This window comes from Leucoraja erinacea, unplaced genomic scaffold (genome assembly GCF_028641065.1).
Source record: "Leucoraja erinacea ecotype New England unplaced genomic scaffold, Leri_hhj_1 Leri_764S, whole genome shotgun sequence".
Lineage (NCBI taxonomy): Eukaryota > Metazoa > Chordata > Chondrichthyes > Rajiformes > Rajidae > Leucoraja > Leucoraja erinaceus.
Genome location: NW_026576690.1, coordinates 3,771 through 75,440, shown reverse-complemented (window position 1 = coordinate 75,440; position 71,670 = coordinate 3,771). Strand labels below are relative to the sequence as shown.

General features: G+C 51.5%; 1 protein-coding gene across 1 annotated transcript; it reads right to left on the bottom strand.

Annotated features, from left to right (window-relative positions):
- Positions 1–23,096: 23,096 nt before the first annotated feature.
- LOC129694704 (zinc finger protein 721-like) lies at positions 23,097–60,450 on the bottom strand. The gene is made up of 3 exons (XM_055631445.1): positions 60,303–60,450; positions 50,232–51,473; positions 23,097–24,652 (listed from the first exon to the last, which is right to left on the bottom strand). The coding sequence occupies exons 2-3, from the start codon at positions 51,410–51,412 to the stop codon at positions 23,557–23,559; spliced, it is 2,277 nt and encodes a 758-aa protein (XP_055487420.1). The 5' UTR covers positions 51,413–51,473; positions 60,303–60,450; the 3' UTR covers positions 23,097–23,556.
- Positions 60,451–71,670: the final 11,220 nt, after the last annotated feature.

Below are 71,670 nucleotides of genomic sequence, written 5' to 3'. Positions count from 1 at the left end.
GAGGGAAAAAAGGAGAAGGCAGTACGGGATGATAATGGTTGGATCATCAGCCATGATTCATATGGAATGTCCTGTCAGGCTCGACGGGCCGAATGGCATACCTCTGCCACCGAATTATGTTGTCTGTAACTTAGATTGTTAAGTTGTCCTGCTGTGGGACCTCTTGAGGCGTGATCTGCTGGGTTCTCCTCAGAAGTTACATGCCTCCATTGCGCAGACTCTGTGCTTGGCTTGATGCGTTCCACGCGGTTTGCTACGATACACGTGGAATTTTCTGGCTTCATTACTGATGTATCCAAGTACAACATTTGAATCAGTCCAGAAGATTTCTTGACGGCATTCCACTTCGAGCTCTTTCTTGAAAGGGGGAGATGCAGCGAGACCTGGGTGTCATGGTACACCAGTCATTGAAGGTAGGCATGCAGGTGCAGCAGGCAGTAAAGAAAGCGAATGGTATGTTAGCTTTCATTGCAAAAGGATTTGAGTATAGGAGCAGGGAGGTTCTACTGCAGTTGTACAGGGTCTTGGTGAGACCACACCTGGAGTATTGCGTACAGTTTTGGTCTCCAAATCTGAGGAAGGACATTATTGCCATAGAGGGAGTGCAGAGAAGGTTCACCAGACTGATTCCTGGGATGTCAGGACTGTCTTATGAAAAAGACTGGATAGACTTGGTTTATACTCTCTAGAATTTAGGAGATTGAGAGGGGATCTTATAGAAACTTACAATATTCTTAAGCAGTTGGACAGGCTAGATGCAGGAAGATTGTTCCCGATGTTGGGGAAGTCCAGGACAAGGGGTCACAGCTTAAGGATAAGGGGGAAATCCTTTAAAACCGAGATGAGAAGAACTTTTTTCACACAGAGAGTGGTGAATCTCTGGAACTCTCTGCCGCAGAGTGTAGTCGAGGCCACATAGTTCATTGGCTATATTTAAGAGGGAGAACTGAACCAAAAACAAGGCAACAAAAACAAACAGAATAAAAATGCAGTTTACTAAATACATGCCTGTATGTCCATACAGCAACACAACACCATACTAACCACGCAAATAAACAACATACCTCGTCCATTGCTTACTACTTAAGAGGTATTTCTTGGTTTCTTCTTAGTCATGGCTTCTGTGTGCGCCAACAACTGTGCTAAGTCGGCAATTAGTTCCCCCCTTAGGAACGCTACTATTTCAGGTAGGAACCAAAAACCGTGAGGTTCAGAATTTAACGAACTGCCGATGCCGGGGCAGTTACATTCCCACCAAATCACATGTGATTTCTTAGAACAACTTAGAGACATACATACATACTGCATATAATATATTAGTCCAAAATATTATCTAACTATGGGTCTCTCCAGGTGAACCGGTTTGGAGGCTATAAGTTAACCATATAACCATATAACAATTAGAGCACGGAAACAGGCCATCTCGGCCCTACAAGTCCGTGCCGACCAACTTTTTTTTCCCTTAGTCCCACCTGCCTGCACTCATACCATAACCCTCCATTCCCTTCTCATCCATATGCCTATCCAATTTATTTTTAAATGATACCAATGAACCTGCCTCCACCACTTCCACTGGAAGCTCATTCCACACCGCTACCACTCTCTGAGTAAAGAAGTTCCCCCTCATGTTACCCCTAAACTTCTGTCCCTTAATTCTGAAGTCATGTCCCCTTGTTTGAATCTTCCCTATTCTCAAAGGGAAAAGCTTTTCCACGTCAACTCTGTCTATTCCTCTCATCATTTTAAAGACCTCTATCAAGTCCCCCCTTAACCTTCTGCGCTCCAGAGAATAAAGCCCTCACTTATTCAACCTTTCTCTGTAACTTAGATTGTTAAGTTGTCCTGCTGCGGGACCTCTTGAGGCGTGATCTGCTGGGTTCTCCTCAGAAGTTACATGCCTCCATTGCGCAGACTCTGTGCTTGGCTTGATGCGTTCCACGCGGTTTGCTACGATACACGTGGAATCTGCTGGCTTCATTACTGATGTATCCAAGTACAACCTTTGAATCAGTCCAGAAGATTTCTGGACGGCATTCCACTTCGAGCACTTTCTTGAAAGGGGGAGATGCAGCGAGACCTGGGTGTCATGATACACCAGTCATTGAAAGTAGGCATGCAGGTGCAGCAGGCAGTGAAGAAAGCCAATGGTATGTTAGCTTTCATAGCAAAAGGATTTGAGTATAGGAACAGGGAGGTTCTACTGCAGTTGTACAGGGTCTTGGTGAGACCACACCTGGAGTATTGCGTACAGTTTTGGTCTCCAAATCTGAGGAAGGACATTATTGCCATAGAGGGAGTGCAGAGACGGTTCACCAGACTGATTCCTGGGATGTCAGGACTGTCTTATGAAGAAAGACTGGATAGACTTGGTTTATACTCTCTAGAATTTAGGAGATTGAGAGGGGATCTTATAGAAACTTACAACATTCTTAAGGGGTTGGACAGGCTAGATGCAGGAAGATTGTTCCCGATGTTGGGGAAGTCCAGAACAAGGGGTCACAGCTTAAGGATAAGGGGGAAATCCTTTAAAACCGAGATGAGAAGAACCTTTTTCACACAGAGAGTGGTGAATCTCTGGAACTCTCTGCCACAGAAGGTAGTTGAGGCCACAGTTCATTGGCTATATTTAAGAGGGAGTTAGATGTGGCCCTTGTGGCTAAAGGGGATCAGGGGGTATGGAGAGAAGGCAGGTACGGGATACTGATTTGGGTGATCAGCCAAAAACTCAGCGGGTGCAGCAGCATCTATGGAGCGAAGGAAATAGGCAACGTTTCGTCCCGAAACCCTTCGGGTTTCGACCCGAAACGTTGCCTATTTCCTTTGGGTTTCGGCCCTATTTGAAGCTAGTTGAGGCCAGTTCATTGGCTATATTGAAGAGGGAGTTAGATGTGGCCCTTGTGGCTAAGGGGATCAGGGGGTATGGAGAGAAGGCAGGTACGGGATACTGAGTTGGATGATCAGCCATGATCATATTGAATGGCGAATGGTGCAGGCTCGAAGGGCCGAATGGCCTCTACTCCTGCACCCTTCGTGTCTGCACCGCCATTCAATATGAGACGGTGTTATCCATGAATTTATAACACTTGTGTAGACTGTGACCTTCCCTCTCACAGAACACACAGCTTGTGGCTTCTCATCAGAGTTTGTTACCAATACCTTTGCTCCAGGACCTCTGTTCATTGAAGCCTGGCTCGTCTCAACTTCCCTTGGGTTTCAGAGCGTAGAGGGAACGTTATCGTGTTGCAAACAATTTCTGCTTCACATGTGAGGAACTTGACGAATTGGCTGAAACTTGGGAACCTGTGACTTTGTTCTTCCACTTCTATGACTTTCCTGTTCCATCTTGAGGTCAGCCAGTCTGGAAGTTTAGCAAGCATTTTACTGATTCTCGTTGCAGTCATTGCAAGACCTCGAATCTGAGACATGGCGGCCTCACAGCTGCGAAGGAAGTCAGTGAGTTAGAAACATGGAAACATAGAAATTAGGTGCAGGAGTAGAGGCCATTCGGCCCTTCGAGCCTGCACCATTCGCCATTCAATATGATCATGGCTGATCATCCAACTCGGTATCCTGTACCTGCCTTCTCTCCATACCCCCTGATCCCTTTAGCCACAAGGGCCACATCTAACTCCCTCTTAAATATAGCCAATTAACTGTGGCCTCAACTACCCTCTGTGGCAGAGAGTTCCACAGATTCACCACTCTCTGTGTGAAAGAAGTTCTCCTCATCTCGGTTTTTAAAGGATTTCCCCCTTATCCTTAAGCTGTGACCCCTTGTCCTGGACTTCCCCAACATCGGGAACAATCTTCCTGCATCTAGCCTGTCCACCCCCCTTAAGAATTTTGTAAGTTTCTATAAGATCCCCTCTCAATCTCCTAAATTCTAGAGAGTATAAACCAAGTCTATCCAGTCTTTCTTCATAAGACAGTCCTGACATCCCAGGAATCAGTCTGGTGAACCTTCTCTGCACTCCCTCTATGGCAATAATGTCCTTCCTCAGATTTGGAGACCAAAACTGCATGCAATACTCCAGGTGTGGTCTCACCAAGACCCTGTACAACTGCAGTAGAACCTCCCTGCTCCTATACTCAAATCCTCTTGCTATGAAAGCCAACATGCCATTCGCTTTCTTGAAGTTCTAAACTGCCTTTGGAGCTTATCTTGGGACATGAATCAAGCTTGTCTCTGAAGGCTCCGAAAAGCGGTCTCCCAGCAGGGACCCGCGGGCTCCCGGTGTCACTGTCCACCAGACCTGCGGTTGGAGCCTCCGAATCCCCGGGGTCGGGTCGGGTCGGGTCCCAGCAGCGCGCCACCACCGCTCCTCCCGCTCCGGACTCGGCCAGCTCCACGATGGTGAGTAGGTCCGCAGCTCCGTGACTGGAGCCCCAGGTCGTTCCTGCTGGAGACCGCTCCACGTTGCAGCCCCAACGACAACGGAGACCCGACAGGGAAAGGTCGGGTTCTCCGCGCAGGGGAAAAATTTTAGAGTTTCCCCCACCCCCCCCACACACACACACACACACACACACACACACACACACACACACACACACACACACACACACACACACACACGCACACACACACGCACACACACACACACACACACACACACACACACACACACACACACACACACACACACACACACACGCACACACACACAACGCACACACACACGCACACACACACGTACACACACACCCACACACACACACACACACACACACACACACACACACACACGCACACACACACACACACACACACACACACACACACACGCACGCACACGCACACACACACACACACACACACCCCATCAAAAAAATAAAAACTACAATAAAACGGGGCAAAACAATAACAAAAAAACAGACAGACTGCAGAGGCGGCTGCGACGTGAGTCGTGCTCTAGCAGCGCTTGTAATGTGGCTTCATTGGCTGCAACTTCAGCAGCAGCTTCTAGTCTATGTGCAGGAGACTGGCTTGAACTGATGTCTGGAGGTGATTTTTGAGTTGCCCTGAGAACGAGCAGAGGACTGGGAGGATTTGGTGCGGTGAGATTTGATGCTCGTCTTATCTGAGGCTGCAGACTTGAACACAGATTCTGTATCTTTAACACCTTGTTCTTCATCCACTTGACATTCACTCTTTCCCGTGTTTAGATGAACTCTTGCCGTTTTGATTATCTTGTTCGTTACTGCCTCACCGGTGTCTACTCTGTGACGCGTGTCATGATCTAGAATGCCGATGTGTCTCAGCTCTTCATAACCAGTGTTCAGATTCTTTGAAGCAAAGCTATGTTAGCTTTCATAGCAAAAGGATTTGAGTATAGGAGCAGGGAGGTTCTACTGCAGTTGTACAGGGTCTTGGTGAGACCACACCTGGAGTATTGCGTACAGTTTTGGTCTCCAAATCTGAGGAAGGACATTATTGCCATAGAGGGAGTGCAGAGACGGTTCACCAGACTGATTCCTGGGATGTCAGGACTGTCTTATGAAGAAAGACTGGATAGACTTGGTTTATACTATCTAGAATTTAGAAGATTGAGAGGGGATCTTATAGAAACTTACAAAATTCTTAAGGGGTTGGACAGGCTAGATGCAGGAAGATTGTTCCCGATGTTGGGGAAGCCCAGGACAAGGGGTCACAGCTTAAGGATAAGGGGGAAATCCTTTAAAACCGAGATGAGAAGAACATTTTTCACACAGAGAGTGGTGAATCTCTGGAACTCTCTGCCACAGAGGGTAGTCGAGGCCAGTTCATTGGCTATATTTAAGAGGGAGTTAGATGTGGCCCTTGTGGCTAAGGGGATCAGGGGGTATGGAGAGAAGGCAGGTACGGGATACTGAGTTGGATGATCAGCCATGATCATATTGAATGGCGGTGCAGGCTCGAAGGGCCGAATGGCCTCTACTCCTGCACCTAATTTCTATGTTTCTATGTTACCTTGGTGATGTGTCCATTCAGCAGGTTGTTTGAGCATTGACCACTCAGCGTCCCTTAATGACAGCCTTCCACATCTCGTAGCTCACACTGAAGCGGTGTGCAACCTTTCTTACTTTGCTCATCATGCAGTTCTTGGCCCTTTTCTGTCTGCGGACGGCGGCACCGGGAGCCCGCGGGTCCCTGGAGGGAGACCGCTTTTCAGGGGCTCCTGCAACGGCGACTTCTCCCGCCCGAGTTGTGGGGTCGAAGAGCTCCTGGAGCGGGGCCTGACATCACCGCCCCGCGCGGCTTGGAATGGCCGCGGGACTCTGCGAGCGCACGCCGGGGGCTCCAACACCAAGACCCGGTGTGCGACCTCGCACCACCCGGCGTGGCTTTAATGGCCGCGGGACAATCGCCATCGCCAGCCGGGGCTTTGACTTTGACTCTGACATCGGGGGGGGGGGGAGAGAGTGCAGTGGAGAGATAGTTTTTTTGGCCTTCACTCACAGCGATGTGATGGATGTTTATGTAAATTATGTTGTGTCTTGGGTCTATTTGTTGTAATGTACGGCTGCAGAAACGGCATTTCGTTTGGACCTCAAGGGGTCCAAATGACAATTAAATTGAATCTTGACTCTTGACTCTTTTCAGACTCTTTGGCCTCTTTGTGGCTCTTGTGAGGATGTGTGGATATTTGGTCGTTTGTGGTTGTGTGTCTGGGCTGTGCTGTTTCGTGTCATCACCTTCATCATCCTCTCTATCACTTTCAGAGGATAGCTCAAACTCTGACATTCTACTTGGTTTACTTGAGTTTGCTTTAAATCTAATATTTTCTTATGTTGAGTAAGTACCTCATTAATAAATAAATTTTATAGTGTTATCAACTTAAATCACTATGAGTGATAGATCAAGATCAAGATTCAAGATTCAAGATTCAATTTATTTGTCATTTGGACCCCTTGAGGTCCAAACGAAATGACGTTTCTGCAGCCATACATTACAAACAAATAGACCCAAGACACAACATAATTCACATAAACATCCATCACATCGCTGTGATGGAAGGCCAAAATAAAATTATCTCTCCACTGCGCTCCCCCCCCCCCCCCCCCCCGATGTCAGAGTCAAAGTCAAAGCCCCCGGCTGGCGATGGCGATTGTCCCGCGGCCATTAAAGCCACGCCGGGTGGTGCGAGGTCGCACACCGGGTCTTGGTGTTGGAGCCCTCGGCGTGCGCTCGCAGAGTCCCGCGGCCATTCCAAGCCGCGCGGGGCGGTGATGTCAGGCCCCGCTCCAGGAGCTCTTCAACCCCGCAACTCGGGCGGGAGAAGTCGCCGTTGCGGGAGCCCTGAAAAGCGGTCTCCCTCCAGGGATCCGCGGGCTCCCGGTGCCGCCGTCCGCCAGACCCGCAGTTGCAGCCTCCGAATCTACGGAGGTCGGGCCGCAGCAGCAGCAGCAGCGCTCCACCACCGCTCAACCCGCTCCGGACTCGGCCAGCTCCGCGACGGTGAGGTGAGTAGTCGGCACCAAGGCCTGAGGAAGGACATTATTGCCATAGAGGGAGTGCAGAGAAGGTTCACCAGACTGATTCCTGGGATGTCAGGACTGTCTTATGAAGAAAGACTGGATAGACTTGGTTTATACTCTCTAGAATTTAGGAGATTGAGAGGGGATCTTATAGAAACTTACAAAATTCATAAGGGGTTGGACAGGCTAGATGCAGGAAGATTGTTCCCGATGTTGGGGAAGTCCAGGACAAGGGGTCACAGCTTAAGGATAAGGGGGAAATCCTTTAAAACCGAGATGAGGAGAACTTTTTTCACACAGAGAGTGGTGAATCTCTGGAACTCTCTGCCACAGAGGGTAGTTGAGGCCAGTTCATTGGCTATATTTAAGAGGGAGTTAGATGTGGCCCTTGTGGCCAAGGGGATCAGAGGGTATGGAGAGAAGGCAGGTACGGGATACTGAGTTGGATGACCAGCCATGATCATATTAAATGGCGGTGCAGGCTCGAAGGGCCGAATGGCCTCTACTCCTGCACCTAATTTCTATGTTTCTATGTTTCTACCAGAGCCCCCGGTCTTCTCCTGTTGGAGGCCGCTCCTCGTTGCAGCCCCAACGACAACGGAGACCCGACAAAGAAAAGGTCGGGTCTCCAGTGCAGGGAGAGATTTAAAAGTTACCCCCTCCCTCCCACCCACCCCACCCCCACCCCCCACACACACACACACACCCCAACAAAAATAACAACAACTACATAAAAACATAGACAAAAAATAATAAAAACGCAGACGGGCTGCAGAGGCCACTGCTGACCAGAGTGATAATTAGACAAATAAAGCTATCAACTCTTCCACAGGTAAGTTACATATGCATTAAACACTTGTTAAGTAACAGATATGCCCCTTTAAATTACTATGTACTGCATGTTTTAACAGGAGTTTTAGTGTAACCATCAATAAACAAATTCTCAATATCAACCAGTGGGAGTATCAATGGTCTTATAGCACGCATAAACACCCAAACCCTCCATCCTTCTGTCGATTTCACAGTGTACCACATTCCCTTTGTGCAGTCTGTATAGGCCCCTGCGTTCCTTGGCTACAACTTTAGTGCGTTTATAGCAGTGGGGTCAAAACTGTTTTTTAGTCTGTTTGTCCTTGTCCTTGTAGATCTGTACAAGTCAGCTGCCGGACGGCAGGGAGTGTCCGGGCGGGGTGGGTGGGAAATGTCCTTTAATGATACTCTGGGATTTTTTGTCTCCTCTATACGATTTCTGGTGCTCAGCGCGGGAACTGTGTGTAAGTCCTCCAAGGTAAGGAGAGGGCAGCCGACAATACCTCTGGGCGTGTCAAGGGCCCTCTGGAGCGCTTTCCTCTGAACCGCTGTGCAGCTGGTGTACCACACGCATACACAGTATGTTAGTATGCTCTCAATGGAGCACCGATTCATTATTCAATGAAAATGTAGATAATATGTATGGCTGCTGGGACCAGCAGTGACTAGTGGGGTACCGCAAGGCCCGGTGCTGGGACCAGCAGGGACTAGTGGGGTACGCAAGGCCCAGGTGCGGGGGGACCAGCAGGACTGTGTGGGGTACCGCAAGGCTCGGGTGCTGGGAACGCAGCTATTTACATATATATCAATGATTTACGATGAAGGGATTCAAAAGTAACATTAGCAAATTGCAGGGGCCCCCATCGACACAAAAAAGCTGGCGGTGGCAGTTGTGGATTTTCCATGTGAAAACTAAATGTGAGGATGGATGCTATGAGAGAAAGCAGGGTGACTTGGACAGGTTGGGGGGACGGGAGCGGGCAGATGCATGGCAGATGCAGTTTTAATGAGCGGATAAATGTGAGGTTATCCACTTTGGGTGCAAAAACAAGGAAGGCAGGATTACTATCTAAATGGCATCAAATTGGGGAAAAAGGGGAAGTACAACGGGATACTGGGGGGTCACTTTTTCATCAGTAGTATAGAAAGGGGGAGCATGCAGGTTACAGCAGGCAGTAGAAGAAAAGTGAATGGAACATGTGGGCCTTTATAACAAGAGGAATCGAATGTAGGAGCAAAGAGGTCCTTCTGCAGTTGTACAGAGCCCTAGTGAGACCACACCTGGAGTATTGTGTGTAGTTTTGGTCCCCTAATGTGAGGAAGGAAATTGAGGAACATTCTTGCCAGGTAACTGTCCCGAGGGAAGGCACATTCCCAAGAGTTTTTTTGTTACTTAGCCAAGAGGTTCACCAGGTCACGATTTTTGTGGCGGGGGAACCGGGATGGCGGGAATGTCATACCTGTGTCATACTGATGAGAGAGTGGAACGGGATGGGCTTGTACACTCTTGGGGTCTAGAAGGATGAGAGGGTAATCTCATTGAAACATATAAGATTTGTTAAGGGCTTGGACACGCTAGAGGCAGGAAACATGTTCCAGATGTTGGGGGAGTCCAGAACCAGGAGCCATACAGTTTAAGAATAAGGGGTCGGCCATTTAGAATGGAGACGAGGAAACATTTTTTCTCACAGAGAGTGGTGAGTCTGTGGAATTCTCTGCCTCAGAGGGCGGTGGAGGCCGGTTCATAGAAACATATAAATTAGGTGCAGGAGTAGAGGCCATTCGGCCCTTCGAGCCTGCACCATTCGCCATTCAATATGATCATGGCTGATCATCCAACTCAGTATCCCGTACCTGCCTTCTCTCCATACCCCCTGATCCCCTTAGCCACAAGGGCCACATCTAACTCCCTCTTAAATATAGCCAATGAACTGGCCTCAACTACCCTCTGTGGCAGAGAGTTCCAGAGATTCACCACTCTCTGTATGAAACAAATTCTTCTCATCTCGGTTTTAAATGATTTCCCCCTTATCCTTAAACTGTGACCCCTTGTTCTGGACTTCCCCAACATCGGGAACAATCTTCCTGCATCTAGCCTGTCCAACCCCTTAAGAATTTTGTAAGTGTTAAGTGTTCTCTGGAAGGTTTCAAGAGAGAGCTAGATAGGGCTCTTAAAGATAGCGGAGTCAGGGGATATGGGGAGAAGGCGGGAACGGGGTACTGATTGGAGATGATCAGCCATGATCACATGAATGGCGGTGCTGGCTCGAAGGGACGTTCCGAATGGCCTCTACTGCTTGCACCTGTTGTATATTGTCGGAAAGGGGGGTGAGAGGGAGGGGAGGGAGAGGGTGGGGAGGGGGAGGAGGGGAGGGAGAGGAGGGGAGGGTAGGAGGGGAGAGGTAGGAGAGCCGCAGGAAAGGAGAGGGAGGGAGGAGGAGAGAGATGGGAGGGGGGGGGAGGGGCAGGAGAGGAGAGGAGGGGAGGGGAGAGGAGGGGGAGAGAGGGGAGGGAGAGGAGGGGAGAGGAGGGGAGGGAGAGAGGAGGGGAGGGGAGAGCAGCGGGAGAGGAATGGAGGAGAGAGATGGGGAGGGGAGGAGGGGAGGGAGAGGAGGAGGGAGAGGAATGGAGGAGAGAGATGGGGAGGGGAGGAGAGAGAGGGAAGGAGAGAGAGATGGAGAGAGGGAAGGAGAGAGAGGAGGGGAGGAGAGAGGAGAGGGAGGGAAGGAGAGGAGGGAGAGAGAAGAGAGGCAGACAGGGAGAGAAAGAAAGGATTGAGGGAGAAAGGGGAGACAGAGAGGAATGGAGGGAGGGAAGGAGAGAGGGGGAGAGAGAGAGAGAGGGAGAGAGGGGCGAGAAGAGAGAGAGAGAGGGAGAGGAAAGGAGAGAGGGAGAGGGAGGGAGAGAGGGAGAGAAAGGGAGAGAGAGGGGGGGAAGGGGAGGGAGGGAGGAGAGAGAGAGAGAGAGAGAGAGAAGAAAAGGGGAGAGGGGAGAGGGGAGAGGGAGAGAGAGAGAGAGAGGAGAGAGAAGAGGGGAGAGAGAGGAGGGGAGGGGAGAGAGAGAGAGAGAGGAGAGAGAGAGAGAGGGTGCGGGGAAAGAGGGAGGGGGGAGAGAGAGAGGGAGGAGAGAGGGAGAGAGGGAGAGGGAGGGAGAGAGAGGGAGAGAGAGGGGAGAGAGAGGGAGGAGAGATAGGAGAGAGAGAGAGATAGAAATAGAGAGAGGTAGAGGTGGGGAGAGAGAGAGGAGATATATAGAGGGGAGAGAGAGAGAGGAGAGGAGAAGAGGGAGAGAGAGGGAGAGAGGAAAGAGAAAGGAGAGAGAGGAGGAGAGGGAGAGGGGAGAGAGGAGAGAGGAGAGAGAGAGAGAGGGAGAGAGGGGGAGAGGGAGAGAGAGAGAAGAGGGGGAGAGGGAGAGAGAGTGAGAGAAGGAGAAAGGAGGGAGGGAGTTGGGGAGATAGAAAGAGAGAGAGAGCATGTAGGAGAGAGTGAAGGAGAGGAGGGAAGGAAGGAGGGAGAGAGAGAGAAAGAGGAGAGAGAGGAGAGAGAGAGAGAGGAGAAGGGGAGAGAGAGAAGGGAGAGGAGAGAGGGGGAGAGAGAAGAGAGAGAGGAGAAGAGAAGAGAGAGAGGGAGGGAGAGAAAGGGAAGAGAGGGAATGAGATAGAGGGGGAAAGGGAGGAGAGAGATGAAGGGAGGGAGAGAGATAGGAGGGGGAGGGAGAGAGGGGGAGAGAGAGGAAGGAGAGAGAGGAGAGGGAGAGAGGGAGGGAGAGAGAGAGAAAGAGAGGAAGGGGAAAGGGGGATGGAGAGAAGAGGAGAGGGAGGGGAGGGGTGAGGTTGAGTTATGAGGTGAAGATGAGGGGGGACTCCTTGTGAGTATGGAGTGAATCCTGGTGGAGGTGAGGAAATAGTGGAGGGAGAAAGAAGGGAGAGGGACGGGGGATGAGGTGTGGAAGAGGTGGTGAGTGTGGGGGTGTGATGTCTGGGGCACGGAGAGAGGAGCGGAAACGCGAAAGAAACGGAGGGGGAATTCCAGGGTTAGCGGGCGGACATTGAAGTCCGATGGCAAGGACATGTCTGCTCTCTCTTCTGGTGAGTGGGAGACGGTGGGATCCAAGATGGGAGATGAGATGGACGGGTGGAATGGGATCTGTGGCTTCTCGTGTGGGAAGTGGAGGGGAGGGGAGGAGGGAAGCGGGGGCGTCTCCACGTGTTCTTGTCTCTCCATCCTCCCTCCACTCTCCCCTCACCTCTAGCTAATCTCTCTCTCTTCTATCCAGTTTCCCCCATCCCTCTCACCCTGAGAGAGCTCTTCTCCCAAATATTCTCCTTCTCTCACTCCCTCTCGTCTTCTCTCCCCACTCCGAAACTCTCTCTCTCTCTCTCCAGAGCTCTCTCTAGAACTCTCTCCCCCAGCTCTCCCAATCTCCCGCCCTTATTCTCTCTTTCTTCCCATCTCTCTCCCCTCTCTTCCCTCTTCTCCTCCCCTCTAGAGCTCTAGTCCACTTATCTCTCTCAGCCCAAATGTACCATCTCTCTCCCCTCTCCGCTCCCTCTCTCTCTCCCGCCCAAGCTCACTATCTCTTGCTCTAGGGCCCTATCTCTCTCTCTCTTCCAATCTATCTCTCTCTCCCATCTCTTGGAACTCTTACCCCCTCTAACTCTCTCAGAGGCACCTCCTCTCCCTCCCTCTTCCCGTTGGCTACTCTATATCCAATATCTCTCCCTCTCCCATCCCTGGCCCTTCTCACAATCTTTCCCCTCTGATCTATCTCCCTCACCTCCAGCCTCTCCTTCTCTCTCTCTCCCCCCTGCAGGTTGTTGTGGTGCTGTTGTTGCTGAGCCCCCGTTGGGCGATGGGTTCTAGAAGGAGTGTCCGACGCACCACCCTCCCGATGTGTAAAGGAGACAAGGGAGGGCGGATACAAATGGACAAATGCAACGAGGTGAACGCGAAGAGCAAACTACATGCCAACAACTCGCTGGCACCCTGGCACAGCCGGTGAGTACCTGTACAGTGGGGGAGGATGCTATGAGAATGCAGGGTGACTTGGACAGGCTGGGGGAGCGGGCAGACACATGGCAGATGCAGTTTAATGCGGATAAATGTGAGGTTATCCACTCTGGCGGCAAAAACAGGAAGGCAGATTACTATCTAAATGGCGTCAAGTTGGGAAAAGGGGATCTGGGGGTCCTTGTTCATCAGTCCATGAAAGTAAGCATGCAGGTACAGCAGGCAGTGAAGAAAGCAAATGGCATGTTGGCCTTTATAACAAGAGGAGTTGAGTACAGGAGCAAAGAGGTCCTTCTGCAGTTGTACAGAGCCCTAGTGAGACCACACCTGGAGTATTGTGTGCAGTTTTGGTCTCCTAATTTGAGGAAGGACATTCTTGCTATTGAGGGAGCCCAGCGTAGGTTCACCAGGTTAATTCCCGGGATGGCGGGACTGTCATATGCTGAGAGAATGGAGCGGCTGGGCTTGTACACTCTGCAGTTTAGAAGGATGAGAGGGCATCTCATTGAAACATATAAGATTATTAAGGGTTTGGACACGCTAGAGGCAGGAAACATGTTCCCGATGTTGGGGGAGTCCAGAACCAGGGGCCACACACACACAGTTTAAGAATAAGGGGTCGGCCATTTAAGACGGAGACGAGGAAAAACTTTTTCATCCAGAGAGTTGTGAATCTGTGGAATTCTCTGCCACAGAAGGCGTTGCTGGCCGATTCACTGGATGTTTTTAAGAGTTAGATTTAGCTCTTAGGGCTAACGGAATCAAGGGGGTATGGGGGAGAAGGCAGGAATGGGGTACTGATTGGGGATGATCAGCCATGATCACAGTGAATGGTGGTGCTGGCTCGAAGGGCCGAATGGTCTACTCCTGCACCTATTGTCTATGTTTCTGTGAGGATGCGAGGGGGAAGAGGGTGGGGGAGGGAGAGGGAGTCGAAGTGGGTAGGGAATTGAGGAACGCAGTTGAACAGAGGGATCTAGGAATAACTGTGCATAGTTCCCTGAAGGTGGAATCTCATGTAGATAGGGTGGTAAATAAAGCTTTTGGTATGCTGGCCTTTATAAATCAGAGCATTGAGTATAGAAGTTGGGATGTAATGTTAAAATTGTACAAGGCATTGGTCAGGCCAATTCTGGAGTATGGTGTACAATTTTGGTCGCCCAATTATAGGAAAGATGTCAACAAAATAGAGAGAGTACAGAGGAGATTTACTGGAATGTTGCCTGGGTTTCAGCAACTAAGTTACAGAGAAAGGTTGAATAAGTTGGGTCTTGTGGCTAAGGGGGATCAGAGGGTAAGGAGGAAGGCAGGTACGGGATACTGAGTGGATGATCAGGGATATGACAGAGTTGAATGGGATAATGGTTTTCCTCGACTGGAGAGTAGGGAATGGCCTACTGCCTGCACCAGATTGTTTCTATGTTGGGGAATTCCAGGACAAGGGGTCACAGTTTAAGGATAAGTGGGAAACCCTTTAAAACCGAGATGAGAGGAACTTTTTTCAGACAGGGTGGTGTGGACAAGAACTTCTGCACTGAGAGTAGGGAAGATTCAAACAAGGGGACATGACCTGTGAATTGAGGGGCAGAAGTTTAGGGGTAACATGCAGGGGGAACTTCTTTACTCAGAGAGTGGTGGCATGTGTGGAATTGAGCTGCAGCGAAGGTGGTGGAGGGCAGGTTCGTTGCACCTCATTTCTAAAATTCTGTTTATTGGATGGAGCGCATATGGACGGGGGGACTTGATGGAGGGTTTTAAACTGTGAGAGCGATAGACAGCGTTGATGGGACTAGCTTTTCCCAGAGTAAGGAAGATCAAACACGAGGACATGACTGAGAAGGGCCGAGTTGAAGTTAGGGGTAACATGAGAGGGCCTGTTTACTGTGCTGTAATGTGGTTATATGAGAAGGATGCAGTTTGTTGGTATCATGTTGAGAATAAATGGGACAGGCATTTAGGGATAAGAATGGAGGGGGTTTACTTCTGAGCGCAGGCAGGTGTGACTAAGGGGAGCGGTGTGGAATGAGCTTCCAGTGACGGGCCTGGTGGAGCTGCAGGTTCGTTGGTATCATTTAAATAAATTGGATAGTTATATGGACGGGAAAGGAATGGAGGGTTATGGTATGAGCGCAGGTAGATGGGACTAGGGGAGAATACGTGTTCGACACGGACTAGAAGGGTGGAGATGGCCAGTTTGTGACCCCCATCTCTCTCCCCCCACAGTGTATGTGTGGATGAAAATCGATTCCCGAGACGGCTGTTGGTGGCTCAGTGCGAGGAGCATTGTCGGTACCCGGTGTCTGCTCTGCGCGCCGTGCCGGTGATGTACCGGCAGGAGGTTACGTACCGCACGCTGTTGGACGGAGCGCCCGGTGACTGCATCGCCGTGCTGGAGTTCCCCGTGGCCTGCACCTGCCACCGGGAGAACAAGCGCGACGTCTAGACTCACTCGCAGAGGCTTGACACTCAGCGACACCACCTTCCCCCCACTCCCCCTGCGTGCGATCAGGCTTCTGAACGGTCCTCCTTCCGTAAGCCGGGAACGTGGTCCCCATCTCCCCCCCGCCTACCTCATTCCAGATCTACACGGCCATCGTAGAGTCTGTCCTCACCTTCTTCATCGTGGTCTGGTTTGGCTCGGCCACCAAGCACAACACACAATCGTCCGATCCGCTGAGAAGAATATCGGCTGCAACCTTCCCTCCGTTGATGAACTGTGCACTGCAAGGGCCAGGAAGCGAGCGGGCAAGATCATCTCTCACCCTGGCCACAAACTCTTTGAATCACTTCCCTCTGGAAGGCGACTCCGGACAGTCGAAGCTGCCACAGCCGGACATAAACACAGCACTTTTTCCCCACGAGCAGTCGCTCTACTCAATAACCAAAAATCTGTAGCCTCCTTTTGCTCTGGTATTTTATTTAATCCACATGTTTGATCAATAATGTTTTATGTGTCATTCCTAAATGTCACTGTATGTCATGTTGTCACTTGCGGGCGGAGCACCAAGGCAATTTCCTTGTATGTGAACATACTTGGCCAATAAACTCATTCATTCATTCATGTTTCAATCTTAATGTTATATTTTTAACTGTCACTATATGTCATGTTGTCACTTGTGAGTGGAGCGCCGGGGCAAATTCCTTGTATGTGTGCATACTTGGCTAATAAAATTTATTAATTTATGAATTCATCATTGTGGCTCTTGTAGATTTTTTAAACCTGCACTTTCTCCATAACTAACATTACATTCTGCGCTCCCCTGCACTATTGTCCTCTCGTGTCGAGCTTGTTGTACTCATGTGCAGTATAAGTGCAGGAGGAGGCCATTCGGCCCTTCGAGCCAGCACCGGCATTCACTGTGATCATGGCTGATCATCCCCAATCAGTACCCCGTTCCTGCCTTCTCCCCATATCCCCTGACTACACTATCTTTAAGAGCCCCATCTAGCTCTCTCTTGAAAGTATCCGGAGAACCGGCCTCCACCGCCCTCTGAGGCAGAGAATTCCACAGACTCACAACTGTGTTTCCTCATCTCTGTTCTAAATGGCCTACCCCTTATTCTTAAACTGTGGCCCCTGGTTCTGGACTCCCCCAACATCGGGAACATGTTTCCTGCCTTTAGCGTGTCCAAACCCTTAATAATCTTATATGTTTCAATGAGATCACCCTCTCATCCTTCTAAACTCCAGAGTGTACAAGCCCACAGCCGCTCCATTCTCTCAGCATATGACAGTCCCGCCATCCCGGGAATTAACCTGGTGAACCAACGCTGCACTCCCTCAATAGCAAGAATGTCCCTCCTCAAACTGGGGGACCAAAACTGCACTAAAATTACTGTAAATGGCACTGTTCTCTTGTGGTGAGCGTGTTTGTATACAGTTTGTTGTACTCGTATGCAGTATAATTTGACTGGATAGCAAGTTAAGCTTTCACTGTGTCTCAATGTACATTAAATAAATAAATAAATAAATAGATAAATAGGGGCAATGGAATTCCTCGTATGTGGAATGTAAAGTGTGATTCTGACAAACAGAAATACTGTCCAAATTTCTCCTCTCTCTCTCCCTTCCTCCATCCACCTCTCCCCCCACCCCCCCATCTCTCTCTCTGCACCTTTTGCCCAGATTGGCGGGACTAGTCATATGCTGAGAGAATGGAGCGGGGCTGGGCTTGTACACTCTGGAGTTTAGAAGGATGAGAGAGCATCTCATTGAAACATGCAAGATTATTTTTGGTTTGGACACGCTAGAGGCAGGAAACATGTTCCCGATGTTGGGGGAGTCCAGAACCAGGGGCCACACACACACACACACACACAGTTTAAGAATAAGGGGTCGGCCATTTAGAACGGAGACGAGGAAACACTTTTTCTCACAGAGTTGTGAGTCTGTGGAATTCTCTGCCTCAGAGGGCGGTGGAGGCTGGGTCTCTGGATACTTTCAAGAGAGAGCTCTTAAAGATAGCGGAGTCAGGGGATATAGGGAGAAGGCAGGAACGGGGTACTGATTGGGGATGATCAGCCACGATCATATTGAATGGCGGTGCTGGCTCGAAGGGCTGAATGGCCTCTACTCCTGCCCCTATTGTCCATTGTCTATTGTGTGTTGATATCTCCCTGGTTACTGTTGCTGTTTAGGCAACTTGAGGGGAACCCTGTGAGTATTTTCCAGTCTCCCCCGCAGAGTGTGGGAGTGGCGAGGGGAACACGGGGAGTGCCGTGTGGTTGTGGGGAATCTGTGTGGGACGCGGGGAAGTCGTGTGTGTGGGGAGAGGGAGGAGTGGAGTGTTTATAAACCAGGAACGCACGCAACCGGGACATGAACTTTGTCTGTCTGGTGAGTGTGGAGACGGGGAGACACGGGATGGATGGGCTGAATGGACTGTGGGTTATCGTGCGGGGGGAGGGGGGGTACGGGACTGGGGGGGTAACAAAAGGACCAGTCTTTCTCCCCAGGCTCACCGCTCTCTCCCCTCTGTCTCCCCCCATCTCACTCTCCCTCTAGGTTGGGGTGCTGCTGCTGCTGCTGCTGCTGTGTTCGGGAGCGGGGGGTCAGGGCAAACGCAACCCCCTCCCGCTGTGTGAAGCGATGGGATTGAATGAATGGGTCAAAGGGAGGGGATTGGGCCAATGCAGCAGGTTGAACATGAAGATGGAAGCAAACGTCAACTCACTGTCACCCTGGCACTATGTGTAAGTACCCGCACATGGGGGGGAGGGGGGTGTGGGGAGGGGGGTGGGGGGCGGAGGGGGGGGTTGTGGGGAAGGGGGGGGGTGTGGGGAAGGGGGTTGTGGGGGGGGGCAAGGGGGGTGTGCGGAGGCGGGGCGTGGGGGGGCCGGGGAGGGGGGTGTGTGGGGGGTGGGGGTTAGGGGATATGGGTGTGGGGGAGGGGGGTGTGGGGGGGGGAGGGGGGGGGTGGGGGAGGGGGGGTGTGGGAGGGGGGGTGGGGAGGGGGAGGGGGGTGTGGGGAGGGGGGTGTGGGGAGGGGGGAGGGGGGTGTGGGGAGGGGGAAGGGGGTGGGGGAGGGGGGGTGTGGGGAGGGGGGGTGTGGGGAGGTGGGGAGGGGGTGTGGGGTGTGTGTGGGGAGGGGGGTGTGGGGAGGGGGGGTGTGGGGGCGAGGGGGGTGTGGGGAGGGGGGGTGGGGTGTGGGGGGAGGGGTGTGGGGGAGGGGGGTGTGGGGAGGGGAGGGGGGGTGGGGAGGGGGAGGGGGGTGTGGGGAGGGGGAGGAGGGGGGGTGGGGGGAGGGGGGGGGGGGGGGCTGGGGGGAGGGGGGTGTGGGGGGTGTGGGGAGGGGGAGGGGGGTGTGGGGAGAGGGGGGGTGTGGGGAGGGGGGAGGTGTGGGGGGGGGGTGGGGGGTTAGGGGTGTGTCCAGTCGTGACCCCCCCTCTCCTCCCCTCTCCCCCCCCCGGGGGGGGGTGGGGGGGGGCTGGGGGGGTTGTGTGGGGAGTGAATGTGTGGAGGTGTGGGGAGGGGGGTGTGGGGGAGGGGGGATCGGTTCCCCTAGACGGGAGGCTGGGGATGGCGGGGGGGGGGTGTGGGAGGGGGGTGTGGGGAGGGGGGTGCGAGGGGGGGAGGGGGTACTGCCCGGCCCCCGGGGATTTGTGGACCGCTCTGGCCTCCACGTGGGGGTGTGGGGAGGTGCTGGGAGGGGTACTGGCTGGAGGGGGGTGTGTGGGGAGGTCCGGTAGGGGGTGGGGGGCAGGGGGGGTGTTCTTGTGGGAGGCTGCCGGGGGGGGTGCCCGGGCAACTGCTGCGTCGGCACGGGGGTGACAAATCCATGTCCGCCTGCATCTGCCGCCTGGAGAAAAAAAAGCCACGTCTAGACAGACCCACACCCCCCCCCAACCACCACAGTACCCTCACCCATCCCCCACGTAGTGCAGCCCGTGGAGTGCAGCAGCAGCAGCAGCAGCAGCAACGTCTCGCCCGTGGCCCCCCCGGTCAGCAGGCAGCCCCCCTTCGCTGACCGACGTCACGGGCCGAGACCCCCTCAGCTGGGCCGCCGGCTGGGCTTTGCGTACAGTCCAGCTCGTCATTCAACCCCAGCCACGGGCCCTTGCCGTCTGGGAAATTTGTCCCGTCCCTTTTGCCCCCAACATTTGGGAGTGGGACCGTTGTCCACCCTCCCCACTGCAACCCTCTCTTTGTCTCGGTACGACCCACCGCAACCAGGTTCCACCCCCATCCCCCCTCCTCACCCCAACACCTCCCCACCTTCGAGTACAGGAAGAAGCATGTGCAAGACGGGGGGGGGGAGGGGGGGGAAGGGGAAAAAGACCACCCAGCTTACCACGTTAAGAGTTAAGACTACATATAATCAATTTAATGGCCAGTTCAAAAGGAAAAATAAATGAGATAGAATTAGTGTATGTCTCGCCCACGCCACAGGCAGAATATTCTGGGGGGTGCATTGGTTAAAATAGTCTGGGCCTTACGGGCGCTTTGGATCTTCTGGTTGGCACCACCTCGTGTATAGTGAGCGCGTGTGATCTCGCTGGATGCCGACGGCCGTTTGTCCCCCGCGCGGTTTCGACGAATGCAATCGACTCGACGTGCACAGCAAAGGCAAGATCAGATAGGACATAGTGTTCAAGAAGGAACTGCAGATGCTGGAGAATCGAAATGCTGGAGAAACTCAGCGGAGGGGGGTGCAGCAGCATCTGTGGAGCGAAGGAAATAGGTAACGTTTCGGGCCGAAACCCGGAAGGGTTTCGGCCCGAAACGTTGCCTATTTCCTTCCGGGTTTCGGCCCGAAACGTTGCCTATTTCCTTCCGGGATTCGGCCCGAAACGTTGCCTATTTCATAGAAACGTAGAAATTAGGTGCCAGGAGTAGAGGCCATTCGGCCCTTCGAGCCTGCACCATTCGCCATCCAATATGATCATGGCTGATCATCCAACTCAGTATCCCGTACCTGCCTTCTCTCCATACCCCCTGATCCCTTTAGCCACAAGGGCCACATCTAACTCCCTCTTAAATATAGCCAGTGAACTGTGGCCTCGACTACCCTCTGCGGCAGAGAGTTCCACAGATTCACCACTCTCTGTGTGAAAAATGTTTTCCTCATGCACTCCTTCTCTCTATCTCCCCCCTCCCTCTCGGTCCCCCCCTCTCTCTCTCTCACCCTCTCTCTCCACAGATTCACTGAGTTCCACAGATTCACCACTCTCTGTGTGTGAAAAAAGTTCTTCTCATCTCGGTTTTAAAGGATTTCCCCCTTATCCTTAAGCTGTGACCCCTTGTCCTGGACTTCCCCAACATCGGGAACAATCTTCCTGCATCTAGCCTGTCCAACCCCCTTAAGAATTTTGTAAGTTTCTATAAGATCCCCTCTCAATCTCCTAAATTCTAGAGAGTATAAACCGAGTCTATCCAGTCTTTCTTCATAAGACAGTCCTGCCATCCCAGGAATCAGTCTGGTGAACCGTCTCTGTACTCCCTCTATGGCAAGAATGTCCTTCCTCAGATTTGGAGACCAAAACTGTACGCAATACTCCAGGTGTGGTCTCACCAAGACCCTGTACGACTGCAGTAGAATCTCCCTGCTCCTATACTCAAATCCTTTTGCTATGAATGCTAACATACCATTCGCTTTCTTCACTGCCTGCTGCACCTGCATGCCTACTTTCAATGACTGGTGTACCATGACACAAAGGTCTCGCTGCATCTCCCCCTTTCCTAATCGGCCACCATTCAGATAATAGTCTACTTTCCTGTTTTTGCCACCAAAGTGGATAACCTCACATTTATCCACATTATACTGCATCTGCCATGCATTTGCCCACTCACCCAGCCTATCCAAGTCACCTTGCAGCCTCCTAGCATCCTCCTCACAGCTAACACTGCCCCCCAGCTTCGTGTCATCCGCAAACTTGGAGATGTTGCATTCAATTCCCTCATCCAGATCATTTATATATATTGTAAATAGCTGGGGTCCCAGCACTGAGCCTTGCGGTACCCCACTAGTCACTGCCTCTAGCCTGTCCAACCCCTTAAGAATGTTTGTAAGTTTCTATAAGGCCCCCCCCCTCTCAATCTCCTAAATTCTAGAGAGTATAAACTAGGTCTATCCAGTCTTTCTGCATAAGACAGTCCTGGCATCCCAGGAATCAGTCTGGTGAACTTTCTCTGCACTCCCCTCTATGGGAGGGAACCCTTCCGGGTTTCGGCCCGAAACGTCACCTATTCCTTCGCTCCATAGATGCTGCTGCACCCCGCGCTGAGTTTCTCCAGCATTTTTGTCCACCATCAAGTGGAACAAGTTGCACAACAACTTCAGGCTGTGCACGCCACACAGACGAGACGACAATGGGCCGATACCAATCCCCTCGGTTCCCAGCTAACACTCAGTAGCTCCCCCCCCCCCCCCCCCCTCCCCCACCCCACACACACGACCTGACAAGACGTCCAATGCCCTCTCATCTTTTGCTGGGGGTTTTCCGCCACGTTTTTCCCGCTGCAAGAATGGCGACGGCGTTTCAAGCCCGGCGCTGTTCCACGTGGCGTCGTGCTTACTCCCGCGGAGTTTGCAGGTTTTCGTCGTCCCCCCCCTCCTGCTGGGCAGCGAGTGGAGAGAGTGGGATAGCACAGAACTAGTGTGAAGGGCCGAAGGGCCTGTTTCCGGAGGCTGTGTCTGTTTCAAATCGGATCAGTCGGAGCACCGGCCACCTTCCATAAGTCAGTTCATGAGTACGGAGAATTGGGCCATTCGGCCCATCGAATCTACTCTTGCCATTCAATCGTGGCCGACCCGTCCTTCCCTCTCCCCGGAACTGCCCCGTTCTTGGCAGGTTGAAAATGGGCTCCTCCTAGCTGCTCTAACATATTTCAGATGGGCTGAATAGCCTCTTCCTAACCCCTCTAACATGTTCCAGGTGGGCTGAGTAGCCCCTCTCCTAGCCCCTCTAACATGCAGGAGGGGCTGAATGGTCTCCTCCTGCCCGTCCGGTGTAAGGGGCAGTCCTGTGACTGTCCCCCCTCCCCCCCCCTCATCCTGTGACCGGTTAATGGGGTGGAGTCCCCCCCCCCACACCCCCCTTGACACCCCCGCTTCTATCTGCACCATCCCGGGACAATAGGTGCAGGAGTAGGCCATTCGGCCCTTCGAGCCAGCACCTTTCGCCATTCAATGTGATCATGGCTGATCATCCCCAATCAGTGCCCCGTTCCTGCCTTCTCCCCATATCCCCTGACTCCACTATATTTAAGAGCTCTCTCTTGAAAGTATCCAGAGAACCGGCCTCCCTTTGTACCTGCTGCCCCAAACCTGGATCTGACCGCCTCTGCTAATTCCCCCCCCCCCCCCCCCCCCTCCCTCCCCTCCCCCTCCCCCACGGGAGACGGCAGAACCAAATCTGGACGCTCCGGACTCTGGCAACACGCTCCGAGCTCCGGGATCTCCGGTTCGGAGACGGGCTCCAGTCACCGGCTCCAGGGGACACAAAAATGCCGGAGTAACTCAGCGGGACAGGCAGCGCCTCCGGAGAGAAGCAAATGGGCTGACGTTTTCGGGGTCGAGACCCTTCTTCGGAAACCGAGATCTCCATCTTGTATCCGCACAGGACTCTCTGATCCCAGTCTGGGTTTTCCCCGCTCCAGCTCCCGGGGCTTTCGTGTCGCCCTGCCTCCAGCCTCCTCCCCACGTCGCAGTCTCCGATCCTGGGGGGTGGGGGTGGTGTGTGGGGGTGGGGGTGTGTGGGGTATGGGGCTGTGTGGTTGGAGGGTGGGGACAGGGACATGAGGGTGGGGACAGGGACAGTGCCGCCCGGTGTCCTGGTGTCAGAGGTGTGTCCGCCGGTGACTCTGCAGGTTTGCGGCCTGGCGGAATGTCTTGCCGCAGACGGTGCAGGCGTAGGGCCGTTCGCGGGTGTGGGTGCGCCGGTGGTTGAGGAGGCTGGAGGAGCAGATGAAACGTCGGGGGCAGGCGGTGCAGGCGTAGGGGCGCTCCCCGGTGTGGGTGCGCCGGTGGGTCTGCAGGATGGAGGGCTGGGCGAAGCGGCGTGGGCAAGCGGGGCAGGCGTACGGGCGCTCGCCGGTGTGAACCCGCCGGTGGGTGGCCAGCTCGCGGGCGCTCTTGAAGCGCTTGGAGCAGAGGGGGCAGGGGAAGGGGCGCTCGTTGGAGTGGACCCGCTGGTGGGCCAGCAGGCTGGAGGAGCGGGCGAAGGCCTTGGAGCAGAGCGGGCAGGAGAAGGGGCGCTCGCCGGTGTGGGTGCGACGGTGGGCTAGCAGGTTGCGGGCCTGCCGGAAGTGCTCGCCGCACACCTCGCACGGGAAGGGCCGCTCCTCGGAGTGGACTTGGCCGTGGGTCTTCAGCTCCCGCGAGCTCTTGAACCGCTTGCCGCACAGCCCGCACGGGTAGGGCCGCTCCTCGGAGTGTACGCCGCCGTGCGCCGCCAGGCTGGACGACCGTGCGAAGGCCTTGCCGCACTCGCCGCAGGCGAAGGGCCGCTCGCCGGTGTGGGTGCGCCGGTGATCCAGCAGCACCGACAGCTGGGTGAAGCCCTTGCCGCACTCGTGGCACGGGAAGGGGCGCTCCCCGGCGTGCAGGCGCCGGTGGATCTTCAGCTCCTTGGCGCTCTTGAAGGGGCGCCCGCACTCGGGGCACGGGTAGGGCCGCTCGTCGGAGTGGACCCGCTGGTGGGCGGCCAGGCTGGAGGAGCGGGCGAAGGCCTTGCCGCACAGCGGGCAGGAGAAGGGGCGCTCGCCGGTGTGCCCGCGCTGGTGGGTCAGCAGGTTGGAGGAGTAGATGAAGCCCTTGCCGCACTGGGCGCAGACGAAGGGGCGCTCACGGGTGTGGCTGCGCCGGTGGATGGCCAGCTCCGACGGGTAGTTGAAGGCCCTCCCGCAGTCCCCGCACTTGTACGGTCGCTCGCCGCTCGGCCGGCAGCGGTGGCGCGCCAGGTTGGAGGAGCGCCGGAAGCCCAGGCCGCAGCCCGGGCAGGAGAAGGGCTTGTCGCCGCCGCCGCCATTGTCCACCGCTGCCGGCGGGCGGGGAGGGGGGGCCGTGGCTCGGGGGGGGACGGGCTCCCCCTCCCCTTCCTCCCCCACCTTCACCGTCATCACCTCGCCATCCGCCACCTCCACCGTGCCGACTGACACCTCCGCGACCGGCACCTCCGCTCCACCGACCGCCTCCTCACCGGTCGACACCTCCGACTCGCTCACCTCCACTGCCCCGACCACCACCTCACTGGCCGCTGTTACCTCCACCGTGCCGGCCGCCTCCACTTGCTCCATCCCGATTTGCCAAACCTGCGGACAGGAAGCACAGGTTAACAACACTCGACATCCACCACAGGGCCCAGCGCCCGGCACACACTCAGGACGGGTTAACCATATAACCATATAACAATTACAGCACGGAAACAGGCCATCTCGGCCCTACAAGTCCGTGCCGAACAACTTTTTCCCCTTAGTCCCACCTGCCTGCACTCATACCATAACCCTCCATTCCCTTCTCATCCATATGCGCATCCAATTTATTTTTAAATGATACCAACGAACCTGCCTCCACCACTTCCACTGGAAGCTCATTCCACACAGCCACCACTCTCTGAGTAAAGAAGTTCCCCCTCATGTTACCCCTAAACTTCTGTCCCTTAATTCTGAAGTCATGTCCTCTTGTTTGAATCTTCCCTATTCTCAAAGGGAAAAGCTGGTCCACATCAACTCTGTCTATCCCTCTCATCATTTTAAAGACCTCTATCAAGTCCCCCCTTAACCTTCTGCGCTCCAGAGAATAAAGACCTAACTTATTCAACCTATCTCTGTAACTTAGTTGTTGAAACCCAGGCAACATTCTAGTAAATCTCCTCTGTACTCTCTCTATTAACTAACTAACTAACTAACTAACTAACTAACTAACTAACTAACTAACCCAGCATAGAACGATGCATAGACACAGAGTGCCGGAGTAACTCAGCAGGTCGGGCAGCATCACTGGAGAGAAGGCATGTGTGACAATACACAATAGACAATAGGTGCAGGAGGAGGCCATTCAGCCAAGCACCGCCATTTTTGGTCCTTGGTCCTCCAGAATATTCCAAATGGAATTTAAACTGTGGAGGTGGTGGAGGGAGGGCTTAAGCCAGAAAGGGTTATTGGGAAGAAAGAGCTACTTTAAATGTAGTTGCATCTGGTTGGGTAACTATAGTTGGGTGGAGATTATTCCATGCTTTAATTGTGCGGGGGAAGAACGAATTGCTGTACACATCTGTCTTTGTAGCTGGGATCACAAATTGGATCGAATGCCCTCGTCTGCTCCTAATTGGTTTGGGTTTGGTGTAGGTCTTGTAATCTATGTCGAGCTGACCATTTAACATTTTGTAAAAACAGGTCAAACGGTGAGCTTCATGTCTGTCTGTCTTGGAGAGGGTTCCTTCCACCGCGACCAGAGAATTCAGAAGTTTGCTATCTAGCTCTCTCTTGAAAGCACCCAGTGAACCGGCCTCCACCGCCCTCTGAGGCAGAGAATTCCACAGACTCACAACTCTCTGGTTGAAAAGTGTTTCCTCGTCTCCGTTCTAAATGGCCGACCCCTTATTCTTAAACTGTGGCCCCTAGTTCTGGACTCTATCAACATCGGGAACATTTCCTGCCTCTAGCGTATCCAATCCCTTAATAATCTAATATATGTTTCAATAAGATGCTGGAAAAATCGAAGGTAGACAAAAATGCTGGGGAAACTCAGCAGGTGAGGCAGCATCTATGGAGCGAAGGAATAGGTGACGTTTCGGGTAGAGACTGATAGATGCTGCCTCATCCGCTGAGTTTCTCCAGCATTTTTGTCCACCTTTATATTTCGATGGGTAGTTTACACCCCAGCGGTATGAACATTGACTTCACTAACTCTGATAGCCCTTGCTTTCTCTCTCCATCCATCCCCTCCCCCTTCCCAGTTCACCCACAAGTCTTACTGTCTCCAACTAGATTCTATCTTTGTTCCACCACCTCCTGATATCAGTCTGAAGGGTCTCGACCCTTCAGACTGATATGGAGTGTGCGGAGAGGGTCAACACCTTCTGGTTTCTCGGCGTCCTCATCTCTGCTGATATCTCCTGGACAGACAACACGACAGCGGTCATCAAGAAGGCTCAGCAGCGGCTGCACTTCCTGAGGGTCCTCAGGAGGCACAACCTGGACTTTAACCTGCTGCTGACCTTCTACCGCTCGTCCATCGAGAGCCTGCTGACATACTGCATTACAGCATGGTACGGCAGCTGCACCATGGCAGACAGGGAGAGGCTTCAGAGGGTAACTAGGACAGCACAGAAGATCATTGGTTGCCCTCTCCCCTCCCTGATGGATATCTACACCTCCCGCTGCCTTAGCAAGGCAAAGAATATCATCAAAGACAGCTCCCATCCTGCGTTTGGACTGTTCGACCTGCTGCCCTCTGGAAGGCGCTATAGGTGCATCAAATCCAGGACAAATAGACTCAGGAATAATTGTTTTCCGAAAGTCATAATTCACACACGCACTGACTTCACAGCCCAACACCCGGACTTCCATCTATTCTATCCACGTACTGAAATTTGGAACTGTAATGTGTATTGTAACTGTAATTTTTAACATTTTTTAAAAACATTTTTAATATTTAATATAATCTTTAAACATCTGCCTAAGAATAGGTAGCTATTCATCCTTCACCATTTTGCCTTTATAGATATGTATATAGCGCCGCAGAATTGTGCACCTATCCCCCCCCCCTCCTGTTTTGGTTTCTGTTTGTTGTTATTTGTACTAAATTATATGTATGCACTGAGTACGAGCTGCTTTTAATCTCATTGTACATGTATATCTAAATGGCATATCTATCACCGACTCCACTTCACCGACTCCTTCTCTCCAGAGATGCTGCCTCAGCCACTCCAGCACTTTGTTGGGGTCACAGCTTAAGGATAAGGGGGAAATCCTTTAGAACCGAGATGAGGAGAACTTTTTTCACACAGAGAGTGGTGAATCTCTGGAACTCTCTGCCACAGAGGGTAGTTGAGGCCAGTTCATTGGCTATATTTAAGAGGGAGTTAGATGTGGCCCTTGTGGCCAAGGGGATCAGGGGGTATGGAGAGAAGGCAGGTACGGGATACTGAGTTGGATGATCAGCCATGATCATATTGAATGGCGGTGCAGGCTCGAAGGGCCGAATGGCCTACTCCTGCACCTAATTTCTATGTTTCTATGTTAAGGGGGGACTTGATAGAGGTCTTTAAAATGATGAGAAGGATAGACAGAGTTGACGTGGAAAAGCTTTTCCCACTGAGAGTAGGAAAGATTCAAACAAGGGGACATGACTTGAGAATTAAGGGACAGAAGTTTAGGGGTAACATGAGGGGGAACTTCTTTACTCAGAGAGTGGTGGCTGTGTGGAATGAGCTTCTGGTGAAGGTGGTGGAGGCAGGTTCGATTTTATCATTTAAATATAAATTGGATATTTATATGGACGGGAAGGGAATGGAGGGTTATGGTCTGAGCGCAGGTAGATGGGACTAGGGGGGAATACGTGTTCGGCACGGACTAGAAGGGTCGAGATGGCCTGTTTCTGTGCTGTAATTGTTATAAGGTTATATGGTTCAATTCGATGTGTGTAAGCCGGGGAGGAGGGGGGGCAATGGCGCCGGCGGTACCCAGAGCGCACCGCGCGGCAGAAAGCGCTGTATCTGCGGGGAGCGCCGGGCCGCGCGTGCGCAGTGGGCGGCCCCGGGTAACGGGCGGCGGGAGCGGGAGGAGGAGGAGGAGGAGGAGCGGCCTCGGGCAGCGGTGAGTGAGTGAGTGAGTCTCCTCCCTCCCTCCCTCCCGTCACCGCCGCGTCCCCTCGCGCCCTGCTCGCCGGAGGGAGGGGGGATAGAGAATGATAGAGTGGGGGGGGGAGGGAGGAACAACCTACCCCGAGCGGCGGCCCAGGCGAGGCTCGTCAATGGCGGCGGCGGCGGCAGCAGCGAGCGGCGGCCTCAGCGCAGAGTCCCGCCCCCTCCTCCTCCTGCCTCCTCGCACCACGTGTCCCGCGCCGCTGACTGACGGGCGCCCGGGCCAATGGCCAGCGGCAACGACGGGAGGACCGAGCGGCGGGGAGAGTAGTCCTCCAACCAATCAGAGAGGGCCGGAGAAGGAAGGGGGGGCGGGTCCGGCCCTCCAACCAATTAGAGAGCGCCGGAGGAGGGGCAGGTCCATCCAACCAATCAGAGCACCTGGAGGACCGAGCTGCGGGGAGACTAGTCCTCCAACCAATCAGGGAGCGCCGGAGAAGGACGGGGGGGGGCGGGACCGGACCTCCAACCAATTAGAGAGCGCCGCAAGAGGACGGGGGCGGGGCAAGTCCGTCTAACCAATCAGATCACTTGGAGGACCGAGCTGCGGTGAGACTAGTCCTCCAACCAATCAGAGAGCGCCGGAGAAGGACGGGGGGCGGGGCACGTCCTCCAACCAATCAGAGTATCTGGAGGACCTAGCGGCGGGGACTGGTCCTCCTACCAATCAGAGCGTCGGAAGAGGAAAGAAGGGCGGGGCTACCGTGATTCCCGCCCCGCCCCCCCCAGGGCTGTGAGTGACAGCCGAGGGAGCTGCCCATCAAGTCTAGTCAAGAGAGTTTTATTGACATGTGTCCCACATGGGACACAACAGGATATTGTAGACATGAATACACAACAGATCAGTGTGTCCATATACCATAGACCATATATATTGAATACTTGTATTCAATGGAGTTTAGAAGGATGAGGGGGGGGATCTTATAGAAACATATGAGTATAGGAGCAGAGAGGTTCTACTGCAGTTGTACAGGGTCTTGGTGAGACCACACCTGGAGTATTGCGTACAGTTTTGGTCTCCTAATCTGAGGAAGGACATTCTTGCCATACAAGGAGTACAGAGAAGGTTTACCAGACTGATTCCTGGGATGTCAGGACTGTCTTATGAAGAAAGACTGGATAGACTTGGTTTATACTCTCTAGAATTTAGAAGATTGAGAGGGGATCTTATAGAAACGTACAAAATTCTTAAGGGGTTGGACAGGCTAGATGCAGGAAGATTGTTCCCGATGTTGGGGAAGTCCAGGACAAGGGGTCACAGCTTAAGGATAAAGGGGAAATCCTTTAAAACCAAGATGAGAAGAACTTTTTTCACACAGAGAGTGGTGAATCTCTGGAACTCTCTGCCGGAGAGGGTAGTTGAGGCCAGTTCATTGGCTATATTTAAGAGGGAGTTAGATGTGGCCCTTGTGGCTAAGGGGATCAGGGGGTATGGAGAGAAGGCAGGTACGGGATACTGAGTTGGATGATCAGCCATGATCATATTGAATGGCGGTGCAGGCTCGAAGGGCCGAATGGCCTACTCCTGCACCTAAATTCTATGTTTCTATATAAAATTATAAAAAGGATCGGACAAGCTAGATGCAGGAAAAATGTTCCCAAATGTTGGGCGAGTCCAGAACCAGGGGCCGTGCAGAGTCTTAGAATAAAGGGGAGGTCATTTGAGACTGAGGTGAGAAAAAACTTTTTCACCCGGAGAGTTGTGTAAATTTGTGGAATTCCCTGCCACAGAGGGCAGTGGAGGCCAAGTCACTGGATGGATTTAAGAGAGAGTTCGATAGAGCTCTAGGGGCTAGTGGAGTCAAGGGATATGGGGCGACGGCAGGCATGGGTTATTGATAGGCCATGATCACAATGAATGGCGGTGCTGGCTCGAAGGGCCGAATGGCCTCCTCCTGCACCTATTTTCTATGTTTCTATGACTACATGGGAGTGCAGCGTAGGTTCACCAGGTTAATTCCGGGATGGTGGGACTGACATAATGGATCGACTCACTCATATTCACTGGAATTTAGAAGGATGCGAGGGGATCGTATAAAAGCAAAAAACATTCTTAAAGGATTGGACGGGCTAGATGCAGAAAAAAATGGCCCCTATGTTGGGGGATTCCAGAACCTGGGGCCACAGTTTAAGAATAAGGGGTAGACCATTCAGGACTGAGATGAGGAAAAACTGTTTCACCCAAAGATAGCAGCCTGATGGCTGTGGGGAAGCAGATATTCCTGAACCCGGATGTTGCAGTCTTCAGGCTCCTGTACCTTCTACCTGATGGTAGCAGGGAGATGAGTGTGTGGCCAGGATGGTGTGTGGGTCCTTGATGATACTGCCAGCCTTTTCGAGGCAGCGACTGCGATAGATCCCCTCGATGGTAGGGAGGTCAGAGCCGATGATGGACTGGGCAGTTGTTACCACCTTTTGTAGTCTTTTCCTCTCCAGGACGCTCAAGTTGCTGAACCAAGCCACGATGCAACCGGTCAGCATTCTCTCTACTGTGCACCTGTAGAAGTTAGAGAGGTTGGCGGTGCGACTCACTGTTGCAGCCACCAGTCTGTCTTTTAATAAAACAAATTGTCTACTTAAATGTAGTTGTTTAACCATATAACCATATAACAATTACAGCATGGAAACAGGCCATCTCGACCCTACAAGTCCATGCCGAACAACTTTTTTTCCCCTTAGTCCCACCTGCCTGCACTCATACCATAACCCTCCATTCCCTTCTCATCCATATGCCTATCCAATTTATTTTTAAATTATACCAATGAACCTGCCTCCACCACTTCCACTGGAAGCTCATTCCACACCGCTACCACTCTCTGAGTAAAGAAGTTCTCCCTCATATTACCCCTAAACTTCAGTCCCTTAATTCTCAAGTCATGTGCAGAGACGGTTCACCAGACTGATTCCTGGGATGTCAGGACTGTCTTATGAAGAAAGACTGGATAGACTTGGCCTTAAACTTCTGTCCCTTAATTCTGAAGTCATGTCCTCTTGTTTGAATCTTCCCTATTCTCAAAGGGAAAAGCTTGTCCACATCAACTCTGTCTATCCCTCTCATCATTTTAAAGACCTCTATCAAGTCCCCCCTGAACCTTCTGCGCTCCAGAGAATAAAGACCTAACTTATTCAACCTATCTCTGTAACATTCAACCTATCTCTGTTTGTGTTTTTTAACAGTGTTTTTAACTGTGTATATGTGGGGGGGCGGGGGAAACTTTGTAAAAATATCTTCCCTGTACGGGAGACCCGACCTTTTTCCTGTCGGGTCTCCTAGCACCGTGGAGCGGCTTCCAGCCTGAACGACCAGGAGGCTCCAGTCACGGTGCCTGCGGAGCTGTGGACTACTCAACATCATGGGGCTGGCCGGCATCGGAGCGTGGGGAGCGGTGGTGACTCGCTGCTGCGGCCCGACCATGGAGCTCGGAGGCTCCAGCTGCAGCCGCAGGTCCTGTGGACTGACGGGACATCGGGAGCGCGTGGGTCCGGGTGGAGAGACGGCTTTCCGGAGCTCCCGCAACGAAACTTCTCCAGCCCGTGTCACGGGGTTGGAACGACCCGGAGCGGGGCCGTACATCGCCCTGCGCGGCTTCATGGCCGTGGGACATTATCAGCGCCCGCCTGGGGCTTGGACATCGGGAGAGAAATGGAGAACGGGGGAGAGAAAAGACTTTGCCTTCCATCACAGTGGGTTCACTGTGGATGTTTGTAAATTGAATTGTGTGTAATGTCTGTAGGAAATTGATTTTGTTTATATGGCTGTGGAAACGGAGTTTCGTCTGAGCCTCACTGAGGTTCAAATGACATGTAATAAATATTGATTGATATTGAGTCCTCCTTGACATATCGACTCTCCGTAATCTTCCCAGGAAGTATAGGCGCTGATGTGCTATCTTTATAATTGCATCAGTGTACTTGGACCCAGGAGAGGTCTTCGGAAATATGCACACCCAGGAATTTGAAGTTCTTGACCCACTCCACCATCGACCCGTTGATATACATGGGACTGTGGGTCCCTATCCTACCCATGTATCTCCCTTCAAATTACTTTCTCTCACATGCTCCCCGGCAAAATTGACAGTACCCCGTTCCTGCTTTTCCCCCATATCCCTTGATTCCGTTAGCCCCAAGAGCTAAATCTAACTCTCCCTTGAAAACATCCAGTGAATTGGCCTCCACTGCCTTCTGTGGCAGAGAATTCCAGATTCACAACTCTCTGGGTGAAATTTCATATGAATTTCATAGCAAAAGGATTTGAGTCTAGTTTGGCAGATGCAGTATAATGTGGATAAATGTGAGGTTATCCATTTGGTGGCAAAAACAGGAAAGCAGACTATTATCTAAATGGTGGCCGACTAGGAAAAGGGGAGATGCAACAAGACCTGGGTAACATGGTACACCAGTCAATGAAAGTAGGCATGCAGGTGCAGCAGGCAGTGAAGAAAGCGAATGGTATGTTAGCATTCATTGCAAAAGGATTTGAGTATAGGAGCTGGGAGGTTCTACTGCAGTTGTACAGGGTCTTGGTGAGACCACACCTGGAGTATTGCGTACAGTTTTGGTCTCCTAATCTGAGGAAAGACATTCTTGCCATAGAGGGAGTACAGAGAAGGTTCACCAGACTGATTCCTGGGATGTCAGGACTTTCATATGAAGAAAGACTCGGTTTGTACTTTCTAGAATTTAGAAGATTGAGGGGGGATCTTATAGAAACGTACAGAATTCTTAAGGGGTTGGATAGGCTAGATGCAGGAAGATTGTTCCCGATGTTGGGGAAGTCCAGAACAAGGGGTCACAGTTTAAGGATAAGGGGGAAATCTTTTAGGACCGAGATGAGGAAAACTTTTTTTCACACAGAGAGTGGAGAATCTCTGGAATTCTCTGCCGCAGAAGGTAGTTGAGACCACAGTTCATTGGCTATATTTAAGAGGGAGTTAGATGTGGCCCTTGTGGCTAAAGGGATCAGGGGGTATGGAGAGAAGGCAGGTACGGGATACTGAGTTGGATGATCAGCCATGATCATATTGAACGGCGAATGGTGCAGGCTCGGAGGGCCTAATGGCCTACTCCTGCACCTATTTTCTATGTTTCTAAAATGTTTTTCCTTATCTCAGTCCTAAATGGCTCACCGCTCATTCTTAAAGTGTGATCCCAGGTTCTGGAGTCCCCTAACATCGGGTACATTTTTCTTTCTTCTAGCCTGTCCAATCCCTGAAGAATTTTATATGTTTCTATTAGATCGGAACGATCGGAAGACTGCAGGTGCTGGTTGACAAAAGAAAATAAATAAATTGCTGGAGTAACTCAGCGGGTCAGGCGGCATTATAGGAAAGATATTGTCAAGCTTGAAAGGGTTGAGAGAAGATTTACGAGGATGTTGCCGGGACTAGAGGGTGTGAGCTACAGGGAGAGGTTGAGTAGGCTGGGTCTCTATTCCATGGAGCGCTGGAGGATGAGGGGAGATCTTATAGTGGTGTATAAAATCATGAGGGGAGTAGATTGGGTAGATGCACAGTCTGTTACCCAGAGTAGGGGAATCGAGGACCAGAGGGCATAGGTTCAAGGTGAAGGGGAAAAGATTTAATAGGAATGCAGGAAGATTGTTCCAGATGCAGGAAGATTGTTCCCGATGTTGGGGAAGTCCAGAACAAGGGGTCACAGTTTAAGGATAAGGGGGAAATCTTTTAGGACCGAGATGAGGAAAACTTTTCACACAGAGAGTGGTGAATCTGTGGAATTCTCTGCCACAGAAGGAAGTTGAGGCCACACAGTTCATTGGCTATATTTAAGAGGGAGTTAGATGTGGCCCTTGTGGCTAAAGGGATCAGGGGGTATGGAGAGAAGGCAGGTACGGGATACTGAGTTGGATGATCAGCCATGATCATATTGAATGGCTGTGCAGGCTCGAAGGGCCGAATGGCCTCTACTCCTGCACCTATTTTCTATGAATCTGTGGGGTACCTTTTTCACACAGCGGGTGGTGGGTGTGTGGAACGAGCTGCCGGAGGAGGTAGTTGAGGCTGGGACTGTCCCATCATTTAAGAAACAGTTAGACAGGTACATGGATAGGACAGGTTTGGAGGGATATGGACCAAGCTCAGGCAGGTGGGACTAGGGTAGCTGCGATATTGTTGGCCAGTGTGGACAAGTTGGGCTGAAGGGCCTGTTTCCACACCGGTTGAAACCAGCATCTGCAGTTCCTTCCTACACTTGTAGGCTTTAGAGATATCGCAAGAAACAGTCACTTTGGCCGAGTGGATGTGGAGAGGATGTTTCCACTAGTGGGAGAGTCTAGGACTAGAGGGCACAGCCTCAGAATTAAAGGACGTTCCTTTAGAAAGGAGATGGGAAGGGATTTCTTTTGTCAGAGGGTGGTGAATCTGTGGGATTCATTGCGTATTTTTAAGGTGGAGATTGACAGATTCTCGACTGGTACGGATGGGTGTTGGGTTCTGGGGGGGAAGGCAGGAGAATGGGGGTTGAGAGGTAAATGAGTAGACTTGATGGGCCGAATGGCCTAACTCTGTTCGAGCCAGCACCGCCATTCAGTGATCATGGCTGATCATCCACAATCAGTACCCCGTTCCTGCCTTCTCCCCATATCCCCTGACTCCGCTATCTTTAAGAGCCCTATCTAGCTCTCTCTTGAAAGTATCCAGAGAACCGGCCTCCACCGCCCTCTGGGGCAGAGAATTCCACAGACTCACAACTGTCTGTGTGAAAAAAGTGTTTCCTCGTCTCCGTTCTAAATGGCCGACCCCTTATTCTTAAACTGTGTGGCCCCTGGTTCTGGACTCCCCCAACATCGGGAACATGTTTCCTGCATCTAGTGTGTCTAATCCCTTAATATGTTTCAATAAGATTCCCCCTCATCCTTCTAAACTCCAGAGTATACAAGCCCAGTCGCTCCATTCTCTCAGCATATGCCAGTCCCGCCATCCCGGGAATTAACCTGGTGAACCTACGCTGGGCTCCCTCAATAGCAAGAATGTCCTTCCTCAAATTAGGGGACCAAAACTGCACACAATACTCCAGGTGTGGTCTCACTAGGGGCCCGTACAACTGCGGAAGGACCTCTTTGCTCTTTACTCAACTCCTCTTGTTATGAAGTCCAACATATCTTTAGCATCCTATTAAATCTTTCCCCACCCCTCTCCTTAAACCCGTGTCCTCTGGTCCTCGATTCCCCTACTCTGGGCAAGAGACTCTGTGCATCTACCCAATCTATTCCCCTGATGATTTTGTACACCTCTATAAGATCAGCCCACATCCTCCTACGCTCCAAGGAATAAAGTCCTAGCCTGCCCCAACCTGTAGCTCAAACCCTCTAGTCCTGGCAACATCCTCGTAAATCTTCTCCACGCTCTTTCCAGCTTAACAACATCCTTTCCAAAGCAGGGTGAATAAAACTGAACCCAATAATCCATTGTGGCCTGGTCAATGTCTCGTTCCACTGTAAGTGTATACTTGCTATTGAGGGAGTGCAGCGTAGGTTCACCAGGTTAATTCCCAGGGTGGTGGGACTCATGCTGAGAGAATGGAGCAGCTGGGCTTGTATACTCTGGAGTTCAGAAGGATGAGAGGATATCTCATTGAAACATATAAGATTATTAAGGGGTCGGACACGCTAGAGGCAGGAAACATGTTCCCGATGTTGGGGGAGTCCAGAACCAGGGGCCACACGCAGTTTAAGAATAAGGGGTCGGCCATTTAGAACGGAGACGAGGAAACACTTTTTCCACACAGAGAGTGGTGAGTCTGTGGAATTCTCTGCCTCAGAGGGCGGTGGAGGCTGGTTCTCTGGATGCTTTCAAGAGAGAGCTAGATAGGGCTCTTAAAGATAGTGGAGTCAGGGGATATGGGGAGAAGGCAGGAACGGGGTACTGATTGTGGATGATCAGCCGTGATCACATTGAATGCCGGTGCTGGTTCGAAGGGCCGAATGGCCTCCTCCTGCCCCTATTGTCTACTGACCAATCCCACTCCTCTGTGCAACTGCATCCACTGTTTGGAGAAGATGGAGGCTCCGTCCTGTGAGCTGACTGAGAGGAGGAGAGGGTGAAGACTCCCTTGTACAAAGCCAGTCACCCAGCACAGAAACAGGCCCTTCGGCCCAACCTGCCCACCCCGACCAACATGCCCCATCTACACTAATCCCACCTGCCCGCGCTTGGTCCATATCCCTCCAAACCCGTCCTATCCATGTACTTGTCCAACTGTTTCATAAACGATGGGATAGCCCCAGCCTCAACTACCTCCTCCGGCAGCTCGTTCCAAACACCCACCACCCTGTGTGTGGAAAAGCTACCCCTCAGATTCCAATTAAATCTTTTCCCCTCCACTTTGAACCCGTGTCCTCTGGTCCTCGATTCCCCTACTCTGGGCAAGAGACTCTGTGCGTCTACCCGATCTATTCCTCTCATGATTTTGTACACCTCTATAAGATCTCCCCTCATCCTCCTGCGCTCCATGGAATAGAGACCCAGCCTACTCAACCTCTCCCTGTAGCTCACACCCTCTAGTCCTGGCAACACCCTGGATATTTGTGTTAAATCTGATTGTGTATTGTGTATTCTTTTCGAGTGTATCGCTGCTGGCAAATTCATTTCACTGCACCTTTGGGTGGATGTGACAAATAAACGATTGACGTGGACATCCTTGTACATCTTCTCTGCGCCTGTTCCAGCTTGACATCTCTCCTATAACACAGGGCCCAGAACTGAACACAATGTACCGTACGCGAAGATGGCAGAAAGCTGAACCCGTCTACAGCTTCACGATGGGAGAACGCCGTCCCCAACTCCGCCCCGAGTGACCGTGCAGAGGAGCCGGCCCTTCGGCCCGTCCAGCCCCCTGCTGTCCATCAGCACCCACCCCGACTTACTCTCCCCCTGGATTACCGCCCTCAGTAGACAGGCCCTTCGACCCGCTCAGCCCAACTCCACTCCCGTCAGCCTGAACATACCCGATTTGCAAAAGGGGTGGAGATGGGAAGATGTGGCCAGTGGTGGGATCCTGTTGGAGGTGGCGAACATATCGGAGGATGACACTAAGCTGGGGGGCAGTGTTAGCTGTGAGGAGGATGCTAATAGACTGCAAGGTGAATCTCTGGAACTCTCTGCCGCAGATGGTAGTCGAGGCAAGTTCATTGGCTATATTTAAGAGGGAGTTAGATGTGGCCCTTGTGGCTAAGGGGATCAGGGGGTATGGAGAGAAGGCAGGTACGGGATACTGAGTTGGATGATCAGCCATGATCATATTGAATGGCGGTGCAGGCTCGAAGGGCCGAACGGCCTACTCCTGCACCTAATTTCTATGTTTCTATGACTTGGATAGGCTGGGTGAGTGGGCAAATGTTTGTCAGATGCAGTATAATGTGGATAAATGTGAGGTTATCCATTTTGTTGGCAAAAACGGGAAAGCAGACTGTTATCTAAATGGTGGCCGACTAGGAAAGGGGGAGATGCAGCGAGACCTGGGTGTCATGGTACACCAGTCATTGAAGGTAGGCATGCAGGTGCAGCAGGCAGTGAAGAAAGCGAATGGTATGTTAGCTTTCATAGCAAAAAGATTTGAGTCTAGGAGCAGGGAGGTTCTACCGCAGTTGTACAGGGTCTTGGTGAGACCACACCTGGAGTATTGCGTACAGTTTTGGTCTCCAAATCTGAGGAAAGACATTATTGCCATAGAGGGAGTACAGAGAAGGTTCACCAGACTGATTCCTGGGATGTCAGGACTTTCATATGAAGAAAGACTGGATAGACTCGGCTTGTACTCGCTAGAATTTAGGAGATTGAGGGGGGGATCTTATAGAAACTTACAAAATTCTTAAGGGGTTGGACAGGCTAGATGCAGGAAGATTGTTCCCGATGTTAGGGAAGTCCAGGACAAGGGGTCACAGCTTAGGGATAAGGGGGAAATCCTTTAAAACTGCGATGAGAAGAACTTTTTTCATACAGAGAGTGGTGAATCTCTGGAACTCTCTGCCACAGAGGGTAGTCAAGGACACAGTTCATTGGCTATATTTAAGAGGGAGTTAGATGTGGCCCTTGTGGCTAAGGGGATCAGGGGGTATGGAGAGAAGGCAGGTACGGGATACTGAGTTGGATGATCAGCCATGATCATATTGAATGGCGGATGCAGGCTCGAAGGGCCGAATGGCCTCTACTCCTGCACCTAATTTCTATGTGTCTATGCTGTATGTGACGGGAGGAAGGTGAAGAGAAGGGGGGCTTGTTACGGGGAGAGAGGGCGGAGCTGCGGGATATCGAGGAGACCCTGGTGAGAGCCTCATCTATAATGGCCAAGGGGATCAGAGGGTATGGAGAGAAGGCAGGTACGGGATACTGAGTACGGGATACTGGATGATCAGCCATGATCATATTGAATGGCGGTGCAGGCTCGAAGGGCCGAATGGCCTCTACTCCTGCACCTAATTTCTATGTTTCTATAATGAAAGAGTGGAGCCCCCATTCCTGAAGTCATATGGTGGGATCCCGTTGGCCACATCTTCCTATCTCCACCCCTTTCTGCTTTCCGCAGTTTCCTCTGAAACCCCCAGGTCAACTCGTCCCTTCCCACCCAAAACACCCCCTCCCCGGGTACTTCCCCCTTGCAACCGCAGGAGATGCAACACCTGTCCCTTCACCTCCCCCCTCGACTCCATCCAAGGACCCCGACAGTCTTTCCAGGTGAGGCAGAGGTTCACCTGCACCTCCTCCAATCTCATCTACTGCATCCGCTGCTCCAGGTGTCAACGTCTCTACATCGGTGAGACCAAGCGATCGTTTCGCCCAACACCTCCGCTCAGTCGGCCTTAACCAACCTGATCTCCCGGTAGCCCCAGCACCAACTCCCCCTCCCCATTCCCAATCTGACCTCTCTGTCCCGAGCCTCCTCCACTGTCAGGGTGAGGCCCAGCGCAAATTGGAGGAGCAGCTCCTCATATTTCACTCGGGTAGTTTACACCCCAGCGGTATGAACATTGACTTCTCTAACTTCAGATAGCCCTTGCTTTCCCTCTCTCTCCATCCCCCTCTCCGTTCCAAGTTCTCCCACTATTCTCACTATCTCCGACTACATTCTATCTCTGTCCCACCCCCTCCCGTGAAGGGTATCGACCCAAATCGTCACCCATTCTTTCTCCCCAGAGATGCTGCCTGACACGCTGAGTTACTCCAGCGCTTATAACCATATAACAATTACAGCACGGAAACAGGCCATCTCGGCCCTACAAGTCCGTGCCGAACAACTTTTTTCCCCCTAGTCCCACCTGCCTGCACTCATACCATAACCCTCCATTCCCTTCTCATCCATATGCCTATCCAATTTATTTTTAAATGATACCAACGAACCTGCCTCCACCACTTCCACTGGAAGCTCATTCCACACCGCTACCACTCTCTGAGTAAAGAAGTTCCCCCTCATGTTACCCCTAAACTTCTGTCCCTTAATTCTGAAGTCATGTCCTCTTGTTTGAATCTTCCCTATTCTCAAAGGAAAAGCTTGTCCACATCAACTCTGTCTATCCCTCTCATCATTTTAAAGACCTCTATCAAGTCCCCCCTTAACCTTCTGCGCTCCAGAGAATAAAGACCTAACTTATTCAACCTATCTCTGTAACTTAGTTGCTGAAACCCAGGCAACATTCTAGTAAATCTCCTCTGTACTCTCTCTATTTTGTTGACATCCTTCCTATAATTGGGCGACCAAAATTGTACACCATACTCCAGATTTGGTCTCACCAATGCCTTGTACAATTTTAACATTAGATCCCAGCTTGCCCTGCCCGGAGACAGGCCCTTCGGCCCCTCTCGTCCGTGCTACCCCGGGCTTTCTCCAACACAGCCTTGCACTGTTCTGCACTGGATATTGCATTTATTGCGTTTGTCATCACCGTATGTACACTGTTTGCTCTGGCGGCTGCGTGTGAACGGGAGATTTCATCGCCTCCCGGTCGATGTGCAGAACAACAAACTAATGAAGCATCTGGAACACAGTTCTCCTGGGTTGCTGCAGGCTGAAGCATCAAACTACTACCCTGTTGAGCCTCATCAGTCCCACAGCACAGAAACACACAGCCATGCCCATCGAAGCTAGTCCCACATGCCCGCATCTGGCCCCTCACCCTCTCTGCCTTTCCCCACCCGTGCCTTTCGAAAGGAGATGAGGAGGAATTTCTTCAGCCAGAGGGTAGTGAATCTGTGGAATGTATTGCCACAGACGGCGGTGGAGGCCAAGTCACCGGGTATTGTTTAGATTTTAGAGATACTGCGCGGAAACTGGCCCTTTGGCCCATCGAGTCATTGCCGACCCCGTATACTAGCTCCATCCTACAAACACACTAGGGGCAATTTTTACAGAAGCCAATTAACCTACAAACCTGTACTTTGTCTTTGCAGTGCGGGAGGAAACCAGAGCACCCGGAGAAAACCCACGCAGGTCACAGGTGGAGAACATAGAAAACTGTGTACAGACGGCACCCGTAGTCAGGAACGAACCCGGGTCTCTGGCGCTGTGAGGCAGCAACTCTACCCGCTGCTCCACCGTGCCACACCTTTTAAAGTGGAGACTGACGGGTTCTTGATTAGTTTGGGTGTCGGGGGTTATGGGGAGAAGGCAGGAGAATGGGGTTGAGAGGGAAGGATAGTCCTGATTGAATGGTGGAGCTGTTTCGATGGGCCGAATGGCCTAAATCTGCTGCTATGACGCATGTACCTGATTGCATTTGTATCTGCCTCCCTGCACCTCCTCTGGCAGCTCGTTCTGGGATGTAAAGGTTGCCCCCCAGGTTCCTATTAAATCTTTGGCCCCTCACCTTGGGTGTTGGCAGAGCAGTAGATCACCTGCCTCACGGCTCCAGAGACCCCCGGTTCGATCCTGGCCTTCAGCGCTCACTGTGTGGAGTTTGCACGTTCACCCTGTGACCACGTGGGTTTCCTCCGGGTGCTCTGGTTTCCTCCCGCACTCCAAAGACGTACAGGTTTGTAGGTTAATTAGCTTCTGTAAAATTGCCCCTAGCATGCAGGTACAGCAGGCAGTGAAGATAGTCAATGGCATGTTGGCCTTCATAACAAGAGTTGTGTCTAGGAGCAAAGAGGTCCTCCTGCAGTTGTACAGGGCCCTAGTGAGACCGCACCTGGAGTATTGTGTGCAGTTTTGGTCCCCTAATTTGAGGAAGGACATTCTTGCTATTGAGGGAGCCCAGCGTAGGTTCACCAGGTTAATTCCCGGGATGGCGGGACTGTCATATGCTGAGAGAATGGAGCGGCTGGGATTGTACACTCTGGAGTTTAGAAGGACAAGAGAGGATCTTATTGAAACATGTAAGATTATTAAGGGTTTGAACACACTAGAGGCAGGAAACATGTTCCCGATGTTGGGGGAGTCCAGAACCAGGGGCCACAGTTTAAGAATAAGGGGTCGGCCATTTAGGACTGAGATACGGAAAACCGTTTTCACCCAGAGAGTGGTGAGCCTGTGGAATTCTCTGCCTCAGAGGGCGGTGGAGGCCGATTCTCTGGATGCTTTCATGAGGGAGCTAGATAGGGCTCTTAAAGATAGCGGAGTCAAGGGATATGGGGAGAAGGCAGGAACGGGGTACTGAAGGTGGATGATCAGCCATGATCACAGTGAATGGCGGTGCTGGCTCGAAGGGCCGAATGGCCTCCTCCTGCACCTATCGTCTATTGTCTTCACCCCACGTCCTGATTTGTAGGCCCTCCTGTGACAGCTCCTTGTCCTCTGGTCCTCCATTATCCATTTTGGTGGCAAAAACAGGAAAGCAGACTATTATCTCAATGGTGGCCGACTAGGAAAAGGGGGAGATGCAGCGAGACCTGGGTGTCATGGTACACCAGTCATTGAAGGTAGGCATGCAGGTGCAGCAGGCAGTGAAGAAAGCGAATGGTATGTTAGCTTTCATAGCAAAAGGATTTGAGTATAGGAGCAAAGAGGTCCTTCTGCGTGTTGTACAGGGCCCCGGTGAGACCACACCTGGAGTATTGTGTGCAGTTTTGGTCCGCTAATCTGAGGAAGGACATTATTGCCGTAGAGGGAGTGCAGAGATGGTTCACCAGACTGATTCCTGGGATGTCAGGACTGTCTTATGAAGAAAGACTGGATAGACTTGGCTTATACTCTCTAGAATTTAGGAGATTGAGAGGGGATCTTATAGAAACTTACAAAATTCTTAAGGGGTTGGACAGGCTAGATGCAGGAAGATTGTTCCCGATGTTGGGGAAGTCCAGGACAAGGGGTCACAGCTTAAGGATGAGGGGGAAATCCTTTAAAACCGAGATGAGAAGAACTTTTTTCACACACAGAGAGTGGTGAATCTGTGGAACTCTCTGCCGCAGAGGGTAGTCGAGGCCACACAGTTCATTGGCTATATTTAAGAGGGAGTTAGATGTGGCCCTTGTGGCTAAGGAGATCAGGGGGTATGGAGAGAAGGCAGGTACGGGATACTGAGTTGGATGATCACCATGATCATATTGAATTGGATGATCAGCCAAAAACTCAGTGGGTGCAGCAGCATCTATGGAGCGAAGGAAATAGGCAACGTTTCGTCCCGAAACCCTTCGGGTTTCGACCCGAAACGTTGCCTATTTCCTTTGGGTTTCGGCCCCATTTGAAGCCAGTTGAGGCCACAGTTCATTGGCTATATTTAAGAGGGAGTTAGATGTGGCCCTTGTGGCTAAAGGGATCAGGGGGTATGGAGAGAAGGCAGGTACAGGATACTGAGTTGGATGATCAGCCATGATCATATTGAATGGCGAATGGTGCAGGCTCGAAGGGCCGAATGGCCTCTACTCCTGCACCTATTGTCTATGTGTCTATGTTTCCATTCCCCTACTCTGGAGGGTGCTTCTACCTGATCTATTCCACTCGTGCTTTTATACACCTCTATAAGATCACCTCTCAACCTCCTGCACGCCAAGGAATAGAGTCCCAGCCTGCTCCAACCTCTCCCTGCAGCTCAGGTACTCGAGTCATAAGTGCCAATCACCCCCCCCCCCGGACACTTATTCTTATTTATTCAAATCGTTTGCTATGTCGCTCTTCAAGGGAGATGCTAAATGTATTTCGTTGTCTCTGTACTGTACACTGACAATGACAATTAAATTGAATCTGAATCTGAATCTGAAGGGATGGGGCAGAATGAGGCCATTCGGCCCATCGAGCCCACTCCACCATTCAATCACGGCTGATCCATCTCTCCCTCCTAACCCCATTCTCCTGCCTTCTCCCCATAACCCCTGACACCCGCACTAATCAACAATCCATCTATCTCTGCCTTAAATATACCCACTGACTTGTGGCCTCCACCGCCGTCTGTGTGGCAACGAATCCCACAGATTCACCACCCTCTGGCTAAAGAAATTCCTCCTCATCTCCTTCCTAAAGGAACGCCCTTTAATTCTGAGGCTGTGACCTCTGGTCCTAGACTCTAGACTCTCCCACTAGTGGGAACATCCTCTCCACATCCACTCTATCCAGGCAGCCGCCCGTTATTCTGTAACGTGTCAATGAGATTCCCCCCTCTCTCGTTGTTCTAAACTCCAGTGAGTGAGTACAGGCCCAGCGCCGACAGACCCACTCGTTCCTGGGATGGTTCTTGTGAAACCTCCTCATGACCGGGTCCTTGGGACATCCTCGTAAATCTTCTCTGCGCCCTTTCCAGCACCGACGGCGTGCTTTCTGAAGCAGGGTGACCAGACCTGAACACAGTGAGCTGCGGTGGAGTCCAGCGGTCAGTATCGGTCTTGGTGGGAGGTGGGTGGGGGGCACGGCTCAGTCATCGTTGAAGGGCCTCGACCACGAAACGTAAAAGCCGCTCCTTCTCTCCAGAGATGCTGCCCGTCCCGCTGAGTTCCTCCAGCGCTTTGCGACTTTCACCGGCGTCTGCAGTTCCCGTCGACACACACACACACACGTTCGGTCCTGGCCCTTCCAGGAGCACGGGTGGAGGGGGTTGTGGTCCTGGCAGCAGCGGGCCTGACGGGCCAACGGTCCTTCTCCCCCTCCGCACCCGGGAATACCACGGGATCGACCGCTCGGCTCTGGAACCCCGGGACTCCTGGCGGAAGGAGATAAAAACCATGAGAGGCGGAGATGGGGGGAGGCAGTCAGAAGGATGGCGGGGCTATCATATGTTGAAAGAGTAGACAACAGGTGCAGGAGTAGAGGCCATTCGGCCCTTCGAGCCAGCACTGCCATTCAATGTGATCACGGCTGATTGTCCCCAATTAGTACCCCGTTCCTGCCTTCTCCCCATATCATATAACCATATAACAATTACAGCACGGAAACAGGCCATCTCGGCCCTTCTAGTCCGTGCCGAACACATAATCTCCCCTAGTTCCATCTACCTGCGCTCAGACCATAACCCTCCATTCCTTTCCCGTCCATATAACTATCCAATTTATTTTTAAATGATAAAATCGAACCTGCCTCCACCACCGTCACTGGAAGTTCATTCCACACAGCTACCACTCTCCGAGTAAAGATGTTCCCCCTCATGTTACCCCTAAACTTCTGTCCCTTAATTCTCAAGTCATGTCCTCTTGTTTGAATCTTCCCTACTCTCAGTGGGAAAAGCTTATCCACGTCAACTCTGTCTATCCCTCTCATCATTTTAAAGACCTCTATCAAGTCCCTCCCTTAACCTTCTGCGCTCCAAAGAATAAAGCCCTAACTTGTTCAACCTTTCTCTGTAACTTAGTTGCTGAAACCCAGGCAACATTCTAGTAAATCTCCTCTGTACTCTCTCTATTTTGTTGACATCTTTCCTATAATTAGGAGACCAAAATTGTACCCCATACTCCAGAATTGGCCTCACCAATGCCTTGTACAATTTTAACATTACATCCCAACTTCTATACTCTGATTTATAAAGGCCAGCACACCAAAAGCTTTCTTTATCACCTTATCTACATGAGATTCCACCTTCAGGGAACTATGCACAGTTTTCCCAGATCCCTCTGTTCAACTGCATTCCTCAATTCACTACCATTTACCATGTAGTCCTATTTCGATATCCCCCGACTTTAAGAGCCCTATCTAGCTCTCTCTTGAAAGCATCCAGAGAACCGGCCTCCACCGCCCTCTGAGGCAGAGAATTCCACAGACTCACAACTCTCTGTGAGAAAAAATGTTTCCTCGTCTCCGTTCTAAATGGGTTACCCCTTATTCTTAAACTGTGGTCCCTGGTTCTGGACTCCCCCAACATCGGGAACATGTTTCCTGCCTCTAGCATGTCCAAACCCTTAACAATCTTATATGTTTGCATAAGATCCTGTCATCCTTTTAAACTCCAGAGTGTACAAGCCCAGCCGCTCCATTCTCTCAGCATATGACAGTCCCGCCATCCCGGGAATTAACCTGGTGAACCTACGCTGGGCTCCCTCAATAGCAAGTATGAAGCGACTGGGCTTGTATAGTCTCTGCCTCGGAGGGCAGTGGAGGCCGATTCTCTGGATTCTTTCAAAAGACAGTTAAGATAGCAGAGTCAAGGGGATGTGGGGAGAAGGCAGGAACAGGGTACTGATTGTGGATGATCAGCCAAGATCACAGTGCTGGCTGGAAGGGCCGAATGGCAGAAAGTGAGGGGGTCAGTGATGGAGTCATAGATTAATACTGTGTGGAAACAGGCCCTTCGGCCCAAGTTGCCCACACCGGCCAACATGCCCCATCTACACTAGTCCCACCTGCCTGCGTTTGGCCCATATCCCTCCAAACCCGTCCTATCCATGTACCTGTCTAACTGTTTCTTAAACGTTGGGATAGTCCCAGCCTCAACTACCTCCTCCGGCAGCTCGTTCCATACACCCACCACCCTCTGTGTGGAAAAGTTACCACTTGGATTCAGATTAAATCTTTTCCCCTTGATGGATGGGGAGGGGCATTGATGGAGGGGGAGGGGCATTGATGGATGGGGTGGGGCATTGATGGAGGGGGAGGGGCATTGATGGGAGGGGGTGGGGCATTGATGGATGGGGTGGGGCAGTGATGGAGGGGGTGGGGGCATTGATGGAGGGGGAGGGGCAGTGATGGAGGGGGAGGGGCATTGTTGGAGGGGAGGGGCATTGATGGAAGGGGAGGGGCATTGATGGAGGGGGTGGGGCATTGATGGAGGGGATGATGGGGCATTGTTGGAGGGGGAGGGGCATTGTTGGAGGGGGTGGGGCATTGATGGAGGGGGAGGGCAGTGATGGAGGGGGAGGGGCATTGTTGGAGGGGGTGGGGCATTGATGGAGGGGGAGGGGCATTGATGGAGGGGGAGGGGCATTGTTGGGAGAGGGGCATGATGATGGGGGGGGTGGGGCATTGATGGAGGGGGAGGGGCATTGATGGAGGGGGGGGGGCATTGATGGAGGGGGAGGGGCATTGATGGAGGGGGAGGGGCATTGATGGAGGGGGAGGGGCATTGATGGAGGGGGAGGGGCATTGAGATGGAGGTGGGGGGGGGGAGCATTGATGGAGGGGGTGGGGCATTGATGGAGGGGAGGGGCATGGATGGAGGGGGGCAGTGATGGAGGGGGGGGATGATGGAGGGGGTGGGGACATTGATGGAGGGGGAGGGGCATTGAGGGGGGGGGGGGGAGGGATGGGCATTGAGGGGAGGGGGGGGAGGGCATGAGGGGAGGGGGGGGGGGGGGGGGAGGGGGGAGGGGAGGGATGGAGGGGGGGGGGGAGGGGCATTGAGGGGCAGGGGAGGGGGGGGGGCGTTGCGGGGGGGGGGGGGGAGGGCGGGGGGGGGAGGGGAGGGAGGAGGGGGGAGGGGCATTGATGGAGGGGGCGGGGCATTGATTGAGGGAGGGAGGGGGGGGGGCATTGAGGGGAGGGGGGGCAGGGGCGGGGGAGGGGAGGGGGGGGAGGGGCATTGATGGAGGGGGTGGGGGCATTGATGGGGGGGGGGGGCAAGGGGCGTTGAGGGGAGGGGGGAGGGGGGAGGGGAGGGGGGAGGGGCAGGGGGGAGGGGCATTGAGGGGAGGGATGGGGGGAGGGGAATTGAGGGGAGGGGGGCATTGAGGGAGGGGGGGGGGGGGCATTGAGGGGGGGGAGGGGCATTGATGAGGGGGGAGGGGGATGGGGGCGGAGGGGCATGAGGGGAGGGGGGCATTGATGGAGGGGAGGGGCATTTGAGGGGAGGGGGGAGGGGCATTGAGGGGAGGGGCGTTGAGGGGAGGGGGGAGGGGCGTTGAGGGAGGGGGGAGGGGCATTGATGGAGGGGGAGGGGCATTGATGGAGGGGGGGGGGGGCATTGATGGAGGGGGGAAGGGGCGTTGAGGGGAGGGGGAGGGGGGAGGGGCGTTGATGGAGGGGGGGGGGGGGAGGGGGGGGTTGAGGGGGGGGGAGGGGGGAGGGGGCGTTGAGGGGAGGGGGAAGGGGCGTTGAGGGGAGGGGGGGGGGGGCATTGAGGGGAGGGGGGGGGGGGGGCATTGAGGGGGGAGGGGCATGAGGGGGGGAGGGGCATGATGGAGGGGGAGGGGGGATGGGTGGAGTGGGGGGGGGGGGCGTGATGAGGGGGAGGGGCATTGAGGGAGGAGGAGGGGCAGGAGAGGAGAGGAGAATGAGTGACAACTGTGCCTTACCTCAGATTACGTGTGATCCACCGTCGTGCCTCTGGCCTGGATCGGGTTCGGGTTGATCGCCCCCCTCCCCCTCCTCACTGCTGGAGGGGGGGGGTCGTGTTCCCGTTGTTGCCTCCGAGGAGACTCGGCCCCTCCTCCGTCTCCATCTCCGTCTCCCGATCGGCAGCGCCAGCCTTCGGCGACCCCGTGTGCGTGCGCTCGCTCACCCTCTCTCTCCGAGCGGGAACAGGACGGCAGCAGGAGGGCCGAACGGCCTCAGTCCCTCACGTTGTGGGCAGGACAGCGCGGCTTGCGGTGAAACAGCTTCAGAGACTCCCTCCCCCACCCCACCAGTCCTGCAGTCACACCAACCCCTCCCCTGGGTGGGGGTCTCGCCGAATTCAAGCAACCTTTAGCCGGTCTGCAGACAGAGACTGGCCGTGGGAAACAGGCCCTTCGGCCCGCCGAGTCCATGCCGGCCATCAGCCGCCAAATTAATTCTCCCCCCACCTCCAGTAGATAGACCGGCTGCGATTGAATGGCGGAGGAGGCTCGATGGGCCGAGTGGCCTAACACCACTCCTATCCCACGGCCGTTACTGAAGCAACTATCCCTGGCCTCCCCTGTGCTAATGTTCTGGATCAGCCCTACCATGAGGGGCTTTATCCAGGACTAGAGGGTACAGGTTGAAGGTGAGAGGGGGAAGGTTTAAAGGTGATGCGTGGGGGGGGGGGGGGGGGGTGGGGGGGTGGAGACAGTCACGATACTGGTGCTTGAGAGGCTTTTAGATGGACATGCAGGGAATGGAGGAATACAGATCACATGCAGAGGGGACGGGTTGAAGGTCAGCATGGACACTTTGGGCCGAAGGGCCTGTTCCTGTGCTGTCCCGTACTGGTTCTATCTTCGACAGTTAGCACTGATGAAGGCCAATGTGCCAAAAAGACTTCTTGACCGCCCTATCTACCTGCGACTCCACCTTCAAGGAACCATGCACCTGTAATCCCAGACCCCTCTGCTCCACAACACTGCCTGTGGGCCCTGACCCTCACTGGGAAGATCCTGCCTCAGTTTAACTTTGCAAAATAAAACACCTTGCACTTATCTGTGCATTAACTGCACGGGGAGAGAGAGAGGGTTGAGGAGAGAGAGAGAGAGAGAGAGAGAGAGGGGGGGAGGGAGAGGGCGAGAGAGAGAGAGGGGGGGGGGGGTAAGGGGGGGGGGGCGTGTCGCTGTGCTGTACGGCGTAGTTTGGGACTGTTTGTTTTCACGCAGAGGAAGTTGGCATCGGCGCTGGAAGGAGGGTCTGCGGGGGGTGGGGAGGGGGAGGAGAGGAGGAGTCGGGATGGTAGGGGATGGGGAGGGGAGGGGAGGATAGGAAGGGGGGAGAAGGGGGGAAATGTGGGCGGGGGGAGGTGAGGTGAGGGTAGGGGAGGGGATGGGATGGAGGGGGTCAGTGGCGGGGAGGGAGGAGATCGGAAGGGGGGAGGGTAGGAGGGGGGGAGGGTTGGGGAGGGGAGGGGAGGGGGGGGAGGGGAGGGAGGGATAGGGGAGGGGAGGGTAGGTGAGGGGAGGATAGGGGAGGGGAGGGTAGGTGAGGGGAGGATAGGGGATGATGGGAGGATGGGGGAGGGCAGGAAGGGGGAGGGTAGGGAGGGGGAGGATTGGGGAGGGGGAAGATTGGGGGGTTGGGGTAGGGGGGGAGGAAAGGGGAGGGGAGAGGAGGATAGGCCATGGGAGGATGGGGGAGGGTAGGGATTTGGGAGGGTAGGAGAGGGGAGGGGAGGATAGGGGGGGAGGGGGAGGATCGGGGGGGGGAGGAGATGGTGGGGTAGGTGAGGGGCGGGAAAATGGGAGGGAGGATGGGGGAGGGTAGGGATTTGGGAGGGTAGGGATTTGGGAGGGGGGGGAGGGGGGGATAGGGGACGAGGGGGAGATGGTGGGGGAGGGGAGGAGATGGTAGGAGAGAGGAGGATAGGGGAGCGGAGGGGATGGTAGGGTAGGTGAGGGGAGGATCGGGGAGGGGAGGGGATGGTAGGGTAGGTGAGGGGAGGATACGGGATGGGATCAGTCGCGGGTGTGGATCTGCCGGTGCCTCAGCAGGTTGGAGGATTCGGTGAAGCCCTTGCCGCACTCGGAGCAGACGAAGGGCTTGGTGCCGGTGTGGGCGGGCAGGTGTCGGCGGAGGTGGGAGGACTGTGAGAACTCCAGGCCACAGAGGGGGCAGGCGAAGGGACGTTCCCCGGAGTGGACGCGCCCGTGCCGCAGGAGGCTGGACGAGTGGGTGAAGCCTTTGCCGCACTGGGCGCAGACAAAGGGTCTCTCTCCGGTGTGTACCCGCCGGTGCTGGCTGAGGTGGGAGAGGCGGGTGAAGCCCTTGCCGCAGTCGGGGCAGGAATAGGGGCACTCGCCGGTGTGGACGGTGAGGTGGGCCACCAGGCTGGACGACTGGCTGTAGCTCTTGCCGCAGACGGAGCAGGTGAAGGGCTTCTCGCCAGTGTGGACGATACGGTGTCGCCGGAGGCCGGACGCCTGCGGGAAGGCTTTGCCGCAGACGGGGCAGGCGAAGGGCCGCTCGCCGGTGTGGGCGCCGCGGTGGTCCTCCAGCTCGTCGGCGCTGCGGAAGTCCTTGCCGCAGTCGGTGCAGCGGTGGGTGATGCGGGCGGGCAGGACGGGGCCGGGGCCGGCGCAGCGGCGTGCCCGCCAGTGCTCCTTCAGGTGCTGCGAGGTCTTGAACGCCTTGCCGCACTGCGGGCAGGGGAAGGGGCGCTCGCCGGTGTGTACCCGCTGGTGGGCCAGCAGGTTGCCAGAGCGGGTGAAGCCCTTGCCGCACAGGGTGCAGGCGTAGGGAGTCTCGCCGGTGTGTATACGGCGGTGGGCCTCCAGCAGCCGGGGGTACAGCCACCACTCGCCGCACACCTCGCACTCGTACCGCACCTCCCCGCCGTGCTCCGCCGCGTGGGCCGCCAGCTCCTCCGGCTGCTCGAAGCTGCGACCGCACACCGAGCAGATGTGGGCCGCTGCCGCCATCGCCGCGCCGCCACTCTCCCCGCCCTCTGCCTCCAGCACTCCTGCGTCCGACTGCTCCTCGCTCTCGGCTACGGCCGGTTGGTCCTCGTCCTCCGCCACTCGCTCGCCGTCCTCCGCCTCTCGCTCTCCGTCCTCCGCCACTAGCTCTCCGTCCTCCGCCACTCGCTCGCCGTCCTCCACCACTCGCTCGCCGTCCTCCACCACTCGCTCGCCGTCCTCCGCCTCCATCCCGGCAGCGGATAGCCGACCTCCGCACGATCTCACCGCCACCGTCTAAACCACACGAACCCTGTGGCGCACAGAGACGAGAGAGAGAGAGAGCAAGCCCGTCACTCCGTACAGAAAACACATCGCACACCAATATATTACACAGACAACAGGTGCAGGAGTAGAGGCCATTCGGCCCTTCGAGCCAGCACCACCATTCAATGTGATCAAGGCTGATCATCCACAATCAGTACCCCGTTCCTGCCTTCTCCCCATATCCCCTGACTCCACTATCTTTAAGAGCCCTATCTAGCTCTCTCTTGAAAGCTTCCAGAGAACCGGCCTCCACCGCCCTCTGAGGCAGAGAATTCCACAGACTCACAACTCTCTGTGAGAAAAAGTTTTTCCTCGTCTCCATTCTAAATGGCCGACCCCTTATTCTTAACTGTGGCCTCTGGACTCCCCCAACATCGGGAACATGTTTCCTGCCTCTAGCGTGTCCAAACCCTTAACAATCTTATATGTTTCAATGAGATACCCTCTCATCCTTCTAAACTCCAGAGTGTACAAGCCCAGCCGCTCCATTCTCTCAGCATATGACAGTCCCGCCATCCCGGGAATTAACCTGGTGAACCTACGCTGGGCTCCCTCAATAGCAAGAATGTCCTTCCTCAAATTAGGAGACCAAAACTGCACACAATACTCCAGGTGTGGTCTCACTAGGGCCCTGTACAACTGCAGAAGGACCTCTTTGCTCCTATACTCAACTCCTCTTGTTATGAAGGCCAACATGCCATTCGCTTTCTTCACTGCCTGCTGTACCTGCATGCTTACTTTCATTAACTGATATACAAGGACCCCCAGATCCCATTGTACTTCCCCTTTTCCCAATTTGACACCAATCAGATAATAATCAGCCTTCCTATGGGTGCTAAAGTGGGTAATCTCACATTTATCCACATTATACTGCATTTGCCATGCATCTGCCCACTAACCCAACCTGTCCAAGTCACCCTGCATTCTCATAGCATCCTCCTCACAGTTCACACTGCCACCCAGCTTTGTGTCATCTGCAAATTTGCTAATGTTACTTTGAATCCCTTCATCTAAATCATTGATGTATATTGTAAATAGCTGCGGTCCCCGCACCGAGCCTTGCGGTACCCCACTAGTCACTGCTGGTCCCAGCACCGAGCCTTGCGGTACCCCACTAGTCACTGCTGGTCCCCGCACCGAGCCTTGCGGTACCCCACTAGTCACTGCTGGTCCCCGCACCGAGCCTTGCGGTACCCCACTAGTCACTGCTGGTCCCCGCACTGGGCCTTGCGGTACCCCACTAGTCACTGCCTGCCATTCTGAAAGGGACCCGTTAATCCCTACTCTTTGTTTCCTGTCTGCCAACCACTTCTCTATCCATGTCAACACTCTACCCCCAATACCATGTGCCCTAATTTTGCCCACTAATCTCCTATGTGGGACCTTATCAAATGCTTTCTGAAAGTCCAGGTACACTACACCCACTGGCTCTCCCTTGTCCATTTTCCTAGTTACATCCTCAAAACATTCCAGAAGATTAGTCAAGCATGATTTCCCCTTCGTAAATCCATGCTGACTCGGACCGATCCTGTTACTGCTATCCAAATGTGTGGCTATCTCATCTTTTATAATTGATTCCAGCATCTTCCCCACCACCGATGTCAGGCTAACTGGTCTATAATTCCCCATTTACTCTCTCCAGCCTTTCTTACAAAGTGGGATAACATTCTCTCCCATCCAATCCACAGGAACTGATCCTGAGTCTATAGAACATTGGAAAATTATCACCAATGCGTCCACAATTTCTAGAGCCACTTCCTTAAGTACCCTGGGATGCAGAGCATCAGGCCCTGGGGATTATATCAGCCTTCAGTCCCATCAGTCTATCCAACACCATTTCCTGCCTAATGTGGATTTCCTTCAGTTCCTCTGTCACCCCAGATCCTCTGGCCACTAGTACATCAGGAAGATTGTTTGTGTCCTCCTTAGTGAAGACGGATCCAAAGTACCTGTTCAACTCATCTGCCATTTCCTTGTTCCCCAGAATAAATTCACCTGTTTCAGTCTTCAAGGGTCCAACTTTGGTCTTAACTATTTTGTTTTCTCTTCACAAGAAGCTTTTACTATCCTGCTTTATATTCTTGGCTAGCTTACCCTCGTGCCTCATCTTTTCTCCCCGTATTGTCTTTTTGGTTATCTTCTGTTGTTCTTTAAACATTGCCCAATCCTCTTGCTTAACCAATCATCTTTGCTAAGTTGTACTTCTCTTTTAGTTTTATACTGTCCCTGACGTCCCTTGTCAGCCACGGTCACCCCTTACTCCCCTTGGAATCTTTCTTCCTCTTTGGAATGAACTGATCCTGCACCTTCTGTATTATTCCCAGAAATACCTGCCATTGTTGTTCCACTGTCATCCCTGCTAGTGTATCTTTCCAGTCAACTTTGGCCAGCTCCTCCCTCATGGCCCCATAGTCCCCTTTGTTCAACTGCAACACTGACACCTCCGATCTACCCTTCTCCCTCTCCAATTGTAGATTAAACCTGTCCATGTTATGGTCACTGCCTCCTAATGGCTCATTAACCTCGAGGTCCTTCATCAAATCCGGTTCATTACACAACACTATATCTAGAATTGCCTTCTCCCTGGTAGGCTCCAACACAAGCTGCTCCATGAATCCATCACAAAGGCACTCTACAAACTCCCTTTCTTGGGGTCCAGTACCAACCTGATTTCCCCAGTCTACCTGCATGTTGAAATCTCCCACAACCACAGCATTACTTTTACTACATGCCAATTTTAACTCCTGATTCAACTTGCACCCTATGTCCAGGCTACTGTTTGGGGGCCTGTAGATTAGTCCCATTAGCGTATTTTTACCCTTACAATTCCCCAGTTCTATCCATAATGACTCCACATCTCATAGAAACATAGAAATTAGGTGCAGGAGTAGGCCATTCGGCCCTTCGAGCCTGCACCGCCATTCAATATGATCATGGCTGATCATCCAACTCAGTATCCCGTACCTGCCTTCTCTCCATACCCCCTGATCCCCTTAGCCACAACGGCCACATCTAACTCCCTCTTAAATATAGCCAATGAACTGGCCTCGACTACCCTCTGTGGCAGAGAATTCCAGAGATTCACCACTCTCTGTGTGAAAAAAGTTCTTTTCGGGAGATTTGAGTATAGTTTATTTTTAAATGATAAAAACCAACCTGCCTCCACCACCTTCACTGGAAGCTCATTCCACACAGCCTTCCACACAGCCACCACTCTCTGAGTAAAGAAGTTCCCCCTCATGTTACCCCTAAACTTTTGTCCCTTAATTCTCAAGTCATGTCCCCTTGTTTGAATCTTCCCTACTCTCAATGGGAAAAGCTTATCCACGTCAACTCTGTCTATCCCTCTCATCATTTTAAAAACCTCTATCAAGTCCCCCCTTAACCTTCTGCACTCCAAAGAATAAAGCCCTAACTTGTTCAACCTTTCTCTGTAACTTAGTTGCTGAAACCCAGGCAAATTTCTAGTAAATCTCCTCTGTACTCTCTCTATTTTGTTGACATCCTTCCTATAATTAGGCGACCAAAATTGTACACCATACTCCAGAATTGGCCTCACCAATGCCTTGTACAATTTTAACATTACATCCCAACTTCTATACTCAATGCTCTGATTTATAATGGCCAGCACACCAAAAGCTTTCATTACCACCCTATCTACATGAGATTCCACTTTCAGGGAACTGTGCACAGTTATTCCCAGATCCCTCTGTTCACCTGCATTCTTCAATTCCCTACCATTTACTATGGCCCTGCCTGACGTCAGTGTCGCCGGTCGAGTCTCATCGCTAGGATTGGAGCCACGGACCTGTCTGCCACTTGGACTGAATGCATCGTCTGCCCCCGACAGCTCCCAAAAGGGTGCACCCGTTTCAATTTGGCACTGGGGTATCCTGCACTACACGGTTACTCCCCTTTCTCCACGTCACCCTCCTCCGCTCTTCCTGTATCCTTGGCGTGACAACCTCTCCTACCATCTGGCAAGCGCTACCGCAGCATGCGGAGCAAAACCACCAGATTCAAAAACAGCTTTTTCCCTCAAGCCATCAGATTACTCAACACACTCAAGAAAATTCCATGAACATTTAACTTTAACTCACTGTCTGCAGTATGCTATTTGCACTTTTAAACCATATAACCATATAACAATTACAGCACGGAAACAGGCCATCTCGGCCCTACAAGTCCGTGCCGAACAAATGTTTTTCCCCCTTAGTCCCACCTGCCTGCACTCATACCATAACCCTCCATTCTCTTCTCATCCATATGCCTATCCAATTTATTTTTAAATGATACCAATGAACCTGCCTCCACCACTTCCACTGGAAGCTCATTCCACACCGCTACCACTCTGTGAGTAAAGAAGTTCCCCCTCATATTACCCCTAAACTTCTGTCCCTTAATTCTGAAGTCATGTCCTCTTGTTTGAATCTTCCCTACTCTCAGTGGGAAAAGCTTTTCCACGTCAACTATGTCTATCCCTCTCATCATTTTAAAGACCTCTATCAAGTCCCCCCTTAACCTTCTGCGCTCCAGAGAATAAAGACCTAACTTATTCAACCTTTCTCTGTAACTTAGTTGTTGAAACCCAGGCAACATTCTAGTAAATCTCCTCTGTACTCTCTCTATTTTGTTGACATCCTTCCTATAATTGGGCGACCAAAATTGTACACCATACTCCAGATTTGGTCTCACCAATGCCTTGTACAATTTTAACATTACAAACATTTTCTATATTGCACCTTTATTATTGCACTTTAATAACATACCTCAAAATGTTACTACAGTCTGGCACACTGTGAATATTTTAAATAATGTATGTTGTCTATCTTATTGGTATATTGTCTGTCTGTGTTATAAATATTACTTGCACATTTGGAGTATGGGGAAACGCAATTTCAATCCAATTTATTTGAATTGACAATAATGTTTACTTTGAACTTCACTGTAGGTCCTTGTCCAGAAAACTCTTGTATTCCCGGACCGTCCAGAGGTCACCCAGCTGCTTCTCCAATTCCCCAACACGATCGTTCAGGAGCTGCACCTGGACAACACAACGTCTGCAGGTGTAGTCTCCAGAAGCACCAGCCGTGTCCCAGACTTCCCACATCCTGCAGGGAACACGCTTCACCAACATGTCTGCCATTTCTTCAGTGGACAAAAAATCACAAATTTCAATCAAGTGCAACCTCCTTGCCTCAAGCCAACTCTTGAACCAAAGACTCACACCTTTCTCACAAGGCACTTCCCTCGACCGACAAGGCCGCTCCCCTGCAAGCCGCTGCCAGTCTGAAGAAGGGTCTCATATAACCATATAACAATTACAGCACAGAAACAGACCATCTCGGCAGAAACAGGCCAACTCGGCCCTTCTAGTCCGTGCCGAACACTGACTCTCACCTAGTCCCATCTACCTGTACTCAGACCATAACCCTCCATTCCTTTCCAGTCCATATACCTATCCAATTTATTTTTAAATGATAAAATCGAACCTGCCTCCACCACCTTCCACTGGAAGCGCATTCCACACACCACCACTCTCTGCTAAAGAAGTTCCCCCTCACTCCCCCTCTGAGTAAAGAACAGAGAGTGGTCCCAACTCTCTGCCATGTAGTTGACCCATTGGCTATATTTAAGAGGGAGTGTGTGGCCCTTGTAATTCAGAGGGTATGGAAAAGGCAGGTGTCCTGAGTTGGATGATCAGCCATGTTATGAATGGCGGTGCAGTCAAGGGCCGAATGGCTACTCCTGCACCTAATTTCTCTCCATGTCATTTTTGAATCTTCCCTAAATGGGAAAAGCTCTACATCAAGTCCCCTCATTTTTAAAGACCTCTATCAAGTCCTCCCTTAACCTTCTGCGCTCCAAAGAATAAAGACCTATCTTGTCGAAGCTGTCACCTATTCCTTCGCTCATTGGATGCTGCAAGACCCGCTGAGTTTCTCCAGCATTTTTGTCTACCCCGGAGAGCAAGCCTTGCTTATATTAGCTGTTTAATCGCCTAAATTCATCAATTTACCAATTTGTGAATTACATTCCTCAGCCAATCACTGCACTCCCACACCTGCCGCTGACCCTGAAGGTATGTGTTCTCGGCCGGTCCTGCCCGGTTTTTAAACCAACCACTACTGAAAAGAAAGACTGAAAAAACTCTGAAGAGCTTAGCCAACTTCAGCCTTTCCCTCTGACTCACCAACTAGCTCTCACTGCTAGTCTTCTACCTTCTCGGTAAACTCTTGAATCGGGCTTTTGCCACGCTTTTTAAATCTTCTTTCAATAGACAACAGGAGCAGGAGTAGAGGCCATTCGGCCCTTCGAGCCAGCACCACCATTCAATGTGATCACGGCTGATCATCCCCAAACAGTAACCCATTCCTGCCTTCTCCCCATATCCCCTGACTCCGCTATCTTTAAGAGCCCTATCTAGCTCTCTCTTGAAAGTATCCAGAGAACTTACAAAATTCTTAAGGGGTTGGACAGGCTAGATGCAGGAAGATTGTTCCCAATGTTGGGGAAGTCCAGGACAAGGGGTCACAGTTTAAGGATAAGGGGGAAATCTTTTAGGACCGAGATGAGGAAAAACTTTTTTTCACACAGAGAGTGGTGAATCTCTGGAAATCTCTGCCACAGAAGGTAATTGAGGCCACAGTTAATTGGCTGTATTTAAGAGGGAGTTAGATGTGGCCCTTGTGGCTAAAGGGATCAGGGGGTATGGAGAGAAGGCAGGTACAGGATACTGAGTTGGATGATCAGCCGTGATCATATTGAATGGCGGTGCAGGCTCGAAGGGCTGAATGGCCTCTCCTGCACCTATTTTTTATGTTTCTATGTCTATGTTTCCCTGTATAGGACAATGAAATTCTTACTTTGCTTCAGCACAACAGAACATAGTAGGCATTTACTACAAAACAGATCAGTGTGTCCATATACCATGTGTCTTTCACGATATTACAGGTCCTGCTGTGGCATCTGGAGTGGTAAATGTCCTCCAGAGGGGGCAGGGGGAGTCCAATGATACCCTGGGCAGTTTTTATAATAATAATAATAATACATTTTATTTATGGGCGCCTTTCAAGAGTCTCAAGGACACCTTACAAAATTTTAGCAGGTAGAGGAAAAACATGTAAGGGGAATGAAATAAATAGTAGAGACATGACTAGTACACAAAGTAAAGACAGAATTCAATACAAAACACAGTATGAGGCAACTCAGCGGGTGCAGCAGCATCTATGGAGCGAAGGAAATAGGCAACGTTTCGGGACGAAACCCTTCTGAAGACGTTGCCTATTTCCTTCGCTCCATAGATGCTGCTGCACCCGCTGAGTTTCTCCAGCTTTTTTGTGTACCTTTGATTCTCCAGCATCTGCAGTTCCTTCTTAAACACAGTATGAGGCAATTAGTGCACAGATGAAAAGGGAGGGGGACGTGGGGCTAAGGATAGGCAGAGGTGACGAGATGGGTCCTGAGGCGGGACTGGAAGATGGTGAGGGACACGGAATTGCGGATCAGTTGGGGGGAGGGAGTTCCAGAGCCTGGGAGCTGCCCTGGAGAAGGCTCTGTCCCCAAAACTGCGGAGGTTGGACTTGTGGATGGAGAGGAGACCGGCTGATGTGGATCTGAGGGACCTTGAAGGTTGGTAGGGGGAGAGGAGGTCAGTGGGGGGGGGGGACAGATGGTGGAGGGCTTTGTAGGTGAGGACCAGGATTTTGTAGGAGATGGGAAGCCAGTGAAGTTGTTTGAGGACTGGAGTGATGTAGAAACATAGAAACATAGAAATTAGGTGCAGGAGTAGGCCATTCGGCCCTTCGAGCCTGCATCGCCATTCAATATGATCATGGCTGATCATCCAACTCAGTATCCCGTACCTGCCTTCTCTCCATACCCCCTGATCCCCTTAGCCACAAGGGCCACATCTAACTCCCTCTTAAATATAGCCAATGAACTGGCCTCGACTACCCTCTGTGGCAGAGAGTTCCAGAGATTCACCACTCTCTGTGTGAAAAAAGTTCTTCTCATCTCGGTTTTAAAGGATTTCCCCCTTATCCTTAAGCTGTGACCCCTTGTCCTGGACTTCCCCAACATCGGGAACAATCTTCCTGCATCTAGCCTGTCCAACCCCTTAAGAATTTTGTAAGTTTCTATAAGATCCCCTCTCAATCTTCTAAATTCTAGAGAGTATAAACCAAGTCTATCCAGTCTTTCTTCATAAGACAGTCCTGACATCCCAGGAATCAGTCTGGTGAACCGTCTCTGCACTCCCTCTATGGCAATGATGTCCTTCCTCAGATTTGGAGACCAAAAACTGGTCTCATTTACTACAAAACAGATCAGTGTTCCATAAGAAGGACACAGGTGCTGCGGCAGGAGTGGTAAATGTCCTGGAGAAGTCGATGATACCAGGGCAGTTTTATCACCTTCTCCCTCTATGTAATGATGTCCTTCCTCTAGTGCAAAACTGATACTGTGTTTACAGGAACTGCAGATGCCCCAGGATCTTGTTGTACTCCCTCGTCCCAGGGACCCCAGGTTTGTTGCACCTCCTAAAGAAATGTCTCATTGCCGTTCCCATGTAAAACGGGATACTGGTGTCAGGGGTTTATGGACCAATGTGTGTGTGTGTCCTTGTTCATCAGTCACTGAGACGCTGCACCGCGGCCTCCCGCCGCCAGGGGGCGCTGCAGCCGGAGGACCAGAGGACCGGAGCACTAGAGGGCGCCCAGACCTCCCCCGGGCCGCCGGCCGCAGGATCGCCCTCGGGAAGGGAAGGGGAAAGGACGCGAGGCCGGGCGGCGGCGGCGGCGGCGGCTGTTCCTACCTGAGCTCCTCCCCGGCGCTGACCGGAGGCCTCGTCCCGACGGCGGCGACAACGCACCGGCCCCGCCTCACGTGACCGGCGACCAGGCCCCGCCTCCCCCACACACTGACGGACAGCGCCAGCGGCCAACGACGTCACGCAGGACCAGGTACCGCCCCCTCCCGGCGTCCGGCCAATCAGAGCCGCGCTCCACCGCCAATCGACCTTCCCCAGCGTCGGATAGGTCGAGCCGTAAGCCCCGCCCTTCGGATTGACAGTCCCCTCCGCCAATCAGAGCCGCGTTCCCTCCCCCCATGTCGGATAGGTCGAGCCGTAAACCCCGCCCTTCGGATTGACAGCTCCCTACGCCAATCAGAGTCGCGTTCCCTCCCCCAGTGTTGGATAGGTCGAGCGGTAAGCCCCGCCCTTCGGATTGACAGCACCCTCCGCCAATCAGCGCCGCGTTCCGGCCCTAGCAACGGTTGTCACGGCGCTCCGGCCCGCCCCCACCCCACGGCTCCTGCACCACGTGATGGGGAAAGACTATGGGCAAAGATCTTATAGCGGAGCAAGACAGGCCACGCCTGCGCAATGCAATGGGATGACGTGTAGTAGCTATGGAGGGGATCCTGGGCATTTTTCACCGGCCATTTTAGTAACCTGAGCCTACCTGACCCAACCCAACTCTCAGTGTAATCAATGAACAGTTTGTGTGTGTGATATAGGGTTAGATTCATCATTCTGTCAGTTCAAACTTCTTGTCAAGAATACAATTTGACTCTGGCAATTGTCTTTCTTAATGTTTTTAAATCATTTCTTTTTAAATGGCTCACAAGTAGTGTTAGAAACATAGAAACATAGAAATTAGGTGCAGGAGTCGAGGCCATTCAGCCCTTCGAGCCTGCACCGCCATTCAATATGATCATGGCTGATCATCCAACTCAGTATCCCATACCTGCCTTCTCTCCATACCCCCTGATCCCTTTAGCCACAAGGGTCACATCTAACTCCCTCTTAAATATAGCCAATGAACTGTGGCCTCGACTACCTTCTGTGGCAGAGAGTTCCAGAGATTCACCACCCTCTGTGTGAAAAAAGTTCTTCTCATCTCGGTTTTAAAGGATTTCCCCCTTATCCTTAAGCTGTGACCCCTTGTCCTGGACTTCCCCAAGTTTGAGTTGATTTTGTAGTAACCGGAACCAACCCGACCCGACCCGACTCGCAGGGTGATTGACATTGCGGGGGAACTTTTTGTGTATGATATAGGGTTAGATTCATAATTCTGTTAGTTCATAATTCTGTTAATTCTTGTTAAAGAATAAAATGTTTATAAACACACATACATGAATGTGATATAAATGTATATAATGATATAACACACACAATTATATTTCTTCAGATCCAATGATGAACTTTATTTCAGACTAGACAAGGGACATTAAATAAGAAACATTGTAAACCTCCCCGCAACTTCACACACACGGATCCCACACTCCCTCTCCCCGCTGCCCCTGGCCCCACACTCCCTCTCCCGCTGCCCCGGGCCCCACACTCCCTCTCCCCGCTGCCCCGGGCCCCACACTCCCTCTCCCCGCTGCCCCGGGCCCCACACTCCCTCTCCCCGCTGCCCCGGACCCCACACTCCCTCTCCCGCTGCCCCGGGCCCCACACTCCCTCTCCCCCGCTGCGGATCCAATCTTTGGCCGGAAGCGAGATGGCTGAGCAAGATGGCGGAACAAGATGGCGGGGGCTGGTTGCTAAAATGAGTCCTAAAATCACCCATGAATCCGCCCATGAGTGTACTACACGTTTGCGTGAGAGTAACCCATCTTGCTCTGCTATAGGATAGAAATTAGGTGCAGGAGTAGGCCATTCGGCCCTTCGACTATGGCTATGGGCAACCAGAAAAGTTGCATCAAGTCAAGTCAAGTCAAGTCAAGTCAAGTGTATTTGTCACAAACACATACGAGATGTGCAGTGAAATGAAAGTGGCAATGCTCGCGGACTTTTGTGCAAAAGATAAACAACAAAACAACCAAACAAATTATAAACACAATCATAACACACATATTCTTTTACATAATAAATAACGGAAGGAAAAACGTTCAGTAGAGTTAGTCCCTGGTGAGATAGGCGTTTACAGTCGGAATGGCCTCTGGGAAGAAACTCCTTCTCAACCTCTCCAACCAATACATGACGGAGAGTCAGTGTATGGAGAGGTCACAGTTGTCGAGAGCTAGGAGTATGTCAGTGAGGTGGATGATGGTGATCCTCATTAACACCATAATGTTTTATATACTTCAATGGAACGCCTGGAGTCTGATTGGAAATGGTCAAGAGTTAAAGAGATTTGTTGATGAATTTAAAGAAGCACCAGAATTAATATGTATCCAAGAGACATGGTTAAAGCCCTGTCTAGATTTTGTAATCCCAGGTTATAGAAACATAGAAACTAGGTGCAGGAGTAGGCCATTCGGCCCTTCGAGCCTGCACCGCCATTCAATATGATCATGGCTGATCATCCAACTCAGTATCCCGTACCTGCCTTCTCTCCATACCCCCTGATCCCCTTAGCCACAAGGGCCACATCTAACTCCCTCTTAAATATAGCCAATGAACTGGCCTCAACTACCCTCCGTGGCAGAGAGTTCCAGAGATTCACCACTCTCTGTGTGAGAAAAGTTCTTCTCATCTCGGTTTTAAAGGATTTCCCCCTTATCCTTAAGCTGTAACCCCTTGTCCTGGACTTCCCCAACATCGAGAACAATCTTCCTATCGAAAATGAAGAAAGTATCCAATGTTGGTCAACGCAATGGAGTACAAGCGGCTAAGGGCAGTAGCAAGACGAGTTGTAAAGGATGCAAAGAGAAATAGTTGGAGGAAGGTTTGTGGTACGCTAGGCCCGGAAACTCCAGTAAGGCATTTGTGGTCAGCTGTGCGTAGAATGCCAGGAGTATATAAAAGAAGTTTGTTACCAGTGTTGCAGAAGGATGAGATGGTAGCAGTCTCCAATAAGGAAAAAGCAGACATGTGTGTTGACAGTTTTCAAGCAGTGCATAGATCAGAGAGCATGGGAGTGGAGAGGTGCAGAAAGAGAACTGAGCTGATGGCAGTTAATCAGTGGAAGCTGGAGAGGAGTCTAGTCTTTAAGGATAAGGGGGAAATCCTTTAAAACCGAGATGAGAAGAACTTTTTTCACACAGAGAGTGGTGAATCTCTGGAACTCTCTGCCACAGAGGGTAGTTGAGGCCAGTTCATTGGCTATATTTAAGAGGGAGTTAGATGTGGGCCTTGTGGCTAAAGGGATCAGGGGGTATGGAGAGAAGGCAGGTACAGGATACTGAGTTGGATGATCAGCCACGATCATATTGAATGGCGGTGCAGGTTCGAAGGGCCGAATGGCCTACTCCTGCACCTAATTTCTATGTTTCTATGTTTAGATATGCCATTTATTGTCACTATACATGTACAATGAGATTAAAAGCAGCTCGTACTCAGTGCATATATATAATTTAGTACAAAAAACAAGAAACAGAAAACAAAACAAGAGGAGGGGGGGGGGGGGATAGGTGCACAATTCTGCGGCGCTATATACATATCTATAAAGGCAAAATGGTGAAGGGTGAATAGGTAGTATTCTTAGGCAGATGTTTAAAGATTATATTAAATATTTAATTTTTTTTTTTTAAATGTTAAAAATTAGTTACAATACACATTACAGTTCCAAATTGGCAGAGCAATTCCCAAACCAGATGGTAATGTTCCCGGACAAGATGCTTTCCACCGCCGCTGCGTAGAAGCACTGGAGGATCCTCGGAGACACTCTGAATTTCCTCAATTGCCTGAGGTGGTAAAGGCGCTGCCTTGCCTTACTCACCAGTGCTGAGGCGTGTGATGCCCATGTCATATCCTCAGAGATGTGGACTCCCAGATATTTAAAACAGTTCACCCTATCCACAGGATCCCCATTTATACTCAATGGAGTGTACGTCCTCGGATGATGTGCCCTCCTAAAGTCCATGATCAGCTCCTTCGTTTTTTTGATGTTCAAGAGGAGGCTGTTATCCTGGCACCAGAGTGCTAGATCAGCCACCTCCTCCCGGTAGGCCTTCTCATCATTGTCTGAGATCAGGCCCACCACCACAGTGTCATCAGCAAACTTAATTATTGAATTGGAGCTGAACCTAGCCACACAGTCATGTGTGTACAGGGAGTACAATAGGGGGCTGAGGACGCAACCCTGGGGCGATCCTGTGCTCAGGGTGAGGGACTTCGATGTATTCCCTCCCATCTTGACTACCTGGGGCCTGGCGGTGAGAAAGTCCAGGACCCAGGCACACAGGGAGGTGTCTAAATTCTGGGTGTCCTAAATTCTAGAGAGTATAAACCAAGTCTATCCAGTCTTTCTTCATGACAGTCCTGACATCCCAGGAATCAGTCTGGTGAACCTTCTCTGCATTCCCTCTATGGCAATAATGTCCTTCCTCAGATTTGGAGACCAAAACTGTACGCAATACTCCAGGTGTGGTCTCACCAAGACCCTGTACAACTGCAGTAGAACCTCCCTGCTCCTATACTCAAATTTAGGAATGGAAGGTCTACAATGGAGTGTATCAGTTTTGGATCAGGATATTAAAAGGCCATTTAGAAGCAAGGAAACAGTAGTGAGTGTATTCCTTGATATTGAGAAGATATGATTCTTTGTGGAAGGAGGGATTAATGATTACAATTTTTGACTTGGGAGTCGGGGGACGAATGTTCAACTGGATTAAGGATTTTTTATTGAATAGAACAATACAAGTAATAGTTGGTAGTGTCAGCTCAGAGACTGTAGACATAGAGAATGGAACCCCGCAGGGAAGTGTTATCAGTCCAGTTTTATTTAATATCATGATAAACGACATATTTTGTAAATTAGAGAGTGGATTTGGTCTGTCTTTGTTTGCAGATGACGGGGCCTGAAGTTGACAACCTGGTGCTCAGAAAACAACCTGGCTCTGAACACCAGGAAAACAAAAGAGCTCATTGTCGACTTCAGGAGGCACAGCACCGACTTAGCCCCCCTACACATCAACGGCGAGTGTGCGGAGAGGGTCAACACCTTCCGGTTTCTCGGCGTCCTTATCTCTGCTGATATCTCCTGGACAAACAACACGACAGCGGTCATCAAGAAGGCTCAGCAGCGGCTGCACTTCCTGAGGGTTCTCAGGAAGCACAACCTGGACACTAACCTGCTGCTGACCTTCTACCGCTCGTCCATCGAGAGCCTGCTGACATACTGCATTACAGCATGGTATGGCAGCTGCACCATGGCAGACAGGGAGAGGCTTCAGAGGGTAACCAGGACAGCGCAGAAGATCACTGGTTGCCCTCTCCCCTTCCTGATGGATATCTACACCTCCCGCTGCCTTAGCAGGGCAAAGAAGATCATCAAGGACAGCTCCCATCCTGCGTTTGGACTGTTCGACCTGCTGCCCTCTGGAAGGCGCTATAGGTGCATCAAATCCAGGACAAATAGACTCAGGAATAGTTGTTTTCCGAAAGTCATAATTCACACACGCACTGACTTCACAGCCCAACACCCGGACTTCCATCTATTCTATCCACGTACTGAAATTTGGAACTGTAATGTGTATTGTAACTGTAATTTTTAACATTTTTAAATTAAAAAAAAATAATTTAATATAATCTTTAAACATCTGCCTAAGAATATTACATATCCATCCTTCACCATTTTGCCTTTATAGATATGTATATAGCGCCGCAGAATTGTGCACCTATCCCCCCCCCTTTTGTTTTGTTTTCTGTTTGTTGTTTTTTGTACTAAATTATATGTATGCACTGAGTCCGAGCTGCTTTTAATCTCATTGTACATGTACAGTGACAATAAATGGCATATCTAAAAATGAGGTCGTAATGTAGAGTTTGTTTTAGATTATTATTTATTATTAAAGCTTTATTTCAGACACAGGTCCATATACACATCAAACAGTACAAAGAATTAACCATATAACCATATAACAATTACAGCACGGAAACAGGCCATCTCGGCCCTACAAGTCCGTGCCAAACAACTTTTTTCCCCCCCTTAGTCCCACCTGCCTGCACTCATACCATAACCCTCCATTCCCTTCTCATCCATATGCCTATCCAATTTATTTTTAAATGATACCAACGAACCTGCTTTCACCACTTCCACTGGAAGCTCATTCCACACCGCTACCACTCTCTGAGTAAAGAAGTTGCCCCTCATATTACCCCTAAACTTCTGTCCCTTAATTCTGAAGTCATGTCCTCGACAAAGAATTACAATGATACATTAAGAAATTGCATATTAGCCTAAAATATATATGTTATTGCACCAATGCCATCTTAGCCTAGAAGTTTTAAAACAGATTCAAAGAGTGTTAGTGTCTGTAGAGGAATGGGGGAACACATCTCTGCCTCTAAGACTAAATATATGGTATTTGGTTCTAAAATAAAGTTACCTAAGTTAGGGCTGTATATGTATGGGTCTCTATTGGAGAAGGTAAAGTTTTTTTAAGTTTTTGGGTGTTTGGTTTGAAGGGCGTATGACTTGGGCTGTGCTTGTGGGTAAAATTGTGTTGAAGTGTGAAAAAGTTCTGAATGTTATGAGAAGTCTGGTTGGGTGTGAGTGGGGGGGCAACAGGGAGACAATGCTGCTAATTTATCAGGCCATGATCAGATCTTCTCTTGACTATGGGTGTTTTGTGTATGGGTCTGCGTCTAAAACTGTTCTGGCTAGGCTAGATGTGTTGCAGGCAAGGGCTTTGAGGCTTTGCTGTGGAGCCTTTAGGACTTCCCCAGTCCCTGCCCTGATTGTTGAAATGGGAGAAATGCCCTTATGGTTAAGGTGCAGTAAGCTAGGGTTACATTACTGGGATAAACTTTGTGGGTGTAATGATACCTTCCCAGCAAGGTGTTTGTTGCCAGAGGTTGAGGTTGCCATAGAGGGAGTGCAGAGACGGTTCACCAGACTGATTCCTGGGATGTCAGGACTGTCTTATGAAGAAAGACTGGATAGACTTGGTTTATACTCTCTAGAATTTAGGAGATTGAGAGGGGATCTTATAGAAACTTACAAAATTCTTAAGGGGTTGGACAGGCTAGATGCAGGAAGATTGTCCACCTTAACACCCATTAAAGGACCCAATGCTTCCTCTCCCTGATATCAACTTGCTGGGCAACATGATGCCACAAGCCTTCATGTTCTTGCCACTGATGCCCACTGATACAAAGTACACATTTAAAGACATTCTTGCCATAGAGGGAGTACAGAGAAAGTTTACCAGACTGATTCCTGAGATGTCAGGACTTTCATATGAAGAAAGACTGGATAGACTCGGCTTGTACTCACTAGATTTTAGAAGATTGAGGGGGGATCTTATAGAAACTTACAAAATTCTTAAGGGGTTGGACAGGCTAGATGCAGGAAGATTGTTCCCGATGTTGGGGAAGTCCAGAACAAGGGGTCACAGTTTAAGGATAAGGGGGAAATCCTTTAGGACTGAGATGAGAAAAACTTTTTCACACAGAGAGTGGTGAATCTGTGGAATTCTCTGCCACAGAAGATAGTTGAGGCCAGTGTATTGGCTATATTTAAGAGGGAGTTAGATGTGGCCCTTGTGGCTAAAGGGGTCAGGGGTTATGGAGAGAAGGCAGGTACAGGATACTGAGTTGGATGATCAGCCCTGATCATATTGAATGGTGGTGCAGGCTCGAAGGGCTGAATGGCCTACTCCTGCACCTATTTTCTAACCTTCTGTGGCAGAGAATTCCACAGATTCACCACTCTCTGTTTGTGAAAAAAAAATGTTTTCCTCATCTCGGTCCTAAAAGATTTCCCCCTTATCCTTAAACTGTGATCTAAGTCAGTGTTTGTGGGCAAAGAGAGGGTTAATTTCCGTCTGCGATGCAGCCAACTGCATCCAGCTCACTGGGGATCTGCCCCTTCTACATGGGAGCCAGCTCCTCCCTGTTTAAGGCAAGGTCCTGATTGATGAGTGAAGCTGGTGGAGTGGGTAAACAACGTGTTGTTATCTCACAGCCTGCAGCCGGCAGTTATTCTTCTCTGAGACCCCACTGGTTTCCTGACTGTTCACATGTCTCCATCCTGTGATTCTGAGTTTGGGAATTAGTGCGCGCCTCGCAAGCTGTTTCCCCCCCTCACAGATTGGCTTCACATCCTGATCTGAGCAGTCGTTGCAAGCAAGAGACAGAGAGCAGGCACAATCGGAGCTGGAAACCTCTCCAGCCCCCTTTCTTCTTGTGTGAGTTGTATCTGTAGTTAGCGTCTACATGTTATACAGAGAGCAGCAGGAGTGTCCTGTTGATCTGAAGCAAGTTTGGTTTCATTGCCGTTGGATGTGATTTTCACGAGGCTGCCAGTGAATTTCGCTGTGAGTTTCTGCGGCCTGATCTGTGAGTTTGGATCTTGTCGACAGTTCCTTTGGTCCCTACTGATGCCCAGGGGAGGCTCCCCCTCTGTGGCCAAGGACACACGGTAAGCAACAACTCCGGGTTAGTTCTCGTGCTAAAACAAATTGCCTGTGATGCTATAAGCATTCCCTAAAGAGGGCACTTTCCACCGCCTGAGACCTATTCACTTTGTCACCTTTGTTGTTCTTGAATACTGAGAGATCTTCGTGTAAGAATAAGTCAGATCTTTCTCCTTTTCTAGATGTTTTTTTTCTGCAGGTTCCATTCTTTTCCCCACAAGGTGCATGTTCAGCATTCTAGCAGCTCGTCAGAGTGAAATCTGAAGCCCTGTCCCCAATACATCAAGATACATCTGTTGCAGGCAAATGCTACTGACAGCCTCAACTCTAGTACATTATCTTGGTGCTGTCTGCAAACTTGCCCATCAGCTCGCTGCCCAGTTAACCTCAAACTAATTCCAGCTTCTAACCTGGAGGTGGTTTTCAACTTCCTGACCCAAGGGAGCAATCAGTCAAAATGACTGCCTATTATAGAAACATAGACAATAGGTGCAGGAGTAGGCCATTCGGCCCTTCGAGCCTGCACTGCCATTCAATATGATCATGGCTGATCATCCAACTCAGTCTCCTGTACCTGCCTTCTCTCCATACCCCCTGATCGCTTTAGCCACAAGGGCCACATCTAACTCCCTCTTGAATATAGCCAATGAACTGTGGCCTCAACTACTTTCTGTGGCAGAGAATTCCACAGATTCACCACTCTCTGTGTGAAAAAAAAATCTAATCTCGGTCCTAAAAGATTTCCCCCTTATCCTTAAACTGTGACCCCTTGTCCTGGACTTCCCCAACATCGGGAACAATCTTCCTGCATCTAGCCTGTCCAACCCCTGAAGAATTTTGTAAGTTTCTATAAGATCCCCCCTCAATCTTCTAAATTCTAGCGAGTACAAGCCGAGTCTATCCAGTCTTTCTTCATATGAAAGTCCTGACATCCCAGGAATCAGTCTGGTGAACCTTCTCTGTACTCCCTCTATGGCAAGAATGTCTTTCCTCAGATTAGGCGACCAAAACTGTACGCACTAATGAGTATTCAAGTCAGATCGAGCAGCATCAGACATGTGGACCTCAAGATCTATGTGTGGCTATGAATGGTCTCCTAATCTGAGGAAAGACATTCTTGACATAGAGGGAGTACAGAGACGGTTCACCAGACTGATTCCTGGGATGTCAGGACTTTCATATGAAGAAAGACTGGATAGACTTGGTTTGTACTCGCTAGAATTTAGAAGATTGAGGGGGGATCTTATAGAAACTTACAAAATTCTTAAGGGGTTGGACAGGCTAGATGCAGGAAGATTGTTCCTGATGTTGGGGAAGTACAGAACCAGGGGTCACAGTTTAAGGATAAGGGGGAAATCTTTTAGGACCGAGATGAGAAGAACTTTTTTCACACAGAGAGTGGTGAATCTCTGGAACTCTCTGCCACAGAAGGTAGTTGAGGCCAGTTCATTGGCTATTTTTAAGAGGGAGTTAGATGTGGCCCTTGTGGCTAAAGAGATCAGGGGGTATGGAGAGAAGGCAGGTACAGGATACTGAGTTGGATGATCAGCCATGATCATATTGAATGGCGGTGCTGGCTCGAAGGGCCGAATGGCCTACTCCTGCACCTAATTTCTATGTTTCTATCAGCCATGATCATATTGAATGGCGGTGCTGGCTCGAAGGGCCGAATGGCCTCTACTCCTGCACCTATTTTCTATGTTTCTGTACGTTCCTCGGATATGAACTAAAGGCTTGAAGCTGCTTCAATTGTTCAAGTGTGCATTAAAGATCCAGGGGACTATTTATAGAAGGTGAAGGTGATCTCCCAGTTTCCTTTTGTTTAAGAAAGAACTGCAGATGCTGGAAAAATCGGAGGTGGACAAAAATGCTGGAGAAACTCAGCGGGTGAGGCAGCATTTATGGAGCGAAGGAATATGTGATGTTTCGGTCGAGACCCTTCAGACTGAAACGTCGCCTATTTCTTTGCTCCATAGATGCTGCCTCACCCGCTGAGTTTCTCCAGCATTTTTGTTTACCTCCCAGTGTCCTGTATAACCTTGCATTTACATTGATAAATGACCCACTTATTTTTCTGATTTTGGGTTAAAGCTGTACATTAAATGCCTGCTGTATTTTATACAGACAACCAGCCTCCACCGCCCTCTGAGGCAGAGAATTCCACAAAGGCACAACTCCCTTAGTGAAAAAATATTTCCTCATCTCCGTTCTAAATGGCTTACCCCTTATTCTTAAACTGTGTGTGGCCTCTGGTTCTGGACTCCCCCAACATCGGGAACATGTTTCCTGCCTCTAGCATGTCTGAACCCTTAATAATCTTATATGTTTCGATAAGATTCTCTCTCATCCTTCTAAACTCCAGAGTATACAAGCCCAGCCCAGGCAAATGTGTCTGGCATTTCAGCTACAGAAGGAAGGATTCCTAATTTGTGTTTTATGCCCAGAAAATACCCTGTTGCTATCTGTGGGGGTAGAAATAGGTGGGCCCGGTACATAACATTCTTTGTGAAATGGACAAAGATGATGAAATTAACTGTACACAAAAAAGCTGGAGAAACTCAGCGGGTGCAGCAGCATCTATGGAGCGAAGGAAATAGGCAACGTTTCGGGCCAAAACCCTTCTTCAGATGAAATTAACTGTAGCTTTATCTTGCTGTGTTGGTGAGTCCCCCCTCCCTTGTATTTAAATAACCATATAACCATATTTTCCATATAACAATTAGAGCACGGAAACAGGCCATCTCGGCCCTACAAGTCCGTGCCGAACAACTTTTTTTCCCCTTAGTCCCACCTGCCTGCACTCATACCATAACCCTCCATTCCCTTCTCATCCATATGCCTATCCAATTCATTTTTAAATGATAGCAACG

What these genes read in the sequence shown, in the direction of transcription:
- LOC129694704 (XM_055631445.1), bottom strand. Translation starts at nt 51,412, where the DNA reads ATGGAGGCGGAGGACGGCGAGCGAGTGGTGGAGGACGGCGAGCGAGTG. An exon ending in AGGCACCGGCAGATCCACAC is followed by an intron (nt 24,653 to 50,231) that starts CCGCGACTGATC and finishes CTGCCGGCCGAG; the next exon opens with CGGCGAGCGACCGTACAAGT.